The sequence below is a fragment of the Centrocercus urophasianus genome, unplaced genomic scaffold, assembly GCF_019232065.1.
Source record: "Centrocercus urophasianus isolate 14NV4802_14NV808 unplaced genomic scaffold, USGS_Curo_1.0 seq_13, whole genome shotgun sequence".
Taxonomy (NCBI): domain Eukaryota; kingdom Metazoa; phylum Chordata; class Aves; order Galliformes; family Phasianidae; genus Centrocercus; species Centrocercus urophasianus.
Window position 1 is genome coordinate 6,754,161 of NW_024884475.1, and position 72,089 is coordinate 6,826,249.

The following is a 72,089-nucleotide window of genomic DNA, read 5'->3' on the forward strand; positions in this document are numbered from 1 at the left end:
GACCAAATGTCAAGACTTTTGGTTGCTGAAGCTAAGTCAGATGTTTTCCACTCAGTCAGTCACTGTTTGCACAAGCTTTATGAAACCTCAGATATGTAAGGTGACATAATTATGAGTAGCATGAAAGTTGACTGATATACATCCAGGTACAGATCCTATATAACTGCTATAGGACATGGAAGAAAAGGTAAGTGCAGTAACCTTTTCTTATGTGAGTACACTTATTCTTAATTATAAAAGCTGCTATTTCTTTCCTCTCCTTAGCAGCATACTGGGAGACCAGCAAACAACCTGAAGAGAGATGGAAGGAGAGGTGTGGAATGGGCTGTTGCTATTTTTCATATGGATGAAAAGGTGTGAGCTAATAGCCCTGCACACAATGGCCAGTACAGCTGAGCCAGTACAGCTGAAGGATTCATCCAGGTTACTCTTTCCTGGATCAAAACCAGAAAAAAAAATAGGAAAGAAAGACTGAGAATTCTGCCTTCTCCTGTCCCAGTTCTTCCCCAAGTGGTTCAGCTTATGTTGCCTCTCTCTCCTGGCCCACAAAACTCCTTGGGTTGGGCTGTACTTGGGCACAAAGTAGTATGTTATTCAAACGAATGTCCAATTTGAGATGCCTGTGGCCTTGCTATGTCCCAGCTAGATATATTAATAGGTCACAAGTTAAACCTGGGTGTCTGCTTGCTAACATTTTGAAAATAAAAGCCTGTGTTCTGAGTGTTGTCAATAAGGTCACTTGCACAAGGGGTCTATTTAGTTTCAAAGACAGCAAAGCCAGATCAGTGGTTTGGGGAGAAGAAACAGCTACTTGAACTTTATAGGTTAAGAAAATCCCCAGTTAAAGTGGATCATCATTAATAAGTTTCCAGTTACATCCAAAGAACAGTCAACACCAATGTTATGTGATCAGGATGGTGAGTAATTTTAACTACTTACATTTTTCTAGGCTTTGGTTTTACAAGGTGTTCCTGGATTGAAGCTGTATTGTTCCTTCTTGGGTCCAGTTTTCAGATTTCAAGTGCAAAGCAGAATTTCTTTCTTTTACTCATTACTATTTATATCTAATCTACACTTTAAGAGGAGTCTCAAAGTCTCCCTTGTTTTTTAAGCAGCAAGTTATTGCTGATAACTGTGAACTGTAAACACGATCTTTTGGGCTCAGCTGACTCTCTGTTTTAAAGAACTGAAGTCAGACTTCATATTAAAAGTTTGCAAAAGTCAAGCAGTGATTGATTCATTTTCTAATCTCTAGCTTTCATGTCTGTTGCTATGCTAAAAGACCATTCAAGGGACAACTATAGCAGTGCTTGTACTTCTCTGTCCTATTTCATCTTTTTAAAAATTAATTAATTGCAACTTCCAGAGATGTAGACAACTGATATTATTACAGACATAATCAAAAACCTCACAGAGGAGTGGCCAGAAGAAGCAGAGAAAGAGGTAGGAAACAACGTAAACCAGCCAGAGCGCAGACCTGGATGGATTTATCTGAGATATCAACTATGTGAGTTGGCTATTGTTCTTATTTTTTTCTTCATTACTTATTTTTCTCCATATATCCCTGTGACACTTCACAAAACTAATCAGCATCACACATAGAAGTATAGGCACTAGGGACATTAAGTTGGTGATTTCTTTTTGTTAGATTTACACAGACAGTTAGGTCAAAGATGAAAATATTTATTCACGCCAATGAACCAGTCTTGGCTTCCTGATGGACTCATCAAAGGGGCATAATTACTTTCCCTGAGACCTTTCAATCTCCCCCATTCTTCCAGCTGGAGGAGGAAATTGTTTTTCCATCCTGGGAAAATTCAGAAGATTTTGATTGCTTCCTCCTATTTAGTAGGATCTTGGGGATGTATCGTATTACCAGCTTCCAACACTTACCAAAAGGACTCGTTAAGAGCACAGAATGCCTAGCAGGTATGTACTCTATCCTTCAGCTGGGACCGTCACAACAGGGCTGGACTGAACGCGAATGCTGCCATCTCCAAAACAGTGAAGAAAAAGCTGTTGAAGTACTGTGGACCACTTTTTATTATTATTATTTTTTTTTTTCTATCTCTGAGATTTAAGAAACTCTTGGGATGAGAAAAGACTTTCATCTTCTTCAAGACAGAGAGTAACAAGAAAGTGAAGTGAGCGGCAGTTTCCCATGCAACCCCCAACTTGGGAAAGCAGGTGGAGTAGAGAGAAGAAGCCACCTTTCAATTGTGTTTTAATGAAGAAGTTGTTTGTTCTTCTGTGTCCTTTGATGAATGGGTGTTTTCCTTCAAAAGCTGACGTTTGTCTTTCATTATGCCTAGCATATGCTCTACTAGGCAGCACCGTTTTTTCTACTCTAAATAAATAAACATGAAAATGAATTTATCTCGTAGAAGCATGTTCTCTTTTAAGTGTGGCACAAACCTGTCCTCTCCCCAATAAATCTCTGGGTAAGTCCTTCCCCTTACATCAAGTAGAGATATTTTGTAAGCTTCTATCTCTGCACAACTCAGGAGAGCTGTCATTGACCTCAGAGGCACTTAAAGGCAGTGATTTAAACTGAAGTCTCCACTGAATTTGAGAGCTCTTTATCATTTAAAAAAACAAAAACAAAAAACCCAACAGATAACATGTTGGCCTTCAAATAGTGAGAATGATTCGGAACACCAAGGCCTTCAGACTCTTGCTTGGAGTCAGCTTTTGTCTGTAAGTTGTGTGGCATAGTGATATCTTCAGTTTGCTAAAATTCCCAGTGTTGTCTTTTACAGATGTTCTCACTCCCACTTAGTGCATCTCTACATGAAGTTATGTATGCAAGTTGCGTGTTTTCCAATGTCCCACTGGTATGTTCTCTCCTTGAAATCAGGAACTATGACTTCCTCAGCAGCCAGTTAAGGTCTCCTCTTTAAAAAGCTGCCTGCTCATTTGGTTCAGAGCCCGGTATATAAAGCTGACTGAATTATTAAATGTTACTCAGTTTCCTTCCAAACTTAGTCCTATTTATTGTTTTGTATGTTATTGGTTCACACGCTGATCCTGGACATAGTTTGTTTTTAGATGTAATAAGACATGTTCAGAAATGACAATACCAGAACCTGACTGCCACTGTGTGCCTAAAATCACTGCAATGTGTACTGACACTGAAGCATATTGGAGCTCCTGGTACACACTCACCTTCAGTAGAGATGTGCCTTTTGAACCAGCTCAGATAAAGATGGATGATAATCATTGATACCTGTGAACAAATAATCACGCAAATTTATGCCTATGAGACTTCTGCAATTTGTCAGTACTTTCACAAATATCACAAGTAGTTTAATCAAATGATGGCCTTGATTCATGAAAGCAGTTAAGCATGTGTTTTACCCTAACCTCATGTTGACGTCTCCTTGAAGTCAATGACACTGACAGGTATCAGTAATTATGTGCATGATCAAGTGCCTTTGAATGCTTAGCTACCTTGAATAGGGCCAGTATTAGTCATCCAGTAACACCTATTACAGGAGAGTATTAATAAATCATCCAGGTCAAGCTGCCTCTGAGCTCATCTCCGAAACATGTTGTGATGGCAACCACCGAGCAGTGCAGCTCCTCAAGCAGGCAGAGCCTATTATAGTCACATCTCTGATGTGTGGGAGGTGGAGGGCAGTTCAGGTCTTTTTGAGAGGGCTGACTTCACAAGAAGATGTCCAGACTGAGTTATTTGATCTGCTTCCCTCACTCAGGATTTTGGATTCTGAATCCCATAAAAAAAAAATTAGTAAGCTTAAGCAGGGTTTGTGCTCCTTGAAGCTTTCAAGCTGAATAGCAGTGAGATCTTTTTTTGCAAGCCCCTGTTAAGTTTCATCCCCCTTGATTAAAACATTGAAAACAACTGTACATTGCAAAGCTTAATGATGACTTGGTCTGGGCCATACCTCAATCTTACCCTTACTCAGAATTTGCTCCACTCACCCACTACTATAGTGGCATCATTGCTCAATTTGTTTGTACAGCAAGGGAGAATCTTTTCCCATTAGAGAAGAATGAATTCGCCTGTCTTGCTGATGATTTCTTTCACAGTAACGGTTTTATTGAGAATATGAATGTGTTAAGCTGTGTCTCACTTAGCCTGTGTCTTGCTCTTAACTGGATTGCCATACAAAGAATGCTACAGTGAGGCTCTGAGGTCTGCCAGGTCAGCTTGGTAAATGATAGCTAAAATGGATGAGAGAATCCTTGATAAGATTTGACACTTGTACTATATGAGCTGTCACAGCAGACATTTTCCTTTTTTCTTGATGTTTTTAAGACCATAAATACTGGTCTCTAATGTTAAGTATGCAAACCTCACATTAATCACGCTGCCAGAGAGAGCAAAGAGCTTTGCTCATAAACTGAAATGGAGCACGGTTAATCTATCAATGTTCTGTAATGAGGATCATTATAACAAAGTATTTAGGTTGATTTACTGATGGGCTACACATCCCTGCTAATGATCACACATCAGTAAGAGAGCAGAGGGACCATCTGGATCACAAGGAGTTTGAAATTTATTGAATACTGTGCAGATCTTTTCTTACTTATACTGTACAATTCTTAAATTCTGTATCAGTCTGCTTTCCCAAAATCAGTCTGCTTGTTGGAGCATCATCTATCAGAGTGCTGTGCCCAGTTCATATGTCTGGGTACCTTGGCCTCTCAATTTCAAGTTTTTCTTTGTCTTTTTTTTTGTCTGAGAGCCATCTCAAAATACAGTGAGCAATTAAAAATTAAGCCAGCCTCAACAGTACTTTTATTTATTATTTAATAAATCTGTGTAATCCATGCCTGGCATTCTCCCATAAATGTCTGATGCCTATCAGGTACTGTGCTAAGTAGAGAAAGAATTTATCAGCAATCTCTATCTTGGACACTCCAAATCTAAACATAAGCAAATATTTCATCAGAGTAACAGTCACAATGGAGGAAGTAGGAGAAATCTCTTTTTTTTTTTTTTTTTTAAAAAAAAAAAAAGATTCTTGAAATAAGAAATGCCTGTACCTGATCTACCTCCTTATGCCAACCAATGGACACTTCTGGAGTGCTCTAAAGCTATGTCCACATGACAGCAAGTGGACCATACACTATAGGATGCCACATCTTACAGTTACATCAGCTTTCTTCTGTATGAAGAGATGCTGGCATAGGGTGACAATCTTTGCCCAGGCAACATCAGAGAGCATGCTGACCAGTCTAGAATCATAGAATCATTAAAGCTGAAAGAGACCTATCAGACCATGTAGTCCATCTGTCCACATACCACCAGTATTACCCACTAAACCACGTCTCTGTGTTCCGTATCTCAACATTTCCCAAATACCTCCAGGGACAGCAAGTCCATCATCTCCCTGGGCAGCCTGTTCTAATGCCTGACCACTCTTTTAGAGAAGTTGTTTTTTCTAATATGCAACCTAGACCTCACCTGGTGCAACTTGAGGCCATTCCCTCTTACCCTATCAATCCCCTCTCATCAGAAGCTGGGATTGGGAACAGCAGTCTTGGAGGTACAGTGTGAAGATGGACTCCCTTTCTTGGATGGAAATCATGGTTGCTGCGGGTGAATGCAGTCTTGATGAGAGATCATAAATAGGTTCTGATTTTCAGAAACCAGCTTATAAAACTCTAATTTCATTGAGGGCATCAGGTTGGATGAGCAGTCTTAAATAAAAATCCCTTACTCTGGTTGCACAGGCAGTTGAATGAGTGTGACCTCCTAGGAAAACGTGGAAATTAGTTCTCAAAAAACTGTACATACAATGCAAAGCAGCCTGCCTAAAATCAAGAGAAATAGGACAGGACAGTCATTACTTCTAGGAGATCATCACTAATACAAAGAACTTCTCAAAAGGCTCATAATGACTTTTTAGTCTGCATCTGTCACCAGACTGTCCCATCCACATTCATGCTCTTGTCTGTTCTGTGCCCCACTCATCTGTAATGAACATGTCATAAAGCCTTATTTCTTCAGCAGATTGAGAGACAGCTTGCTCCAATGAAAGAAAAATGCAGACTAAGAAGCCTGAAGAAATATTTGAAAGAAAATTCAGCCAAAAATTAACTTACAGTCAAGATTTAACAAAGTGCCTTCCCTTACCTTGCATTCTTCATGATACTGTAAGATATATTTTCTTGTTTCTTCTCCTTCACTCTCCTTTTTTTCATTTTCTCTTCCCCCCCCTTTTTTTTTTTCTTTCATCTTGAAAATGGCATAAGCAACACAGCTCCCCACTCTATATACTCACATCTAAATACACTGATAGCTCTGAATCTAACCTCTAACTCTTATCTTTATTTCACAGCTTCCCTCTTTGTTTTTCTATTAGGTGACTCCAGGTGCAAACATTCTCAAACTGGTTGGGGAGAAGAGACAAAAACTACATCTGAACCTGTGTGCTGGGATTCAATGCCTGCTCTAGTTCCTGTATTTCTCTTCTGACCAGAGGAAAATAATACTGTTAATTGCTTCATTGGAAGTTTTTGGACTACAGAAGGGGCAACTTGGTCTGAAAAAGCTAAAGCATAAAGCAGTTCCACCTGAGCCCATTTAGATCATAGGTAGCTCAGCAGGTAGGTATGGTGCTTTTACCCCATCCACTGTTGTAAATCCACTGCAAGCCCCAAACGCTCTTTAAATCACAATTACTATCTGTACCAGAGTGTCATCTAAGATGTTTAGTTCTTCTGTCTACTTGGCAGGAGATAGTGATAGCTAACTAGACACTGGAGAGCAAAGAAATATTAAGATAGCTGTGACTGATATGATAAGAAGTGGTCAACAACTCTCTGATACCTACATGGGTCATGACAAGGTCAAAGTAAGGGCAGGTCTTAGGGAAAGGATTTGAAGGAGACACCTGTAGTTTCTTCCAGGTGTGAACACAGAAAAAACATCAAAGCCAGTTAACAAGAAACTAAACTAAAAAGTGAAAAACATTTGGTGAATTTACATCCCATTGCTTAGGTAATCCGTGAAGGTGTGCCTAAAATTGTGATAGTAGTTGAGATACCTGGACAATCCCAGGTGAAAACACTATAGTTGCCTCTGGGTTGTTTGCAAATATCACTTATGAGAGCAACCATGGGAGCTCTATGTTGTTAAACATGCTGCTGTTTGTTGGCTGGTGATCCTGACAGAAGATTTTTGTAACCCATTTTGAACAGACAGACAAAAACATTTTGCTTGTCCCATCTCAAAGTCACCTTGGGTCCCCAGCAGACACATGTAAAGCAAATATTTCTCTCTTGGTATAAAACACTTGTGAAGCCTTTGCTTATCTCAAAGGGTCTGAGAGGGTTAACAAATTGTTTGTAAAAATGCCTTGGCCTGATTAATCTGTTACATGTTTAGTTATTTAAGCAAGGGAAACTATCAATTAAGATCTCCTCCCTAGACAACAGCAGGAATGAGCAACCTCTAGAAGATGCAAAGGAGACCACTCACTTCCTGAGCCATCTCTGCAGTCCACAGCATGTTAATTGACATGGTTTAGCTTGGGCATTTCAATGGAGTAGCTAATTTTAGAAGGAAATTAATGTATGTGAAAATGCTGTATTTTCTTCTCAGTAGTGTCACAGCCAATGCAGGTACATAAATATGCCATCAACGCCTTTTGTCTACATTGACATAGACTAGATGTTAAATCTTTGATGTGCTACTAGTAATTATGATTAATATTGTTGAGTGCCTTACAGAAATTGCTAATCTGTAGGTAGGGATTGCTGGTTATTAGGGCAATGCTGGAAGTATTTTACCTCCTGCAGCGTTCAGTTGAAAAGCCTTGTAGGGAAAACAAGACATGTTACACTTTTGGCAGACAAATCATCCTGGAAATACACTCGATATGTTAAAATAGCCTTGCTTGGTTTATTCAACATGCCTGGAGGGCTGGAAATATCTCAGAGAATATATGGCTAAGTATGGGCTGCCATATATTTGTGCTTTAGAGACAGATTTTTCCTCAGGAGTCACAGCATGTGTGCTCTCCAAAAATCTAACTATACCCCCAGCCGTTCTAAATCAGGCAATTGCCTTGGGGTGTAGCTTGATTGTGTATTCAGGCAGTGCAGAAGGAATGGGCAGATAGGAATGTTAGACCCCATGTTTCATGAAAATCCTAACCATGTTTTGCTACAAGTTTCTTCAGAATGCCCAGCACCCCTGCATTTGTATAAACAGGCTAATGAAACCCCAAGGAGCAGAGAAATATATTTAGGGCCCAAATTTGGAGTTATGTACAACAGAGCCATCAGAAAGGGTGTAAATCTGAGACGGAATCCCCACTTAACCCTGACAAGGAGGTCTAATGAGCAAGTACCCAGCCCTGGCTTGCTTCCAAGCAGTACTCCCCATGGAGCCCCAGGAGGCTCCTTGCACCCTGCTCTCTTCTCTGCACAGTGCCTCTGTATGGATGCAAACTGTGATTTCTCCACCTTAACCAACAATAAACAGATGTGCTGTAAAAACATCTTGAAAAAAGTTGGGCTTCTCAAGGTGCTGGGAGGCAATGGCCAAGGACCTCTGTTCCTTAACACCTCATGAAAGCATCTTGCTGGTTTCTAACCCTATGCAAGTTGTCAAATGTGAAGTTGTCAGAGAAGAGCAACACTTGTTATCAGCTGCAAGGGAAGAGAAAGGAGACATGGCAGCACTGAGTGCCTTGATGAGCTGATGAGCAAACACTGGCAGCAACTGCTGTGTGTCAGCAAGCAGAAGGCCCTGTTTGCCCAGCACTGGGGCAGGCGGGGATGGGAACACTGACTCTGTTGTTATTGTCATGTTGCAAGGAGTAAGCACACTGGATTCTACATGCCTGTGTATTTGATCAGGAGAGCACCGCTGACAGAGGATAAATAAACAGAGATAAAAACAAGATTAAGCAGGTCCTTCTCCTTATCACTGCCTCTTTATCCCTATTGATCTCTGCCCGGTCCCTTTTCATCTAGCCTGGAATTCCTCAGATGCTTGAACCCTGGGCTGTCACATCTAATTAAAAATGTGGTATGAGGCTTTGCATACAGCAGTGGGTATTTTCCAGTGCTGGGCAGCTGTGTGTTCATTAGGGCCTTCCTTTGCTTTTCTCTATGAAAACTCATTTTAACTATGTGAAACCCACCTGGGCTGGTAGCCAAGGAATGGCAGAGGTGAGCAGGAGAAAAACAGCCTGCTTTTTGGTCTTCTTCAGAACAGATCCAGGAGAGAAGTGCAAATGATGGTCACCTTGTCTGAGCAACGTAGGTTTCTTGCCCTGGAGACAGAAAGTGTTATTCTTACCTCTGTTTGTGTGGCAGGGATGTTCCTGCCTTCTTGGGAATTTCTGTTGCACATGGGCCAACATGACACATAAACACATCCGTTCCCTGCTTGCAGGCTGCCACTCTCCATCTGTTGGGATGTTTCCAAAGAAGGAGCAGTCAGCTGAACAAGAGGTAATGGCCTCAAGTTGCACCAGGGGAGGTTCGGATTGGATATTACGAAAAACTTATCTGTAGGAAAGGTGAGGCATTGGAACAGGCTGCCCCAGGAGGTTGTGGAGTCACTGTCTCTGAAGGTATTCAAGAAACATAGAGATTTGGCAGTTAAAGATGTGGTTTAGTGAGTGATATTGGTGGTAGGTGGGTGGTTGGACTGGATGATCTGAGAGGTCTTTTTCAGCCTTAATGATTCTACAATTCTGTTACTCAATAACTGTCTCATCTCAAGACCATTTTTTTTTGAGTGCTGCTGATTTTCCTCTGGGGCTTCTCGGTTCTCCAGGTTAGATACTGTCTTCACATCCATTGAATTACTCTGGACTCAATTAATATGTATTTTGTGCTTAGAATAATTAGAAGATGACACAGGTCAGTATCATTGGGTTGCTGTTTCCTCCACAGAGATGTCTTTCAGACGTTGAGTGGGCCATGTAGAGCTGCGTCCATAATTGCAAACCTAACATCTGCCTGGATGTCTAACAATGTCGAGGACATTGCTTCAGGTTGAAAATGAAGTCACAACAAACAAGGCTAAAATAGAAGAAGGTTACCAGGGTAAGGTAAACAAGACAAAAAATGAAACACAAATAGTGCTGTTTATTTTCTGCCTGACTTTTTCTTCTCTACATTCTGCCATAATCTATTTCAATTTATTTAAACGTTCAATATAAGATCACTTGGATGTGGCTTTCCCTCATACTCTCATGTTTTCTGGAAACTATTAGAACTCTGGTTTTGGCTCCAATTTTCAAAATGGGGCTGGTGAGGCAAGATTTGTGGAGAGGGCAATGCTATGTGGCAGATTGGCAGAACTAGAGAATAAAACCAGGCAGTTATGAGGACACAGCCCCCCAGGTCTGATTTGCTGTAGCTGTAGCAGAAGGCACCTTCATTTTCTAAAGCTAAAGCATGCTAGTAATTTTGAAACTGTGTTGAGCAATTTCCCTTCCTGAAATACAGCCCCTTGTCTGCGTGTTAGGCTGGGTACCCAAAATCACAAGCATTTTGGAAAAGGTAAATTGAGTCACTCCATTGCTTTTGCAACTCTTTTTCCTGTCCCTATGGGTAAGACACTTCCCTGCAGATTTACTATGTGAGACAACAGGCAATCTGTAAGAGCAGGGCCTTTATTTATTCTTTCCTATGTCATCATTCAAAACCTTCAGTATATTTCTCACTGTTAAAAACAATATCATTAGACATGAAATATATGTTGCCAGGCTCTCCCCCCTTTCAGCTCACTGCCTCTCACTCCCTATCTTTTTTTTTCTGAGGAGAAAGGGAAGAAAATGTCTTTTCAGGATACATTGCAGGGAGTGCTCATGAACCAGCAATTTATTTTCTCCTGGATTTGACACTGCCAGGCCCTTAGTGCTTTTATTGACTCTGGCTAAACACAGTGACAATTATTTTTGTTGGTTTCAAATCGCCTTCTCCAGCAGAGTGTGAAGTCAGCAGGTTTTTTTTTGCGTGCTGAGCATACCCTTTCAGACACCCTAAGAGGAGCAGAGGGAAAAAGGATGGCTTTTCTGCATTTTTATCCAGTTGAACTTTGGCATTCCCTGAACAGACCTTTTGTTTTAAAGCAAGAGGAAGTAAGGGAGAAGCTCGTGGTTGAGGTGTGCATTGATAGTCTGGGGGAAGCAGAGCCAGGACACCCTTATCTGGTGGGTCCTGCAGCAGAAACCTGTTCTTCTTTATGTACCCAGTGGGAGCAATTCATCTTTTTGAGCACTGGGATGCTTGGAGGAGGTTTTGTCAGGGGGGTCATCCCTTCTCTCCTTGCTCATGCATGACCACCCAAGGATCCAGCTATCTATTTCCAGTCCTTCATCTTCCTCCTCCTGGTGCCATCCAGAGCGTAGTGTCTCCCAGGCTTCCCTGACACTTCACTGGGTGGTGAGAGACCAGGGTGGTGAAGAGTTGCTGTTTCTCAGAAAATATATTTAAGCCACCCCTGACAGAAGTCCTCTGGAGCATTTGTGGCTTGCGGGATGTGTATTGCAGAGCAGTTATTAAAAGCATTTCATTGTCAGGAATTGGACTCTATGATCCTTACAGGTTCCTTTCAACTTGGGATATTCCATGAGTCTACTATTCTGATTTTTTTCCTCTCTGTGTTCACATATTTGTTTCTGGCAAGGCTCAGGAACAGCCAAAATTCAAGGAGTGTAGGCATTGTACATTGAGCTTGGGAAGTGCTCTAGGCTGTCCCATGTATCAGTTACAGAAATTTTGAACATGATCTGCAGAGGATTGCATACCAATAAAGTTGCTTGGAAGGAAACACAAAGCCAATCTTTCAGTCTATCACTTGGATGAACAGGACGTGCTTCTTTATTGTTTCATGATGGTGAAATATTTATTTCAGGCACTATAGATCAGTTTTTCTCTGCCTATCCACTCTGTGAAGAGGCTTTGATCATTTTCTGTTTTCCTAAGTGATACAGAAAGTCAAACGCTTCATTCAGTTTCTGACTGGAAACACTGTAGATTAACATAGATATTCTCTGGGAAGAAGATGGAGAAAGGTCCAAAAATGATTTTGTTTAAATTTCTTCCTTAAACACTTTTGCTGTTTTTAACCCCCCTCTTCTAAAATTCTGAAAAATGTTTGCAACCTAAATACACCAAATTCACTCGTAAAATAAACTATCATAGTGAGCATTGCTGCTTACTTGGAAAGAAAATATTCCTGTCAGTAGAAAAAGCATTTGTTTAAGATAATCACCCACATCTAAAGTTGTGATATTGAGTGAAATCTTAGTTTCCATTGCCATATGAGGATTCACTCCCATTACTGTTGCCTATATAAGCAGCTTTATAAAACACATGATCTGGAGGAAAGGTTGGCCTGAGACACCCAGATTTCCTGGCAAACTCACTCATTCCTGCCCCTTTGCACAACTAGCTTGTGTGTCTGGACAGATTGCTGTAGGCAGATGCTGTAGACCAGATCCTTGCCTTCCAGGAAAGTGGTGTTGGGCTGAAGTCACTCAGGGAGTTTTGAAAACAGGATGGATCCTGCCTCCAAGAGGATTGGTTACCTCAGCACTGGAAGGAATTTCTATTCACATACACGAGCAAAGAAATAAACAACTCTTTCTGATTTTATCATCACTCTGCTTTTGCACAGACCCAAAGCACATGCTGTGCAGAAGTCAACCCACTCTGTACTCCTGGCTCCTGCCCCTTGTTGGCCACAAGGAGCCTTCTCTCAGCATTTGATGCACCAGAGCAAAATGGATTGAGCTAGAGGCCTTTGTCACCAGAGGCCATTTCTTCTGGCCAAGCTGTTGAGCTGTCTTTTTAAACCCTTCTTTTTAACATTCCTTTGGTGTGATGGCCACCAAATACTATCTGCCCCTAGTAGGCAGGGATAGCCAGCTAGGCAACTCAGAGGTTTCCAGCATTTCTTGAACTGAGCATTAAGTCAGTGTATCTGGACTTACTGTGCCAAATACAGAAATTAATTAGGGAGACATGCTTCAGCACATGATGTTTCACTATCTAAGGCACTAGGCATGTCATTATGGGAACTGTGCTAGGACTGTCAAAGCCTATCAAGCCTCCAGCCCTTCCTTCAGTGTGAGTTTTGCCAATTTGTGCACCACTTTTCCCTCTTCACTCTCTTTTCTGCTGCAACACTTACATTCATCATCCAGAACTCTCCCATCCTTGAAAATACCAATATCATACGAACAGGCCACCCATCAAAACTGTGGATGTTCTGTTACTAGAGATGTTCAAGGCCAGTTTGGATAGGGCCCTGGGCAACCTGACCTAGAGCCTGATTTAGTGGAAAGCAGTCCTGCCTGTGGCAGGGGTCTGGAACTAAATGATCCTTGAGGTCCTTCCCAATCCAAGCCATTCCATGATTCTGTGATTCTATGATCATGTCCTTCTGTCCTTATAACACCTAAATATGACTCTAAATTAGAAGGTGAAATTTGTATTTTCTGTCCTTGGCTTTCAGAGCCAAAGAGATTATTCTTGGCAGTGTGAGTTTTCTGGGTGAACTGAGTACTCACTGCTCTATGGGGTGTTCTTGTAGCTCAGTGCTTTGCTGTCAGCAGTGCCTCTCCCTGGAGTTGGAACAGCATCTCATTTCACCTTGCCTGCCTATGCTTAGAAAAATCCAGAGTATATGGGAAACAATTTTTTTAATTTCCAGAATTCCTGAAATTCTACTGTTCAGACTAAAGCCTTTAAGGAAGAGATAGAATGATCCCCAGACTAACTAACCTCCTTTTTTTTTTTTTTTTTTTCCATCTCAATGGAAATCTGGATATATATTCATGAAGTCTGTCCCACACCATTTGTACGTGCAGGTTTGAAATATAAAGAAGACTGATGGGTTCACTGTGATTCTGTGCAAAAGCAGAAGGATGATAACATCAGAAAGATTTGTACATCTTCTTGATCTTTCAAGACCAGAGCTGAAATAGAGAAGTGAGAAGATCATTTTGACTCCTTTCTGAACAAAACCTACTCTGGCAATGGGAGAGGTATTTGAATTATGTTCTGAGGAAATTGGAGGCACCACAGCCCAACAGAATAGCTCTGGTTGTGGAGGATACATCTCCTATTTCTGTGTACTTCAGAAATGACAGTCTCAGATTTGGAGCCTGGGCATGTGCTTGAATCCACCGAGGGACATGGTTTAGTGGGCATGGTTGTGATGGGTTGATGGTTGCACTAGGTGATCTTAGTGTCTTTTCCAACCATAATGATTCTACGATTCTAAAATTTATTCCCAGTCTGGAGTCTCTGTCAATGGCAGGTCCTCCAGGTATAAGAAGTGTGATCAAGATGAGGTGCAGTGTCCTTGATGCTGTACAAACATGCAGAGTTTCCTACCTGAAATTTCTGTCATAGTATGTATTTCTGTCATAGTTTTATAGGCAGGGCAGGATGCAAAAGGAGCAAATCTTTTGCAAAAATTCTGAAAGAAAATTGTCAGTCATACCGCTAAGAGAACTTGTCACTTCCATGATACCATGAACTGAGTCCTATTATTGCATCTGCTGGAATTATTTCTCCCTAATTTGAGGCAAGCGAAGGTGATGGTATTTGGAATGAATGCAATGTAGACTTCTGTTGTTTTTGAAGAACACATAGATTGGCAAGGCACTAGAGAAATACTTGGGATGTTTATACTACCTCAGCTTTTAGATATTTTAGTATCAGTGATTGGTATGAGCATTTCCAGCAGCTGAGCTTTGGGAATTATAGTTCTCAGAGAGATCCCATTCATTATCTCAGCCTACTTCACTTGAAATTCTGATTTCCAAATGAAAATTCAAGGAGGATAAACAGACGTTAAAAGAAAAAAATAAATAGAAGGATTCCAACAACTGATTTTCATTTGAACATCTTATACTGATTTTCCTCCTTTATAATTATGCAAAATAGAGTGCATCTTTTCTTAATTAAATGGATAATGACTAGTTTGGTAGCCAGCAGAGCAGTGCCTTCAGAGAAAAGATAGTATTTGAAAGGAGAGGTTACGCACAGAGCCCTCTCAAGCAAATCTTTGTGCCAGAGGCTTTGTTTTGATACTAGAAACATTTCCACTACAGCAGCCTCTGATGGCAGTCATGTGCAGGATTAGGAACTGACTCCATTCAAATAACAGACAGCTGTTTGGAGTGAAAACTCGTCTCTGTCCATTTGCACTCAAAGAAGGCAGAGGGAAAGGAACAAAAAAAAAAGACCCTGGGCCTGGGAATCATTGTAGCTTAATCCCTCCTTTGGCAGGAGATAAAACTAGGGCTTTCCAATGCTCTATAATTTCTTGCATTGACCTGGAAAGAGATTTCTCTATTCACTGGGCTGTAAACCTCCTTTTTGATATTTACTACATGATGTACAAGAACTGAATCTCCAGCAGAGAAAACATGCCATGTTGGGCTAGGAGCCTGGGAAGAAACTTAGTCTCAGTTCAAATAATTGAGTGCGGCAGGGACACACAGTAGCTGCTAAAACCACTTAGGGATTGTTCTTTTAACTTCCAGCTGAAGGTTTTCCCATTTTCTGCAGAAGTGGTTGAGATTTCCAGAAGTGGCTGATGATTTATAGCAGTCTTCTCTTTGGATACCAAATTTCAAACCCTAGAAGGCGGCTTGATTTTTGGGATGGGGTTCTCAACTTTTACAAAATCCACATATCTTGAGTTCCCAGCATTCCTAGCCATACAGTTTGGGGGGGAGGGGGGGGGGGGGGGGAGGGATTATAAATAAATAAACAGACAAATAAATAAATAAGATCAGTGGAAAAGCAAAACCTCTGGAACTGGGAAATGCAATTGCAGTGAAGAAGTGATCTGTGCTGTGCCATACAGCACATGGGTATTTCTGGTTGTTTTTTGTGCTTCCTACCAGGAGTATGAATAGGCTCCTGCAAAAGATATTTATTTTGTTTTTCAGAAAAAAAAGTGGCTGTACCAAGGGGTATCCCTAAGCACAACAGAATGAATGGCAAAGCTATGATCAGGATTCCAGTGTGTGTGTACTTATAGCCATTCCTTTTCATTTCTCTCCCTTTATATAATTGCATTCTAAAAATCAAGAGAATGACATTTAATCCATTAGAAATGAATTTCTTTAGGAAATGGAACTCCTCTGAGGCTACTTGGGAAAGATTTGATGGGGGTCTTTCATAGTTCTGAGAGTCATCTCAACTAAAAAGTTTTGCAAAATGGTTTGAAAAATAGAAGGAAAGCTCTGAGAGTGCTAAAATGCGATATTTTGACACTTTGGAATTAAATTTGCTTTTACATTTCTTTCGGAATTAACTTTGGATTTACAGTTTCTCTTTCTCTTGTCATAGGCTTTGTTACCAAAGTGGCTGTGGTGATCACAAGGCTGGTGGAGAAGTGTTAGGACACGTGGACAAAGGTTGGTGTTGCACAGGGTTCTCCCATCACCTCACCCACAGCTGACTCCTATGGAGACACTCAGTATCATAATTTCTTGAAATAAAGCATTAGAAACAGTCCAAGAAAATGTATTTATGTATTTATTAGTTTGTTAACAATTTATGTCTTATTTATGTGAATAGACTGGGGACAGTTTCCTTCATGGTAGCTTGTAGAAAAGGCGAAACTTAATGCCCATGTGCAGCAAAGCCAGATAACAAAATGCTGAAATTCCCTGTGAAACAGAACTTCTGCCCCCGGGGGCTGCAGAAGCCCAAATGGAAGATGTCCGAGCAGCTAGCTTGCAGCCAGGAGAAACATCTCCTGTCAACACAACACAAGGAGAAAGAGTGGGAAGGAAGGGGATGGAGAAGTGATTTTGCAAAACATTTTCCCTGCTTTGTTTGGATTGGAAGCCTCTTTCACCATGGCCCAGCAGACAGCCCTCAGATTGCTTGGAAATTGTGCCCAGTTCATTCTTGCATAGAGGCGAAGCTGGGACTGTTTGCTATGGCAGATGCCAGCGTTCTCAGCAACTTACAGGAAGGAAGGTCTTGTTCTTAAAAAAAAATGCCCCAACCCACCCTTGATCTCAGGAGCAAGAAGACTGAATCTTATCCCAAGCTCATACTGGGTGGCCTTGGACAAGTCACATTGCTGACTCTGTTCAGCTCTACTTGAAAAAGAAGGATGAAGTGAAGCGGGGGGGTGTCACTCCTTGATAGAAGGAATGCTGCACACCAGGAGCCACTGGCAAAACCCCTAATGGATAAAATGGGCTTTGTATCTTTGTTTCATTCCCCTGATCTTGTGTCAAAATCAGTATATTTAGGAACTTCTGCATGGTCCTTTGAGAGACATCCCAAGGAGAAGACATGAGCTGCTGCCCCACAAACCAACTGTTGCCTTGGGGCAGGCTGCAGGCAGAGAGCTGTTGTGTGCACCAAAGTCAAGAGCTCAGTGTGGATACCAAGTTCCAGAGCCATATGGACAAAGCTGAGGGTGCTCTGGGACCCTCAAAGTAGAGGGTGCTCTGGTTTATGCCCAGGCACGAAGACATGAAGAGTAAGGGTTTCCATTGCGTCATCTGATTTATCTATTTGGTGCCACAGATTGCAAGCTGTGTCATCTAGATTGCTCACACTGACAAATAAAATTACTGATCATCTGCCTGCAATTAAAGCCTATGGCAGGAAATGCCAGATAGTTTCCTTTGTAAGGAAGATGGTATTACAAAAATGGCAATTGGAAGATGTCCAGGCTGCATTAGGGAATCTGTACTCTTCTCATAATGCTCATATTTTCTCTGTTGTTTTTAACCCTGTATACCTTGCTTGAACAAACTCCCCAGAGTTAGGTAAAGAAACTTTTCTTTCATGAAATTCAAAATACAACGATGCAAGTGAGTCACTTCAGCATTAGATAAAAAATGAGACAATCTCAAGTCTTGCTCTCCTGGACTTTCTTCTTTTAGTCTGTGGTTTTTAAAATGGTCTCTACATTGGAAATGCACAGGCAAAAGGATGTACAACCTAGACTCTATAAATCTAATATACTGACGAAGCTTCGAATATTGACAGTAATAGAGCTGATGTTTGTTTGCTATTTTGTCTTTTTGTAATTTTATGATGGTAAAAGAATTTTTAAGAAAAGCACATAAGGGAAAGGAGAAAGAGGGAAAAAAAAACAAAAGCACCACGCTTGGACATCATGTGGTTAATATTTTAACAAGGAAAAATGGGGACAGAGACAAGGGAGAAGAATGGAAAAAAATAAACAAACCCACAAAATGTAGATTTTATGACATTTTTTCCATTGGATTCTCAAATCAAAATGGGAGAACATTGAAATATTGCTATTGAAATACTGATTTCTTTTATACCTTCCAGGTGTGCACATCCATGCTATAAGGCATTACTGGGTGCCTGGGGCACACTCCTCTTCTTCATCCACAAAACCATTCATACATCCACAGATATAATAAGGCAGAGGCAGAGGATCTTGGGTGTTCCTCTGTTCTGTACTTGTGCCAGGTCTCTTTCATCATTTTGCTTGGATAATCTGTATCTGCAAGAAATTATCCCATTCACATTTGATTTGGAAAGGAAGTCTGATCCAATCACAGAGAAGTCAAGCTCATCTTCTGTACAATATGGCTGTATAAACTGAAGTGAGGGGATGCTTTCTTCAAAGAACCATTTATTTATAAGGAACTTCTCTAATCCACATAGCAAGGATCAAACCTCATTGCAGACTCTTTAAACTGCGAGACAAAACAGAGCTTACCCCCTGTTAGATCATTCGCCTTGGAACAACATGAAGGGGCAACATTTTTGTGATTTTTTTTTTATTCCCCATGAGTCCCCAGTGTTTGAGATGGGAGATTTTATGAAGATATATACATAGTCTTGAGTTACAAACCATCACACATGCATCCACCTGGAGAAGGGGGAGAGGGCTCATATGGCTGGTAGTTCCCCATGTAAGGCTGCTCATGGAGTTATCCTCCCACTGCTCCCAAACACTGCACTACCAAGCCCTGTTCACATCTGGAAGTAAAAGCCCAGAACAGCACACATTTGCACATGATGGAGCTATTAGAATGTACACAGCTCACTCAGCTTGGCCTTGCAAGCCATGAGGCTCCAAGAGGAACTATGTCAACAGATGGAAAGCAATGGGCTTGGTCTGCAGATCACCACGTGTCTGCTGCCTTTGAAACTTAGTGCTTGAGCTCAGGCTTGAAGCTCAAGGGCTGGGAGGCCCTTGTTGTCATCATGCTGCCTTTTGGCTCCAAACTCACTGCAAGGAAGCCTGTCCCTTTAGCTAAAGCACCAGGGCAACACTGAATTACATTGATTCAGTCTGGTATGCTCCTCTCCCACTGCAGTATGCTGAAAGTGCCCCTTTGGCTTCATGTACCCCTTGAACAATGTAAGCATAAAAATGTACAAGAGCAGAGAATTCCTCAAGCAGATAACTCCAGATCTCTAGCACAAAAGATAACTGCTTCTCTGTCGTTGACATAGCAGCAGGATTATTTTAAGGTGTTCATGGTTTTTGTATTATCTGATCAAATCTGTTGAGTGAGGACATTTCAGCAGCCTTTCACAATCAATAAAGTTATTTTCCTTTTACACAGTGCTGTGGTTTTCTGGAGAAGGACATAGTACATAGTTACTGCACAGGGAATGGTGTTTGTTGAGCTGGATGCTGTTATCTCCATGCTTCATTTTCCACGTGGACAAAAATAAGGGTACTGATGCTTTCCAGCTCTGTGAGCTCCTTTGAACTCTACTGCCAAGAAGAACTAGATAATAGTGGATAGAATGGTTACCACGAGCTTTGTTGCTTAAACACATGCCTTGGGGAAGACAAATAAAAACAAACAAACTCCCTATAAATAAATTTCTTACATTAGAAAAAAGTAATGTTCTGGCAGCACAGTGCATACTGCCTGATTGCTGAGCTGTTGGTATCTGTGTGCTCTCTGAGGGAGAGAAGCGCAGGAAGGTTTGTTGCCTGCTATTCCATTTGTTGTGGGGTATCAGTACTGGTGGTTCTGCCCTGTGGATGAATGCTGAAACCCAGATCACTGTGTTAAGATGAGAAGATAGTACTGAAACGGGTTGCCCAGAGAAGATCATGACTTCTCATGGTGGTGCTCAAGATCAGATTGGATGGGGCCCTGGGCAGTCTTATCTGGCAGGGGGGCAACCAAACCATGGCCAGGGGTTGAAGGGATCTTTATGATCCCTTCCAACCCAAGCCATTCTACAGCTCTATTTGATGCATGAAGCTGCCTTGCTGGTGCTTATTGACAGACAGCACAAATAGATGCAAATTCATGTTCAGCTGCTCTGTGAGCATATTGTTTTTTCATAGAGCTGAGCTTGGAGGTGTATGGCAGGAGTCAGGAGCCAAAGTCCCCTAGATACCTCCACATTTTGTGCTTGCTCCTTCAGTGCTGCAGCTGAGATAGTCTGTCCTGCCAGGAGACGTGCTTGAAGAGAAAAAGGCAGAAAGCATAAATTCAATGCCAAAGTTTCAAATTTCTAAAACTGTGTGAGATGAGCCCCTGAGCAATGGCTGGAATATGAAGAGCAATGGCTGGAATATGAAAAGAAATGCCTGGTGATTTAAGCTTTTTTTTTCTGTTATCATCATCTATGAACTGACTGTCTTTCTTTCAAATACGCAAACTTTGTCTGGAATAATGAAGTATAGGATATATTTATTTTCCTTTTATGATCTTTATTTTCCATTTAACAAGCACATTTAGAATTAGAGGGAAGAGGTAAACAAACATAAACTAAAAACAAAGTAGAACTTGAGTTTTATTTGTATCAACAATCTGACAGTCTTAAAATTGAGGAATGAAGCATATCTTAGTTCATTTACCCTCTGAGTTAATAATTGTAGCTCCTAAATAATAAGACATTCTGTAGCCTGAAGACCTCATTCTGAGTATATATTTATATTAGCAGTTAAGTATACTTTTCATGGGCAATTAAGACATTATTCACTCCTAGCTATTCACAGACATCTCAGGAGGCAATAGGGGGAGAAGGAATTATAAAGTCACAAGGATAATAACAGCCAAAGACCCTTTCCTCTTCTTGTGATATTGATTTTCAGAATATAAACAGAGGCACAGAATGCTGGATCTTGGTAATATACCTATTTTAAAAGCCAGTTATTGAGTAAATAGACCTCTGTGGGGATATGTTTGTTTGAAAAGTCCTGTGGGATTAGAGAATATTAGCCCAGCATTCAGCCTGAGACCTATTTTGTGAGGCGTCTTTGTTACTTTGTCAGCTTTCTAAAGCCCTTTATGATAGGTCTCAGCCCTGGTGATATTTATTCAAGTAAACCTAAGAATCAGAGTTAAGATGCAGCTGTTCCAACATTGTGAACATCTCTGAGACTCAGTGCAGAACATCTCAGAACAGACTAATAAAGTATTTACACTCAAGCCTTCAGCATGACACTTAGCCATTTTCCACAGTCAGTACCTTTTACTAATTAATTCTGGTCTTCTATCATTTTTCTCAGACACATGAACTAAAGAGTTATTTACCTACCAGTGGTTTGCACACAAGGCTCTGATTTTTAACAAGGCTAATCCTGGTGCTCCTGTTTGCAGCTCTGCATTCTGCCCTCCATCTGAGGAGCAGAGGGTTCATATTTTTATATTTGCCAGCCGAAGAAAACAAAGTTGTACTCTGCCAGCAGGGCATCCTTTAGGTCCTCACTTCTCAACTTTATCTTTGCTTATGCAGCTGGTTGTGTGGGAAGAACATTCCCAAGCTGGACCCATTTTCCCCTACCTGCTCTGCTGTCAAGCCAGGTTACCAAAGACACATAAATTAAGTCACTCTGAAAGAGTAATTAATAAAAGGCAGTTCTGTGTTGTTTTTTTTCCATTGGTGGTGGTGGTAGTTGAGGTTTTTTGCTATAGTTCCCAATTCACTGCAAGTGTTGAAATGTATCAGCTAATCTGAGTCAAAATAAATGCATTTATTCACTGATTTTTCATCTTCAGTTGGCTAATTCAGACTGTAAGAGATATAAAATCCCATGAACATCCCATTGATTGCCACTAAACAGGGTTTTCTTCTTGGCTTGAGTTTTTCACCAGGCCCTTGAAACGTAGAAGAGGCTGACTTTTATTTTGGATATGCTTGTGGTGCCCAATGGAAAAAAAAAAAAGAAAAAGAAAAAAAAATCATTTAAAACATCATGAAGCCCAGCTGGATGGCATTAAGCTTTATCATAGAATCATTAAGGTTGGAAAAGACCACTAAGATCATCTAGTCCAACACCAACCCATCCCCATCAAGCTCACTGACCATGTCCCTAAGTACCACATCTCCATGGTTCTTGAACACCTAAAGGGATGGTGATTCCACCACATCCCTGGGCACTTCCAACTGGTGTACCTCGTCTTTCTTGTGTCATGCATTGGATAAGTAATATGGCAAAAATACAATATCAATTTTCATAACAGAGATCACTGTTTGAATTCACTGCTATGCTGTGTCATGAGGTGACTGAAAATCACGAGTGCAGCAGGCATGGGCAGCCAGAGCAATACTGTAGCAAAAAAAAAAAAAAAACAACCAGAAAATAAGGGCTCTCATCACAACTTGTGTTACAAAGACACACATCATTCCTGTCCATCTCCATTATAAAGGGAAAAAGGAATCCTAAAACCACAGGAGTCCACAGTTTTGAAGGCACTTTCAAATGTAGGAACATACTGATGCCAAAAATACTCCTGCAGTAAGCACTGTGGTCATGATGAAATCACAGGTATAATGGGCAATGTGAAGGAGACATTGCTGCAGAAATAAACCAGCTGCAGTTCTCAATTTTTGGGACTTGGTGTGAGGTTGGCATAACGTTCCCAACATTAGAGGGATCTCAGCATAAGCACCTATAACTCAAAACTCTGATTTTCTTATGCCCCACCAGTGCATCAAGAGCTTATGATGTCTGTCTCAGAGGTGTGTCTGGTAAATGAGTGCTTGGAAGTCAGGATGGACTCCCTGTGCAGAAGGAACTACCCACCCTGAGTGTTATCAGGAACATCTAGCCTCCTGGCCTGCATTTCAGAGAGAGTGGTGTTTCATTTTAATAGCAAACCCACAGCTGCAGTGCTGTTTGTTTCCACAGGTGGATTGAAGTAGCTGCCGTTTTAATCACTGAACTCAACCATGAGAAATCATGGACCCCTGTTCCAAAGGCAAGATCTTCCACAAACATGGGGTTTGCTCTGGGAAAACGTTTCTCTGGATAGAACACAGATGGATTGTAGGAACAGACAGAAACCCACTGTTAGTGAGGCCAAAGAGAAAAACCTGGGCAGAATCCAGAATTTAACTCAGGTAAATAAAAATGTACATTTCTATGAAAAGCATCAAAAATAAGCAAAAAAATTTTTTTTAATAAACCTTTTCTGGAGCTTGGAGCATACAGCATTCCATTTCAGGAATGATAGTATAAGACACAAACATCACAACTTCTCTATCTTCTCATTAATAACTGAATATAGAAAATAGATACAACTCAAACTGACTGGAGCTGGAATATCTCCAGCCTATTCTGTTCTGGGTCCTAACCAACAATAGGGTAGAGTTCATCTCCCTAAACTCAATTTCCTTCAAAATCAAGTACCTATTCCCAGCTGGTTCCTTCAGCTCACTTTGTAGGCATGGCAAGAGGTAGAGGGTGATCTTCAGTGTGATGTACCTGTCTATGGGCAGCTCACTCTCTTCCACTGGCAATGCAGGGAGCCCAATCACAACTGTCCACTGAATGCATAGGCAAGAAACATTGGGAATTTCACTCAAACTGCACTCTCTGTGGTTCTGGGGCCAGATCTGTGCTCCTTCATTCAAGAAAAACATATGTAAGTAGCTGTTCAACATGAGCACATACCTGAAACTCAGTGGAAATTAGGTGGATGAGGAAATGTGCTGCTTCAGTGCACAGCACATGAATATGCAGGGTGAGGGTGGGAGGAAAACCAGACTTTTTACATTCATTTAGGTTGAAACATGAATTTGGACTTGACCACAACCTCTTTCTGTGAATATTCAAGAGCTGAATTATCTAAGCGTGAAAGATTGTTGACAGCAAACATTCAGCTACTTGGTGAAAGCAAATTTGCTAGTTTAAAGTGTGGGATGTGTTCAGAATTTCATGTTACTGCATGTTTCTTCATCTTTGTACAGGACTGAGTCCCCTGGCAGTGCTGCCAGAATGAAAGAACAGTAATTCTTTCATGAGATCACTGAGTAAATATAAGTATCGTACTCATGGACTATTCATATAGCAAAAAATAACAATAATTCAGGCTCAGATCATCTGTAATGAAATTAGAGTTCTGCACCTCCCAGCCACTCTCTGTCAGGTCTGACCACGTTGGCTGTTTATGTGCAGATTCTTTACTGGGTGTCTACATGAGAGAGAATTCTGTCCTTGCTGGTCAACAGGGAGAGCTAATTAATAAAACCAAATCCAACCTTCAGAATCAAAATATGCCTGACAGTAAATTATTAAATTCAACAGCCTCATCATTTTACGCTACAGTGAATTCCTGAATGCAGCTCTGAATAGGCTTTGTCTCAAGAACATATCTTAAATATAGGTAAAGGTTTCTTCAACACTGTTAAATTGTTTTAGATCCTTGTAGAAGTATCTGCAATAAAACAGTAATAATCCCATATTAGCATATTAATAATCCCAGGCTTTCACCATGGTTGATAAAGACAGTGGAGTGCAGAGGATGGATTTGAATGTGCCTCTCGATCTCTTCTTTAATTACAGAGGGTCCATGTGGGGCAACCAAACTCCTAATCACTTCACCAGGCACTTCAGTATGATATATAAAGCAGTTTGGGACTTTCCTCATGAAGTTATCAGCCTCACATTGCAGAACAAGCCAACCTCCTCCATTTATCAGCTCGGAGTTCCCCAGCTCCCAGAGTCCTCAAAGGACAGATTTGCAGGGGTCTGTTTTTGTAGATAAGTGTGTATTCTTCATCCCTTTCCTAGGACAGAGGCTTTTGGCCAGCAGCAGAGTGCATGAAATATCAATTTCCCAGAGGAGACTGAGTGACTCTGATGTAATCCCAGAGCAACTTCACTGAAACCAACAAAGAAAAGGAATCAAGTTTAGATCAGGCCTCTTTGAAGCACAGAAGAAAAATTTATTTTCATTAATGTTTAAAAAACATTTTCTCCTAATTTTTGATTACTTTTTCAAGATAAGTCTGCATAAAAGACCTGCTGAAGTAGACTCTGGAGTGAGACAGCAAAGCACTATGCTCAAAATTGCAGCTAGAAATGAACAGATGTCCCAGACAGATGCCCAAACCTCTGTACCTGTCAGGAAGGAAGCTGTGGGCATAATTCTCTCAATAAAAATATTAAATAATTAGACATGGATATTGCCATGGCACGTCCACAGAGCAAAGCTCTGAGCAAAATAAGTGTATCAGTAAAGTATGTCAAGTATATGAATTCAAAATGTATATAAATGTATATGAATGTATATGAATTCAAAAATAAATCCTGAATGTTTTAGAAAATGCTTAGTTCTCTTGCTATACACTATTACAACACACTTCCCATGGAAGTGCTGTAAGAAATGGCAAGTTTGGATTTCATTTCATGTACAAAGAACCATTATGAGGTGCAATTAGGCTCTGCTGCAAACTTCCTCATCAGACTGAATTTTTTGCCATGTGTGTTTTTACTACAGAAGGTAGTGAGTGAGACCTTTTATAAGCAGCACATATATACATGTAAAACACAATTGCCCTGCACCCAGCCAAACCCCAATGTCCCAAACTAGTCGTGTCCAGCAAGTCATCCTACAGGCTCAGTTCAGCAAATCTTTCCTTCAGAGCTGCAGGAGGAGATGTTGCTCGCTCCTACATGGACTTAAAGGTGTTTGGCTTTGCCTCCGAAGCAGGCTAAGTGCCCAAAAGTTCACTTGCTGAGGCTTTGCTCCAGGCAGCATTTCATTCCATTGCACTGTTCTCTTTGCTTGAGACTGTGGGAGCACATTGCCAGAAGCATTTTACTTCTGCACCTTATTTCAGAAGCCTTCCACAAAGTTTCTTGTGCACTGTACCCAACTTTATTAAAATTGCTTTGGTTGGAGCTGAACCCATTTTACTCGATCAGGTCAAATCAATAAATTACAGGGCTGTTTCTGACAGCTCAGAAGAACGCATGTGGGAAATGTTCCTCTTTGAAACATTTGGTAGGAAGTATCCCAGACACACAGATGGAGAGCATGTGTCCACTGAAATTAAACGGAGCTGGGGCTGTGCACCCAGAGTGAAACTCTCAACCCTTTGGTAGTGGAAGGCCATTAAAAAAGCTTGGTGATGACACTCATGCAACCTAATATCTCCATTGATGATATACATTTATTTCAACCACCTAATGAAATTGAGTAGTTGTATTTTTTATTACTTTATTGCTTTCTTGAATTTAATAACAAATGAAAGAAAAATTAAATGACCATTTTCTCCATGATGGAGTCTCTGTTTTCAATTGGTATCTTGTTTCATTCATTTTCTTCGTGCTTAAATGCTGTTCTACCCCCCAACACAGAGAAAGTTTGAACAAATATACAACCCACAAAAACTTAGGAAAAGGGTTTCTGGTTTCCAGTCAAATCTTATAGAACCCAGTAAAAAGCCATCCTATGGAATGATTCAGGAAATCTCTTAAGCATGGTCATGCATCTGTCCGTATTCAGAAAATCCTTTAAGTGTGTGCTCAGCTCAACTTCACTGTGAATTATACCCATGCTAAAATTGCTTCCTGAAAGAAGCCCTCTCCTTCTTGTCATCGACCTCGGGATGCTTGGTGCCTTCCTCGTTCAGCCATGTAGGACCAAGTTTTGCTATGGCAGATGCCAAAATGCCGACTGATCAACATTGGAAGACACAGTATGGGTCTTGAGATTTTAAAATTAAAATTATTAAGAGGCTGAGGGTTTACTTCCAAACTGTGTATCAACTTACCATGAGCAAAAGGAATAGGAAAAATAAACAAAAATTTATTTGAAATATTGAATATAGCAGAGGTAGTAGGGAGTGACATACACACTGCCTTTCCCATTTGCCATCTTTGATGCTCATTAATGTTAAGTGCTCCTGAAAAGAGCCACCTTTCCACTTAGGGTGTCTCATATCAGTGTAATTCTTCTATGTCATTGTAGTGAGACAAATCCTTGCCATGTCCTGTCCCACAGGTGAGGATACCTGACAAATGTAGATCACCCACTATTGTTCATCTTCAGTTGGCTGAGGAGCTATCATCATGTTTAAGTCCAGGAGATGACAGATGATTCAAAATATGTACTATCTTTGAGCTGCCAGACCATGAACCTCTCTTCCTTCGTTTTACCTACTCCTCATCACTGTCAGTAGAATCTTAAATTGGGGCTTTGGACCCCACTGTACCTAAAGGTTCAAATGGGCCATTCCAGGACAAAATACTTGTGTACCCAGCCACAGGAGTGATGCTGTGTTTCTCTAAGGTCTGGGTATTTTTCCCCACTTGCACACCTCAGGGGAACAGTAAATCCATCATTAGTGCCATTGCACATATTTCAACAATAAAGTACTTAATGCACTGCAGTAGCAATGAGAGTCTAATAGCGTTAAAATCAGTTTGTCACAGAAGGAACTGGCAGGGTGCCCTGCTTAGTGAAACAACAAATTGACATCAGTTGTACTCACAATTAAATGAGTCCAACAGCCAAGGGCTCCCAGAGGCCTGAGTACAAGGCGCTGCTGTGAACTGGCATGGGAAGGTTACTGATTAATTATCATGGGAAAAGCACCAAAATAACCAACACCTTGTAACCCTCAGCAGTATTCTGAAAAATGTGATTCTTGTCAACCCACAAGATTTTGGGGCCATATTTGTAAAGCTGGAGATCAACTTATTCAATGACTGTGGGTGTCACACAGGGGTCCTGATCTGAAGGTAGGAAGCACTGGTTAATATAAAATATGCTAAATTAAATCCATATGGGAGATCTGACAAATCTCACTTCTTGGGTACCTGTCTCAGGAATCTCACAGTAAAGTCAGACAGTACAGGTGAACTGAAGTTAGCAGGGAGAGCTAGGACAAGGAATTAGTAAAATAAGCAGTCTGAACAATAATGCCAGACCTATATCACTGGATACTCACACTGACAGGAACTGGATTGTCCTTACCAATATCTATGTTATTTAAGTTTGGAAAAATGATATAGTAGTGCTCTGAATCTAAAGCAAAATATCCCAAAAGATAAGTGGGCACCCTGTTTTCATTTCTCTCACTTCACACATCTGTCTTCTGCTTTACAGTCTCCATAGACAGAGCCTCACCTATTCCTTTGGTGAGAGGCTCTTTTTTTTCCCCTGGGCTGAAAGAGGAGAAATTGAATTAACATAGACACACCTGAAAACTAATGTTAGTCCTTCTTATGGACTATGAGCTGTGCACTTTCCACTTTCTCTTTCCCTGTTCAAAGGAAATAAGATAAATGCCTTCTGCATATGATAGTATGAAATTGATTTTATATATGCAATGTTGTCACATAGAACGAACCAAGCCATGGTAATGAGTGATGTGTGCTTTCTAATGCTGCTGCCAATGATGATGGATTAAATACTTTGGTTTAGGGTTCTTGTTGAGGCTTAAGCTCACATGTTTTATCTCCTCTTCAGCTGTATCAGAACAATGTGCACCCGTGATGAGTGATGCTCCATTCAGAGGAGGTGTTAGAGACTGTATCTTGGTAACTTCTTATCAGAAATAAAAATGAAACCTTTAATGTATGCATCAGCTTTTCAAAACAAACACTGATTAGCAACATCCTTCATCGTTGAACCCTGGAGTGTTGAAGGCCCTCAAGAAGCCAGCTAGTCCGTATCTGGTTATACAGAAGCAGTTATAACTAGGTCATTCGCCACAGGTTTGTCTCACCTTTTCTTAATGACAGAACACATACAGCTTTCCCAAACAACCCCAAACAGTACAATACCACCCTTTTCCTAAATATATATATATATATATATTAAACTGAAAATATACATTGTCTGGACCAAGCTTAAATCTACACCTTTTCATATTCACTACTGTAGTTCTGAAGATGCTATATCACTGTGCAGCATTCATTTCATGTATGCTTTTCCTCTAACCTTTTGTAAGTAAAGCAGTTCCTTTTACTTTTATTGTCATTATAATCATATTATTCCTATGTTTATTATTTTGACATGCAAGACTTACCTTCTATTAGGACCTGAACCTGTAATCACAGGTTGGGAGACCAATCATGCATGAGACCAGTGGGACTGCTACTTACAATTTATAACTTGGATTTGTAAGATCTGTTGAAGTTCCCATTGTGTCAGACTCCCTTGTGTGGAAATTATGCTGTTGGACAAATTTTCATGTTCAGTAATTGAGAAAAAATCATATAATCATCTGAGTCATGTAGGTGTATCTTATTAGTGGCAGGGAAACCTATACTACACATACAGGTTTATTGGTGGTAACACGAAGACAATACTAGTAGGATTATTGTTCCTTGTAATGTTACATAAGTGAGAAAAGGTGATCTGCTTGTTTCTACAACCAGGGAGTGTTGTCCGTTTCCTCATTCTGGTGCCAACCCTGTATCTGAATTCCAATCGTATTGTTACAGTCCATTAATTTTCATGGACTGAAGCTGTTGCAGTGTCACATAAGGAAAATATGTAACACAGATGTGTTTGCAGTTATGGTTCTTTCTCCTTCTTTCTTTTAGAAATAGCTGTAATATAAAATAAGAAAAATACTCCAGACAATCCATGCCCAGACTAAAATTAAATCCGTCTTGCTCTTCACCCAGTGGCAGAGCCATAGCACTAAACACAGGACCATTTCTGCCACTTACTTGCAATGTAATTAGGGTTCACTTGAAGCCTCATGGAATTTTGCTCCTATTCCAAAGGATGTCAGTTGCAATAAATGACTTTTTTGGAGCAAAGAAAAGCTATTCAAAAAATTAAAAAGCAAAGGGTAACTATGCTGCAAATATCTGAGAGGGGTCTAGCTTGCTCAGCTTTTTATAGCTGGAATGAAACTGCTGTTAAAAGCAGCTATGGGCATTTTCTCAGAGGTACTTTTCCTATAAATTACTCAACTTGTTGGAGTTATTCTTTCTCTCTGTTGCTGATTTTTAACAGCAGGATAAAGTCATTTGGAGGACTCTACTTCACCACAGCAGACACAAAAATATTTATGCCAGAACAGTTCCTTGCATTAGAAGGACGAGTTAAAAAGACATAGGGCCAGTCTTAGCTCTTGTAAAATTGGCCCTGATAGCGTATGACTTATAGAGAAATACCACTGAGTCTTAATTATTATCCTCTTGCCACATAGTCCTCCCATTACACTAATGTGAATGCTATTTTCTGGAATGATGCTGCAAACCAGCCAGCCTCTGCCAGCATTTTCCATAGGAATCCATTGCATCACATCAGAAATTTGTGAATTCTTTTATGATCTTCCGAGATCTTGGATGACATTATTGCTTTATGTGACTGTGACATAATTTTTGTCTGGTCTTCAGTGAGAGAATGACGAGGAATTAATGGAATGACCTTTGCAAATTTCTATTCATCCTTCAACCCAAAAGGGTGTTTTCAAGGGTGTTTCTATATAAGAATTGAGTATCCCTCACAATTAAATATCTCTCACAAACACACAAGACAGATGTAATCTATTTAGCTTACAGCCATTTGCAAGCTTATAACAAGCATATGCCTATGTAGATACATCTGCCAGTTAGTACTGAGTTAGTATGGGAACCAGTAGGTAAATACATTTCTTTAAGTAAACATTAGTATGTTTACTTGGCAGCTTTATAAATTTAATATGAAATAATTCATTAGGCTCCACCATAGCTAGCAGGCATCAATTTATTGTACCAAGAAAAAACTACATACACTTTTCAGGTTCCTTGGTGTGCTTGACATCCTTTTTCATGTACTTTCATGCATTTTTTCTGAGTGAAATTTCATTCAGTGTAGTATAGCAAGTGTTGTCATCATGGTCCCAATGACTTAATAGGGTGATGACAGTTTGCATCTGTAGAGGATGCATCCCAGGAGAAACTCCTTTTGTAGTGATGTGCTAGTATGGCCAGGGCTTATCAGGAAATCATAACCAAGTGTAGAGGCTAACAAGATGTATATATTGCACTGATTTTTCACTTTACTGAGTGAAATGACTGACTTCACCAAATGCAGTCTCTTCCATAGTCTCTGGGTAATACTCAGCCGTGTCATCAGAAGTAATCTTTTTAAAAATGAAGAATTTACCATAGTTATTAAAACTGCAGCAATAAAGCTGAGAGTCTTAAGAGGTGATGAAATAACTGGCGACAGTTCATTTTTATGAGAAAAAAATATGGTAAAGGAGTCAAACTGTTTCTAGAGTTGTATAGTGTGCAAGAGACCATAGAAACAGCTTCAAACTGTGGGAATTCCAGGTAGATAATAGGAAAAAAAACAACCACCACACAATATCAGGGCAGTCAGGCATTCCAGTGAGGTTGTGCAATATCCATCCTCAGGGATATTCAGCGCTCAGTTAGAATAGGTCTTGAGGCAACTGATTCAAACTAGCCCTTTTTTGATCAAGTGGTCAGGCTACATGATTTTCAAGTCCTTTTCAAGACACAGCTATTCAGCTTCCATGACTCTGCAATAAAATGTACAAAGCTAACAGGAATAAAGTAGCTTTGCTGTATTCCCAGTTCTGAATCAGATTTCTCCAACAGTGATGAGAAAGCCACAGAAGTTCTCTGCTTTACTTTTGTTGACCTAAAAATGGAAATTAAAGTACTCATCTAATCAGACTAATGTTAACATAGTGTACACCATCATTTTTTGCCAAGTGACTGGACAGGCTCTGAGCACCTTGATAGAGCTGTAGGAGTCCCTGTTCATTACAGGGGAGCTGGACCAGACGGCCTTTGAAGGTACCTTCCAATTCAAACAGTTCTATAATTGTTAGTCCTTAAAGAATTATTATCATATACATGTCTAAACATTCTATGAATAGCCATTGAATGTTAAGAGCAATGTTAGAACTTGCTTTTAGAAACAATACTCAGCTGTTGGTAAATGGCTTATAATTCCTGCAACTGTGCTTGTGCAACTGCCTGGTGAGCTAGGGAAGCCACGGCTGCCTGTGGCTTATTTTTTCAAGCCTTTATTGCCCAGAAGAGGTGATGTTCATACCCATTCCTGCACTAGCACTTTGAGCAAGCCCCGACCTGAAAAATTTCAGGTGGTAAATGAAGCCAAGACTGTCCTTAGATAAGCAATAGGATTCCTATTATTTGGAATACATGACTGGCCTCTAAGTAAGTTTATTTTGCTTTGGGCCCTTGACCAGAGAAATGCTTTAAAAACTGAGCATCAGTAAGTGACCAGTGATGAATCCCAAATAGGCAGCAAGAGGGAAAGAAAGCAGGAGTTTTCTTGCACAGTTACCCTGCGTCACTCTACAGTGTAGGTATTTGCACAGGCTTATCTTCACCTCAGCTCAGAAGAGACATGGAGAGCACTTGAGAACTACTCAGACGGTTAATATCAGACTTACACGGGACTTAAGGGCTGTTCTGGCCATCTATAGGGGTGGGAACACCACCTACAAAGAGCAGCAGGACCCAAACAAAGACCTGTTTACGGGTGAGCCCACAGATAATGAGAAATGAGGGGTTTAAATGTAGTTGACATGTATAGCTGACCAGAACAGGAAAGAGATGTTCAATGATATACAGGACTCTGCATCCAGAGCATTATAAGTGTGCTTATGTGTATGTGTACATACAAGAATATAGAAAGAAGAAAACACTTGAAAAGCGTGCATACACACTAATAATCACACTATGTGATTATTATGATTGTCTTAGCATGCTTGGGAAGATTGGATGAAAAATAATGTTAGATTTGTTCTGCATTCGGCTATGGAGGACAGAAAGCGCTGCTGCTAATAAAGGAGGGTTTGGCAGCTGCAGAGCCTTGGCAAGGGTACAGAGTTCCTCCACAAGCTACTGAATAGCTCCAGCTGTGCAGAGCTTGAAATGTATCTTGGAAACACTGAAAGACAGCTGTCTTGCTCCACTACCCCTCTTGCCTGCCTGTGTGAGGACAAGGGGCAGTTAATTGTAAGCTCATGCTGTGCTTTGGGTTTTTCCCCTGCCCATTCTCCCTTTTCCTGGTGCACTGATATGAAGGAAAGGACTTCTCCATGGGACAGACAGAAGGTGCAGTGTGACATGAATCAGCCCAATGTGGGATAAATGGCATCGCAGATTTGATATAGGTCTTGCTGTTGGAAGGTCTTCTGTCTCTAGGAAAAAAAAAAAAAAAAAAAACAAACCAAAACACATTGCTATTCGACAGGAAAACAGTCCTAAAATGTATGGCTCTATCCCTGCTAGACTAGGAAAAGCCCAGAACCATTCCTGCAAAGCCTTGCAGGGTGTGCACAGCTTTGCATGAAGTCCAGTCAGGGCATTAGTCATATAGTTATGTTAAATATGAGCTCAGCTGCTGAGAGGCTAAATTAGGGCTTAACACTTCCTCAGTCAAGTGGCAAATATATTGGCCACCAGTTAAGTTTTTCTCATATTCATTCTTTGTCTAAGTGGGTGCAGCCTTCTGCTCTTGCTGCCATCCCATAACACAGCCTCAGTCCAGCAACCTGTGTGCCTTTGCTCTTTCCACTGGGATGCTGTTGAAAAACCTCAAAGGTCAGACGGTTGGAAGTTTTCTAATTTCCAGACACAAGCTTATTTACAGCCACTTTGTACTCTTTTTTTCTTCTGCCAGTTTGCTTGAAATACCTATTCTTTCTTTAAGTATTTCCCTGAATCATTTTATCCAGGTGAGCAAATGTGTGTACAAGTGGGTGTGTGCACATGCACTGAGAGAACCCCAGAATTTCTGTAGAGCAAATCCAGCCCTTCAGCCCTTGCCTTCTCTATGCTTAACAAGGCTGTCGAGTCTCTGCCCATTTAGACCTTCCCCTCCTGTATTTGAAGTCAATGAATAGCTGGCCTTAAGTGAAAAACATTTTGGCGACTCAGTGGCTGAGAAAGCACTCAGTAAGGTGCATGGACATCTCGCACTTCTGTGATGTGGACCATGCAGGACATCTTTTACTAAGCACTCTGGAATGACCACAGAGGCCCAAATGTTTAGCTTAATTCATAGTAAAGTGGAAACTTTGTTTATGTTGTTCATGAGCACTTTTAGCCAGGCTTTCCTTCAAGGAAAAGCAGTATCAATGTCATCGAGTCAAAATATTAGCTACTATTTTCCAAAAATACAACAAAAAAAAGATTTTCTCTTTCTTTTTCACTGAACCTCAGGGTAAAGGCAAACATATTTTTGTGTCCTAAGAGGTGATCTGCAAGATCAAAACTAGAGTTTGTTTCTGAGCAAACCCCAGGTAGAGGTAAGGGTCATGCAATTAGTGTCACAGGAAAGAAAGATGCACTAAGCTAGAAGCAGTATTGCTAGAAGATAAAACAAAGAGATGATAGGAATCCTAAGGAATGGGCCAGTTTGATGAGAATTCTAGCGGGGTTGGAAAGAAATGCATTAACAAGTTGTTCCTTAAGCACTGGGACTTAGGGAATATTTATTGGGCTTCTTGTGGCTCCTTTCCATGTTGATTCTCTCATGCTTAATAACTATGCTGAGCTCACACTGTGACCTTTCCCACTAGTTTCTTTCCTGTACCGCACTGGTAATTTTTCAGAATATTTTAAAACATAATATTATGATGTCTTCCCCCTTACATCAAAATGCATTGAAATCAGCTAACAGTCCTAATAAGTTTTGAGCAGGGGGTAAACCTGACAGACAAACAAACAACTACAGCACAGCTGCATAATCCTCATTTCCTCAGGAAATTAAGTAAAATATTACAAACAGTGTCCATGTATTAAAGCTATGTAATATTTTAATAACAAGGATGTAGATGTTCCCCATTGAGACATTATTTGGTGTTTAGGCTGGCCTTTTTGTCTTCCTTTCACCTTCCTCTGAAGATTAAGAGCTTGGTCACAGCTGGAGATGGGACGCAGAATATATCTAGCTATATCAAATCACCCTGAGGATTAAATACACTGAATTAAACTTACTGCCAGGTGCTGGATCCAGGAAGAATTTCTTGAGTTTCTTTGCAAGGTACAGAATCGTGCCTTTCCTAGCTGCATCCATGTGTTTTTGTTTAGGAATTCTCTGATTTTGTCAGACCTCAAGACACCTCTTTTACTCTTCCATGGCATGTCATTGCTCCAGAGACTTGAAACACCAACACTGAAGCTTCGGCACCCTCTGGTTTATGTTGGTAGGGACCTCCTGGACCTGTAAGTTGCAAGATAACCTGCAAGAGTAAAGAGGAGGACTCAGATTGCTCCTTCAGGAAAAAAAAAATTATGAATTTTGTGGGGTAATTTACACTGATCTCCATGGTTTACCTGTTCATGATTTAAAGCTAATGATAATAAAGCACGAGCTCAAACGCTCTTCCCCATCAAGCACCAGGGATGTTTCTTTGTAAGTAATTAAAATCAGATGATGAATTAGGTGAGTAAATTAATTACAAGGTAATAGTATTTTGTGTTCTCCTCAAATCAGCTCCACATCTTTTGAGATGCATTTGATTGTATGCTAGTGTTTACTAATATTTTCATTAATCATTTAAATTGCAAGTAGGCTTAATAAGCTTGTGAAGCTTTCTGGAAATGGAGGCAGGTCCTGCATTAAAAGCCTTGTTCTGAAAGAGATGTGGTGGAGAGGAAAAAAAACATAACGTAAGAATACTTTTAGGATATAAATAGAGACCCCAATTAACAGTGTTGTGGTGGATTATGAGAGCTACAGCAGTATTATGAAACATAGGCAATGCTTTTAATCCATTTGGTTCTTTAGCAAGAATGAGATCAGCACTGGACACCTCAGATCTATTTGATGAGCAAATGAGCCTATGTCTACATAGGAAGTAAGCCTAATGGGAGGTGGACTGTGAACAACGATGAGAGAATGTACATGACTATTCATCTCCAGTTGGTGTGTGGAAATGTAGGTGCTACTACATATTAGTATGGCTGTTCACTCATTCTTGGTTGCCTGTTTTATACAAGATGTCATGTTGGTGACTACCAACTCTTCAGTTACATAAAGGTAAGAGTCTGGTGTCCTTGGCAAGCTAAGAACAAGTCATTTCCTAAGAAAAATTAGAATCTACTCATTTTAGCATAGATGTGGCTTTCAAAATTCTCAAGAAGGTGTCTAAAGGTTCTATCTTACGTAATATTTAAGTGTTCAAGTCTGTGGAAGTTAGAAACCAAAATTTTGTAACTAAATACAACATTCATCAGGCTTTCTGAGAGTCTAGAAGAGCATTTTCAGATGATGGGCAGCCAGAAATATATCCAGCAGTATATGACTATGTGACTTATAATTTTGAGGTGAAGTTGAGTTGGACTGAGAGAGATCTTATTTGGGGCACTCAGATCACACGTCCACAGTGCATAGTAATGTGTTAGTGTGTAGTCATAGCCTCCTCCTTTCTCCTAAGGACTGCAATACAAACTGTATCTGTGTCCCTGTAGCACACCTAAAATGGAGGGGAGAGGATTCAGCTCATCTACTTTAGTCATCAAACTTTAAAGTTAACCATTCTCAATTCAGACATGTGGTGTAAATGGTGCAGAGGAGAGAAATCAAGTCCTGCAGAGGTTTCTTCAGAGGATTGGCCTATGTCAGCTGCTTTGAAACACTCTCTGGAAGAGTCTTCCTCTCTATTGGCAGAGGGTGAATGCTAATGAGTTCAGCCTATTCACTTAGGTGCACAAAATAGAGGAGGGCAACAGACAGTGTGTACATCTCCCAGAGGAGGTAAATCTGGAGTGTGTCTGAAGTAGGAAGGCAGTTCTTGACTGGGTCACATGGCAGCCTTGATCTTCTTCCACAGTGTGCTTGTTACATACATCAACCTATGCAAAATTCTGTTTAGTTCCTCTGGTTCCACCCAGGTAACAACTGGTTGGCTTCTGGTCCTTTACAAATGCTTTTTCCAATGTGTGGATTTGTAATTCCCTTGATCTCAGAGGGAGGACTGGCAAAAGCCAAAGCTTGGACTCTCATAGAAGCACCGTACTCATCTCTCACACAAGCAAGAAGTATAAGATACAGAGATACATGTGTCATCAAGTAAGTTTCAATACATGGAAGTGTAGAAATAAAGTTTAAAAAAGAGGTGGAAAGTATTGGCTCACCTGACCCAAGACAAAAAGCCGTTTCTAGCTAGTGTGTCTGCTACCGTAACTGTAAAAACAGGAAATAGGACAACAGGCAAGAACAAAAGGCAAGCTGAAGGTGAGATTGAAGTAAAGTGCTGGGTCATCATCAGCAGGAAAAAGTTGATTTTTTGTGTGAAATGACTCTGCATTTTGGGCTTTCTGTTGTTCCAGTTGCTTAGATATTTTTATTGAGTGGCTTCATACTGTGCCTATTAGGTAGAAACATAGACAAGCTGCAAAATCTGTGATTCTGTGAGATGGCAGCAAGCTCTCTCTCTGTGCAGTCACTCCATAGCACCAAGATGTCAGGAAATCATGACCTCATGACAAACTTTGTGAAGTATCCAGTCAGCCAGGAACCAGTAATAGTAGTGATATCAAAACCACCAAAAAAGAATAATTTAAGACAGAAGAACTCATATTGCTTGTGAAGAACTCAAATTAAGACAATTCATAAGCCTAGACATTCTTATTAAACGGCCTAAACTAATACATCTAGCTATTTCTAGTGTTCCAGTACAGCATATATATCCTAAACCACAAGGCATAAGGGATGGGGTTTCCAACCTCACTGGCAATGTTTTTTGTAAGGCATACAGTTCATAAAAAGCTTGGCATGCATTCTTGAATTCATTTATATCCATTAGAGAAGGCCAGATGAGCTTGACAGTTTTATTTTCACTTGAAGATCTCTGGTGCTGTAAGCTGTCCTGATGGCATCAGGCCCCGAGTGACAACTGAATTATTGCTCTCAAAGAGGAATCAGAAGGAGTATTGACCAAAATGGCTGGAAGCAGTGGTGTAAAATTGCATGGAATTTGCATGGAAAGAATGTGCAAACTAAAGCTACAACTTCTCTGTCCTTGGACCTGAGCCAAAGGCCTAGAAGGATAAAGGAAAATTTTCCCACCCAATTTCAACAACTTCTGGCTTAAGCTTTGAAAAAAAGCATCCTGCTTGTCCTTCAAGTACCCCGTGTCACTTCTTCAAGCCCCAGTGGTGGTTCTGGTTTACAGCAAATCCTCTTTGTTCTTTTCCTGCTGTCCCCAAACCCCTCCAAGACTTTTCTGAAGAGTAACTGCATTAGGTGTGGAATGGCTCAGTGCAGTACTTTGTTGCTCTTAATTTAATTCTGAGACCTTCAAAAATCTTTTACACCTCCTGACATGCTGAAATAGAGGGAAGAATGAAAATTAACTTTATTATGTGAGAAGAAGAATATAGTCAGCTTCTAAAGGGATACGTTAGAAAGTGACTTAAAAGACATGTTTAAAGACATAAGCTGTAACAGGTCATGCCTTGTGGTTTCTCCACTGATTCCAGTGGGAGACTGGAGTAAGGTCTCTTAAATGAAAATATCAGAACCTGATAATTCAGGCATAGTCTGTGGTCATTAAGGTTGTTACTAAAATTAAGAAAACTCTTTTTGATGGGCTGAGGCCATTATTAGATATGGAGTTAAGATTTGTTCTGTAAATTGAGAATCTTCTGTTCTTCATTCTCATTCCAAGAGAAGGGTTAAAGGAATGGATTTTTGGGAGTTGGACTAGGTGACCCTTATGGGTCCCTTCCAACTTGAGATATTCTATGATTTTACCTGACAAAGCTGTTGAGCAGTGACAGTGACAGAGCTGCTTTATAGTCATGGTAGAAAATAAATAGAATAAATAAGAAAATAAATCAAATTCTGAGCTGCTATAAGTGAACATTATTGAGACAGAGTCAATTTAAGGCCCGCTGCAGTTCTGGACCAATTACTGTTATTTTCTTTGTGTAGGTGATTTCCAGTGATAAAGTGGTTATGAGCTGTTTGCCTATCAACTTCAGTGACTTATGGATTCCATCTCCTTTCTTTAAAAAAACACATATTTCAGGTAGACTTTAATAGTTAGAATATCATAGAGTTGCTGTGATTGTGAAAGGAATTCACGAGCTCAGAGTCCATTCCCAAGAGAGGATCAGTCCCACGTAAAGTCAGCCTAATATTTGTTTATCCAACCTGTTTTTAAAGACTTCCATTACTATAGATTCCACAATGTTAAGGCAAGGGGTAATAAATAAAGCTGCCCCTTGGAAGTGGAGTGAGGGTATTTTATCTTAAAAAATTATGAATTTTCCTGAGTTTTCAGTCATTCTAAAGTTCTCGTCTATTTGTGGGTTTCACCCTGGCTTTCCAGAGAGCATCATCCATCCTCAACCCATATGCTTTATCTTGATAAATTTCTTATTCTCTCCTTGAGATTTTCTCCCATAGTTCGCCCACAAAACCACAGACAAACTCAAAGCCCTTCTTTGCCTTTGAACATGGTATGTTAGGCAGGACAAGGCCTAAGATTTTCAAAACAATGAATTTTTTAAAAGAAAAAAAGCAACACAAGAAAGTCCAGAGAAACTCATTCCAGGATGACTGCACAGGCTACAGTGAATATAATAATGTGTATGAGTTTCATGCCAAAGGGACTTGCCGGTCTCAGAACTGTAGAGAGAACGAAAGGAAAGCAGGCACTCAGTCTGCCTGAATGCTCCTATAAATCCTATCCACAGTTACAATACATCTGGCATCTAAATTAACTGTCTGTCAGGAAGGGATATTTGCCCACAGTGAATTGGGAAAAAATGGTAAACATTTTTCACTCCTGTTCTGTCATTCTACTCCTTATAAAAGTTTTTGTACCCCAAGATGCTCACTTACTACAGGAGTCTTCTGAGTTACTGAGTTGTGGCTGAATATTGCAGGTATTCTAAAATAAAAGCATCTTCAGGCATCCACAGGCAAAACTACACTGGGACTTACAGACTGAGATCTACCAGCAAAAACAAGGCTGAGCCAGACTCTGTTGGTGCATATCTGGGGCAGTCCCACTGACCACCAGGGAGCCCTATAAATGTCAACAGCTACGGTTTATCCAGAGCATACCAGCCTGCATCTCACTGGCAATGCCAGGCGCTTCAGAAGATTAGCATCAAAGGCACATCTTCCCATGGTCGTGGTTTCTCTTTGAATTAAGAACTGATTGTTCTCTTTGTAATCTCTGTTTTTACAAAGCTGCCTCTCCCCAAAGAGCTCTAAAATATTTTGCAAGCCAAAGGCCTCATTCAGATCTCTCTTATATTGATATGAAAGAAAATTAACCTGATGGTAGATCAGAAGCAAGCCCTTTGTGTAAACAGCATTCTTGAAACTCAGCCTTCTCTTGGGTAGAAATCAATCAGCATGCTTGTTTGGCTTTAACCTTGCTGTCATAAGCAATAAACTTCTTGCAGTGGGAATTGAATGTTCATCCAGTAATGACTGTACATGTTTGATGCTCCAGGGTTGACTGGGCTGATGGGTAAAATTCCTCAGGACAGGAATGGCCTCTCACAGGAGGTCAGGAGTTGCAGGCATCATAAATACAATGCAGCAGGGGGTGTCAGCCCTAGGATCTCTCCTCAGTTTCAGTGTAGGTGACCTTGCTAAGTCACACCTTGCCATAGAGGCAACCCAGCATTTTGACCTGCTTATCCCTATACATTTCCTCACAGATGTTCAGGCCTGTGTATCAGAAACCTATGCCTCTTGACAACAGGCTTTCAGTCTTTTTCAAGCAGCTCACGAGTCCAGAGGGTTGTGCTGATCTGCAGATTGAAAATTGTGGCTTAAAGGGATGTGGTGGATTCACTGTCAGTGGAAATGTTCAAGAAATGTGGAAAAGTTGCACTGAGGGACGTGAGTTAGTGGGCATGGTGGGGATGGGTTGGTGGCTGGATTAGATGATCTTAGAGGACTTTTCCAGCCTTCATGCTTCTAAGTGATGAAAAACAAATACATAACTTGTGTGGGAAAAGGAGATGAACCACTGCAAACCAACTGACATGGCTACTACTGAGCTTTTGTGCACTGGCTTTCACCAGTGCTTGGTTTCTGTGTGCTGCCACTTCAGAAGCCATCTGGGGACAAGGGCAGTCTTTAGCTGCATTTTTTTTCTTTAGATAACTGCAAATGTTAAAAAAAAAAAAAAAGAGGAGGGTGATGAAAAACCCTAGAAATAGGTAATGGTCTTTTCTACCCCACTTTTCCTACTTCGCATAACCCTTAAATTGCTCTGTAAAAAACACTTCCCATGGGATGTCCTGGGGCATCGAAAGGCCTCACTTTCATTCATCAGTGTTTCTCAGCTAAAGTAGAAAACAAGCAAGGATGCATGTGCACATGTGGGAGGATTTGTAAACAACAGAAGTAACCTGAGGAAACTCCGGGGAACAAAACAAACACATAAATAAATAACAACCTGGTTTTACTTTCAAGGTGAGAGTATTGCCAAGGAGAGAAAGTTTGCTTACAGTTCTCTGTGGGGTCTTGCTGGATTTTGCTCTACAGAAACACAGCACATGGAAAACATCGAGAGAAACAGGCTCTCACCCTGCATTTGCATTCTTCTCCCTCTGTAAACCTTTCAATTAAAATACCCCCACCTTGGAAGTACAGAGCTCATTTTGAGGCCCTCAATGGTGAGCTCAGATCTCTCTTTGCTTTCTCCCCAAAAAGAGTTTCTTAAAACAAATAATGATGTGCTGTAAATAAATCCAGGACTGTTTTCCCTGGAAAGATTTCTGAGGAGCCTGGGCAGGAGCAGAATGAATGTGGAGGAGTGTTTCAAACCAGAAGGAAAAGATATGCAGTGTTTTAGCTAACTTGCACTACTAAATCAAAAGGGCAAACCTAAAAGGTCCTTTCAGATCTGCAGTAGTGCGTACAAAAGAAGTAGTTCTCTTTGTAGGTATCATTCCCACTAGTTGCTCCATTGCTAGCCTCCCTTCCTGATGCCTGAGTGAGCCTTGTGACATGAGAATAAACCCGGAGCTGCCGGGACTTGTGTTCATTTAATAGCATCGACCGTTTTTAATTATCCGGCTGCAGTTAGGCAGCTCTGCCTTCGTGTCAGACAGTCCCTGGAGAGGAGCGCTGACGCCTCGCAGCCCCGTCAGCCGAAGCCGCATCCCCCCAGTGCTGGTGGCAATGACACAGCTACCAGAGGAACTCAGACCCAACTACATCTGAAAGCAATAAAGCAAATGAAAACTGCGGGGAAGCATAAGTGGCAGGCGTCTGGGTGGGAGCAGCTAACATGTTTGGTTATATGGAGAGAAGTCATTAGCAGCCATTTTTATTCCAAAAGACATCCCAGCCTTGGAGATAAGGTTCCTGTTGAGATATTTCCTTGTCATTTTATTAGCTTTTGATCTCTAATTTTCATCTTTATTTCTGTTTGATTGGGTTCAGATGCCAGACTACTCCTCTCTTCTCCCTCTCACCAAATGACTCTGCTGCTGCAAGCTTGCTGGGGAACCAAAGTTTCTGCCGCTACAAGGGAACATGCATAGCCACTCCAAATATCTCCATTCCTGCAGCTACTTGGGGGATTTGTATTTTCCTCCTGCCCTCCTGCCAATGCAGGCCTCCCCATAGACCTCCCCATTCAATCCTGGAAGAGAAGCATTCAGATGTCCTGTTGCTTCTTTCCAATTGCTGCAAGGGTAGCCAGCTGTCCTGAACTCTGTCCTGCCTCTCTAATGTTTGGCCAAGGAGATTTAAAGTAGTCTCTTCAGTGATGCCACTTCTCTTTCGCTGCACTGAGCATGAAATAAGCCAGGAATGGGCTGGATGTGCTTGACTCAGGAGATGCTCAAAGGAAATTCATATTCAAGGCAGTGTAGCTTTGTTAAAAAAAGCAAGCCCCTCTCTTCAGAATTTAACACAGATTGAAAGTTCTCCATATAGTCTAAGGCTTTCTTCTTAATTCCCAGGGATGCTTTGCATGCATGTCCACCCTAATTAAATCATTCCCAATAATTGCATTGCTTTTGAAGACTGTCTGTCAAATATATACATATATATATATAATTTGTAACTTACATGATCATAGTAATACATCAAGTTCCTGAAAGTCATCGAGTCCTGCATCAATTGCCTTCAGTCCAAATTGTTTTATTCTGTTCAATTGGGTTATAAAACCTTGGCCACCTAGTGAATCTAGTAGTGGTTATAAATCTTTGCAGCTGGGAAACTGGAAGGCAGCCCTGCTTACCTTACAATGAGAAGAAACCCCGCTTCCCATTCCAATTCAGTCATGCCTTCAGAGTATAAAGACCATTCTAAGCAAAACCCTTCAAAAATATAATAAAGAGCTGAGGGGAGCCCAGGGAAGAACACATAATTACAGATGTTGTTTGGAGGGCTCCGGTGTGTTTTGAAGGACACTTGGAAAGCCACAGCATTAATAGAATAAGATTTTGTTCTGCGAGAGTATACAGGCGCCCTGCTGCAAGGCGAATTGACAGCACGCATGCAGTGCCGCCATACTGCTGCCCAGCTACATCACTTTGTTGTACCCACTGCTTGCAAGGCCCCTAGAAACCCACTGAGCTACAGCGAGTGTTGCTTGAACATCTATTTCCCAAGGCTATTGAAATGGGATTTTTTTTTTTTGTTGGTGAATGGCCAATGAGTAGAACAATTCTGACGGAAGAAAACCAGCCAATTCCCGGCCTCTGTGTCAGGACTGAATAAAGAGGATCAGATCAGCTCACACAGCAGGCAAAAAGGATACAACACACTTGTGATAAACTGATTGCCTTTTATCCATTTTCTGTTAACATCTGTGTTACTATTTTATCTTCCTTCAAAAAATTATTATAAAGCCCTTGATAACATTGAGGTCAAACTAATGTCTTTGTAGTTTGAACATCTCGCCCTCTCTCTGCTTTTCTTACTTACCCATTGAGACCAAATCCTATTTTCCAATTACATGAGCTACCCATGACTGAATGAATGCATCATTACTGCTGGACTAGCCAATTCACATGCTTCTTCTTCCAGATTCTGGGGACAGAGACTATCTGTCCCCAAGTCTGCCTTCCCCCTCCTATGTGGTCCATTTCTATAGCCTCATCCTCATTTGCTTTCACTTGCAAATTCACCCATGTCCTTAATCAAAATGAAGGTGGTGCTTTCACAAGCAGCTGAGCCACTCCAACACCATACAAGCTGCAAGGGGAAGACCCTGCCTCTCTCTTCCCTTGTCTCCCCCATGGTTCCATTCAGCCCTTGAACCAACTTGGGTACTAAAAAAGCAGTTTCCCAAGCCGAATCAACTTGCTAAAATGGCAGAAAAATTGGCCCTGTGGATAACTGGGGTGCTTTTCTAATGAGTGGAGCTGGCACAAGGCATGGGGTGAAACTGCTTGACTGTGATGGAGAAATGGGAAAGCATAGTGGGACCTCTACTTGCTGGCAGAAGTAAGAAATCTCTAAAGCCATCGCACTCCATTGCTCAGAACTGCACCCTGAGGCAAAGAATTTGTTCACTTTTGGTGCCATATTTTTAATCTGTTTGCTGTCGTGGAATTTTTTTCTCTTCTTCTTCTGGTTTTGGTTTTAATTTCCTTTTGATGATTTAACTCAATTCAACTGCTTGTGGTTCTCATAAGCCCTCTACACTTTTTGACCTCAAATGCACGGCTTCTTTTGCCGGCCAAATTTGCTCTTCACTCTCTGGAACACTTCCCTTTGCTCACTCTGAATATCTTTTTTTGAAGTGGACTCAGTCTGGACATTTTTTCACAATTCTGGTCCCTACCCCTGAGCAGGGCATGAGAGCAAAGGTGCTGTCAAAAAGATATTCTGCACAGCAGTCCCAGAACTCTACAAACCTGTTGATTTTATAGCTAATTCTTCTAATTTCTTTACAACTACCTCATTGAGCCTGATTTGAAGACTCCTTTTATAATACTTTTAGTTAAATTGATTTATCTTGTGATCACAGATACAAAGTTTTTCTCTTCTCTAGAGATCTCGCAGTTTACAAATTCAAATAAAATATCTCATCATCTCATATTTATTTTGCAACCAATCAGTGAATGTGCCAGCCCACACCCAGGACTGCCTAGGCTGAACTTTCTTTGTAGCATTTTTTTTTCCAATACGCATGTCCAAAATTAAAGCTTCTAATTATGGAACAATTCTCAGTTGTAGATATACTGCTCCACACATATAAGAAACATTTAGATCCAGCCTGGGAGCCTATATAAGATCTCTGGTATGACTCAGCTTGAAAATTTTCTCTTCCAGTTTTTGTTTCTGTCTCTTCTGACCAGCATATATCCCTCATTTCCTACATTCCAGATACAGTGACTGTTTCACCACGTTATCTTTATGATATCCTATCCTACATCCTGCATTGGTAGCTCAGTTTTTCCATTTTATTGTTAACATCTCTTTAATTAGTAAATAAATGTTACAGTGTTTTTTAATGGCCAGTATCAGCTTTCCTCCTGTATTAGGCAAAGAACATTGTTATCAAATTGCCTCTTTGATTATTTCTTGCAGCAGTAAATTTTCATTTCACAGAACACATTCCATCATCTCACATTTTAGTATGCATCAATTTTTCCCCAATGCACTGAATTTCGTCTTCCTCTGTGCCGAATCCAGGTGTGAGGATTGCAGATGTCTCTCAAACTTACTCTCTCATTTCTCATTTTCTCATGAGACCTTCATATATGCTGGATTTAATCCTACAATTCTATCCTCTTTACTGAGATCAACCCATTGAGTCTTTACTAGTAATTCACCATAATCAAACATCCCATAACCATCCTTTCTGATGAGTACTTCAGGTTCTTGTTGACCTTCACACAACAACTTCACCTACATTTTCCAAAGGCTGAAAGAATCATTCAAGACTCATTTATTTGAAATCTCTGCTAAATGGGCATACATTTTCTTGATTTCCTTTAGGGATTCACATTCATTTCTATAACCTCATTACATTTGTCACTCACTCTGGTTCCTTTCCAATGACAAGTCAGCTAGTTTGTTTTGAGAAGGACCTTCCCACCTCCTGCATTTCTGGGGCTGATATGAACCAGTGGTGTTATTTTCCCTGCCTGGAGACAAGTGGATGAATGGGTATTCATCTGTTCTTTCTGCTTTTTTTTTTATCCTTTTACATCTTTGCAGCCTATTGTGTAGTCTCCAAGGTAGCTTCTGGATAGCTCAATTTTCTCTCATTTTGTTTTTCTTTTCTTTTCTGCTGATTCCTGCTCTCCATTCTATGATGGGGTGGACTTCTTCCCCAGTCCTGCTGCTCCTCTTCTTGCCCCCAGACCTACATAGCTGTGGAGGCTCCATTCAGCAAGCTTTTGGTTCCCTTGCAGATCTTCACCGTTTTTTCCATTGATAGCCTAGATTTTGTATGTCCTCTTTTTTGAGGAAGCTCAAATGTCCCCCTATTTCTAAACGAAGATACATCCAGCATCTTTTGTATTGACCGATCTCATCTGACTTCTCTTTCTTCTTCAGCAATTCTCACCATTCCCATTATTAATGAATAAGGGATACCATGACAGAATTTCTTCAGGGCAAGGTAACTTCACCCAGCATTGTGTGTTTAATGTGATGTCCCACCTTTTGAGCTGATATAGTCATTGCAAAATATCCTTATTCTAGATCCAACAAGAACATAGTTGAGGATTTACTAAAGAATGGCCTTCAGTATGAGCAAGCAACCTTTTTATATACATGGAGATGCAGCATAGAGAGATATCTTCATCAGTGTGTCTGCCATGAGTGGATAACTGGCCATGCTCACTTCTTCCTTCTTGTAATTGAGGGAACTAGGAATGACACTGTGGGTTTTGGAATGAAAATCTTGTTTTAATTAACATGGGTTGAACAGTAAAGTAACGTATTACTCCTACCTAAGGGCTTGGGTTGGAACCACATTTACATTGTTGGGAGAAAAGTTGCCTCTGAACAGCAGATATCTGGTCTCCAGGTATGCTAATTCTGGGTTTTGGATTTGGTATTTATAGGGTGAATTACTGTGCAGTTTCTAGTGTTTAGCAAGGTTTCTGATCAAACTATATTTTCTTTGTCATTACTATCTCTCTGTGCTTCCCAGGCAACAGTTTTCGAAAGACCTGCAGGGGCTTAATATCTTAATTAGTTAAAACTGGTTATGGGCCTGAGCAGTAATTTGGGAAAAACAGCAAAGACACACACATATGCATACAGATTCATAGAAGCACATACAAATCTCAAGCACATTAGAAAACCAGGCAAGAAAAGGTATTAATATTTATTCATCTTGACTAAGCACTGACAGCTGGACAATGTATTATCATTGCCAATCTTATTTTCACTTGAATAGTTTTCCTTTTATCCTCTGTGGTGTTTAAGGTCTTCCAAACGAAATACAAATGATCATTGGAAATGAATAGCTGGTTGTGCATGGCTGTTGGGAGAGTGCTGAAAATGGTCTTTCACTCTGCATTCAGTGAGAAAGTGAATCATTCTCACACAAAGCTTTAGCCCCGAATGCAAGGGGAGAGAATGAAAGCAGGATGTGATTCGGAGGTGACATTTGGTGCTGTTTATCTAGTGGAATAGTGCATAGATGTGCTGCAGAGGAAACACAGCATCTCACAACTTGGGAGCAGTTGCATTCATTTTGAAGTGATCTATTAGCTCTCAGGTCCTTTAAGAAAATGGTGAATAACATGAGAAGAGGCAGAAAAGGGGAGGAAAGGAAGGGGGAGAGATGGGAAGTAGAAGGAGCAATAGGACCAGTCTGAAGTATTTGGGAATCTGTGGAGGGTCAGAAATCTAGGTTTAGCAGCTGCTGTGTATCCCAGCCATGCCTATACAGACAGTTTAATTAATTCCTGAACTTGACAGAAATCTCAAACTTGCATAAAAGTAGAGTTGCAGAGCTGGAGATAAGGGATATAGGAGCTAGAGTAAAAATCTACACCATTCTTCTACTTTCATTAAAGATCGGCTTAAAACACTGTCAGCTGTGTGGGGTGTGTGTGTATATAAATTTAGTGTGTTTGAAAACCGAAAGTGAGTTCAAATGCTGTACAGCAGATGTGCTGGATGTAATTGCTTCCCTTCTTCCTGCCCACCCTCCACCCAGCTTCTCCAGCTCAGGCCAGTTCCCACCCCTACAACTTGCTGGTTCTTCCAATATCCATCAGCTAGCCAAGAAGGACCCTATGTCCCCCATGGAATCTGCCTGTCATCTACTAGGAGGCTTATATTTTGTGTACATCAAGTCTGGTTTCTTATGGGTTCAAACCTCAGATGATACAGATCCATAACACTTCATTGATTTCAGCTCAGTAAGCTAGTTCCAAGAGACATGAGTACCATTTGCCTCCTTTATCTCACTAATTTCACCACAGTCTTCTCAGGAAAAAAAAAAATCTTTATGTTTCTGCATTGAATGAGCAATGCAAAAGCAATGAATCAAAAACCAGAGAAATGTGACCTTAAGATGAGATCTTTTAGCAACTGCAAAGAGGAGCAGATTCAGTGAAGCATTGGAACAGGTTGCCCAGAGAAGTGGTCGTTGCCTCATCCTTGGAGACATTCAAAATCAGGCTGGACAGGGAGAACCTGATTGAGATGGAGGTGTCCCTGTTCATTACAGGGAAGTTGGATTAGATAGCCCTTAAAAGTCCCTTCCAACTAAAACGATTCTACAATTCTGTCATCCTCAGTTCATAGGAACACACAGAGCTGAAGAGTTGAGTGATGTCTACCTACATTTCCTGATCTCCCCAACCAGGGCAATGAGTGGACTGGTAGTGGCATTTCTGAGATGGTGCTCAGCACAGGGAGTGGAGAGTATAGTGCTGTTATATAGTTTAGAAAGTGAGTAACTGTCCAGGGCTGGGCACGTATCAGCACATTCATTTTGAAGTGATCTATTTTAGTGGATCTGAGTCTACTTGAGTCACTCATCTTGACTGTCTTTCACAAAACCAAGTGTAGTGCAGCCACAGAGAGTCTGGCTCCAGCACTCCAGCAAGGCCTATTGAAATTAAGCACTTATTTTAATTTGTAGGAAATTTGTAGGCTTTAATTACTACTGGAGTTCTGTGGAACACAATTACTATTTTCTCAGTCCCTTTATCACTGGTGCAATGAATGGTTTTTGGCATTTTGTCAAAGTTATGTGCAGCATCTGTCCTGAACCATCCAGTGAGAATAAAATTCAGCAGCCTGCTTTGTAAAGCAGCGATTTAACATGACTGTCAAAGGTGCTTTTGCCGGGTCAGAGTAGGAATGAGCACAAAGGCATCTCACTTTTACTCTTTTTGGTGGCAGTTTCTGGGTGGTGGCTCATTATCAATTGTAAATTAGAGGAGGATGGAGAAAGGGACATGAATGACAAAGTTCAGAAACAGCATCTGCTGAAGAAAAACAAGTGAGGTGGGGGGCAAAGCAGGAAAAAACAGATGAAACACTGTAATTGCTTGGCAACAAGTTGCTATTGTAATTTAGAAAATTGGAAGCATCCGTTCTCAAACAGTTCAAGCTTTATTTCATTTCTTCTTTATTTTTGACTGCAGCCCTTGTTTTGTGATCAGCTGTGTCCTCCTATAGGATTATTGGCTCTCCTCACATGCAGGAGTAATGGACCTCTTGTGTTTGGTTATGGGCCATCGAAGAAAGCATTTTCGATTGTTTCACAGTGCAGTCATTTAACAAGATTAGAGATAATTTACCCCTTGGAATGCAAAACTGTTTCTACAGGTGCTTAAGCTTCCTGGCTTTTGGATTAGAGGCCTCATTTTGTTTTGTGCCATTGCATTCAGTGAGGTCTCCAAGGACTGTAAATAAATGAACAGCTACCCTCTGCAGCTGTGAAACTAATTTTCCAGCCCAAACTACAAGAGTTGCAGCTTACAAAGCTCCGTGGATGCAGCTAAATATGTGCATGCTAATGTATTAAACGTGCTGATTAACTAATACTGACTGTGCCTGAATGCAAACTGTTTGCCAAGTGGGAAATACCAGAGAAATAAGGCTGCCTAGGAAAAGAGCAGGCTGCTAGAGGCAAGCAGGGCCATCAGAGCTGCATGAGGTGGTAAAAAAGGTGATGACCGTTCTCTCTGTTCTAACCAGATCTCCATCACACTTCACTACCTCCTTCTTTCATGGGGAAGAGAGCTAGCCCTGAGCTTTGGCTCCATCCAGGAGGATGGGAAGTGTGGTAGACGTACACTGAGGTTGGGAGCCTCAAGGATGTAGGGATGCCATGGACTCCTTCCAAAGGAAAGAAGAACCAGTGCATGCTCCCACAGCGATCCCATGCTTTACATCCAGCTGAGGTCGTGCCAAATAGATGTGGTCTCTGGAGCAATTTGAGACGGCTTATGGATACTTGAATTAAGTTGGTTTGTGTGCTTCTTACTGGGGATTGGAGGAAACCTCATTCATTTGTGTTCTCTCATTTCTTTCTTTGTCCATTCCTTTTTCTTTAAATATTCTTCTTTGGGCCCAGTTTGTATATTTGAGCTGTGAGGTAACCTCAACTCATGATTTCAAAATCTGTTGTTGGAGGGTTGTTGTTGTTTTTTTTTTCAGAAGTTTTTTTTAGTTCAGATGTAGGATGAAAATCAAACCTTCTGAAATTCACAGGAAGAAATATCTTTTTTCTGCTCAATCCTGTGACAATTCTGTTTGGGGACAGTCTAAGGGAAGACTAGAGGGGAGCTCTTCTGCTTCAGACACACTTGCTGCCCCCTGCAGGCTGGCTCCGTGGGAAATTCAGGAGCCTCATGTTGCTGTGACTTCTGAACTTGGCAGGTCCAGGATGCCCAGCACCATGCCAAGCTAGCAGCTGAGCACACTGGGAGAGGGTTGAATGCTGTCTAGCAAGTGCAGCTTCACCAGGAGCACATTTTGTGGCTGGCAAAGCCCTTCTGAAGCTCAGCACCTCCATGGCATGCTTTAGTCTGGATGATCAACTTCTTAAGGGACAACAGATATTTTGTCATGATCAGTTTTAATTTCTTGTTTGCGGATGATTGGTGGCAGAACCTTGCAGACAGTAGAGTATTTGCTTTGTGTACCTTTCTGCTATGCACTGAGCATAGCAGCTCCTTCCCTCAGCTCTGGGAGGATGACAAGTACCAGGTGGACTGCTGCAGGTGGGATAAGAAAAAACGCCTCTTGCATTATTTCAGATCATGGTTATCCACAGGGAGCTGATGACAAGGAGGTAGAATCTGTTGCCACTGCAGCTTGAAGCCACTATCTGCTCAAACCTGATGCAAAGGCTGTTAGAATTAAGCTGAGGATGTATGACTTCAGTGGTTTTCAAGACAAACTCAAGTAAAGGGTCTTCTTTTGCTTAGGCACCTCTTGTATCTCTATTAAAAGATCACAGACAAAAAAGAACAATCATCTATTAAAGTCAATATAATGTTTAATAAGCAGCAAAATAAAGTGGAATTCTGCCTTCTAACAAAGCATTTCTGAAAAAAAAAAAGTTCTGGTTATAGGTGGAGTAGAAAAGATATGTGAATATTAGATCATTCCTGTCTTCCTGCACTATTTAATTTCTTCAAAGGTGTTCTGAGTCTACAGACATTGAGAGTTTGATAGGGAGGAAGGATGGTCAGTGATTGGGGTCTAATTCAAAAATTAGAAGATCATTGCTTAAGAACTTGCTGTACCAAAGATCTTCTGAGTACTTGGAACAAAATCTGAAGCTTCTTTAAATGCCTGGGGAACAGAGGTCTTGAACTGCCTCTGGGTCTATATAATGAAAGAAGTGACTTAGGTGAGATCTTAAGATTCCAGCTATCTTCAAGCAAGAAAAAAATGGAAAAGAAAGATTTTGTTAGAGCTACCAAAGTTCTAACAAGCTGCAAGAGATTACCAGGAGGGTTGACTCTATTTCAGCTTCACTATTTCTTCTGGTTCCAACTTTCCCCAAAACATAAAGTAGTGGTAAAGCTTTGCTAGGGTTGGTACTTTGGGTAGGACCTTACAGTGAGGTCAAACGAGTACTGTCACCAGACAGGAGAAAGTAACAAGATTTAGCAGCCACAGGTGAACATGACCATCGTTTTTGGCAAAAGGTGGTCCAGTCAGTTCAGTTGGATGGTGAAAAAACTTCTAAAAGTTCAGTTTGGCTGTTATTTTTTTCTTGGCTTAAGACATTATTCACCACTAATCCAAGAGATTTAAGAGAACAGACAGCTTCAGTTGATCATAAATGCATTTTTGGCAAACAAAATATTTGCACAGAAAAATTTGCCCAGCTGTATTCAGAAGAGTTATTGAAGGCTTTTCTCACAGTTCTTCATCTATTAAAGCAGCAAACTGGGATGTCCTTACCCAACACAGAGATTGCAAGAATAAATGCATTAAGAAATGTGACTCTCTCACCAAAAAGGCAGGTTACCTAAATTGTATCCCTAGGGAAATAATAATAATAATAAACAGTTTCAGAGCCTGAGATGGTATCCTATGAAAATAGCAATTTCCACCTAGTTCATTGCTTCAGACAGCTGAAGCCCTGAACTTACTGATATGCAGTCTGGTACCTGTCTTTTGTGATGCTCCCAGCTCTCTACTGTGAGAGCACATTTGCAGAGGAGGCATTTCTACAAAAGGAATGACATTGAAATTTCCTACAAATCTCCTACAAGCCACCAGGCAGTCACTTGACAAGCAGCAAAGTTCAGGTAGTAGCAAGCCAAAAAAGGAGAGGAAAAAGCAGAGGTAGTACTAAGAAATCTGTCCTGAAACCACAATCAAATAACCAGCCCTGCTAACTAGACAGCTACATGGAGAGCACGTATACCTTCAGAACAAGGTGATGCCAGCAGGGATTGGCCAGGAATAGACTTTCCAGATGGCTGCATATATTGCTCAAATGTTGTGCAAATACCATTTATGTGATTTTAACTGCTTGTGTACAGGCATCTCAGTCATTACCCATATGAGTGCCTAGTTGGAAAACAAAAAGAAAAAATACGATTGGCAGCGCACAAGTAAATATACAGCTTTATGTGACTGAGAGCTTGTGGATGTATAATAGCAGGCATCAGCAGTATCTATTCTGAGCAGAATAGACTGCCAGATTATTTGTACTCTCAGGAAATGCAATCGTTCCTGCCCCAGTTCAGCCAACTGCAATGCTTATAGGTGAGAATGTGTCTAGGTAGCATATTTAACTAGGGGTTAGCCTAATGTATTCCGGTCTAATCTCTAGACTAACCCATTTGCTGAACTGTTAACACAGCTGCATACATCCCTGAGCATCAATAAAATAATCCTATAAAACACAGCAAACTAGCATACATCCAGGTGGATGTACAAGTACTTATAATGCAGCATCTGAATGCTATGCAATGATTTGGCCCACATCAAGTCACCTCCTCTCAGAGGAAATTTTTCCTGAAGTTCTGTCCCACACATCACCAACTGCATTGAAACCCCGCGTATGCACATGGTTTCAGGGGCTGAGACTTCAGGACTAACTTCAGATTTCCCCAGTGTAATTCATATTGTGCACTCTGAGACCATGCATGCCCAGACATTGTGAAGCTTCTCCATCTCTGCTGGTTGCTGGGTGCTAAGTACATCAGCAGTACTCAGTTGTTATTCCAGAGGTTTATATTGCAGCAGTTTATATTACCTAATATCTCAATTCTGTTTTTTCAGCTTTACAAACTGTCACCAACCTCCATATTGCCTTAAATCCATAGTACAGGCAGATGAAGTGTAAGAGAGAAGTAAGGACATGGGAATTCTTAGAGATTTGCCCCCTATAGGCATTGCTGTCTGCTGTTGGAAACACTTTGCGAGCACCGTGATGACTGGACTAGATGACCTTAGTGGTCTCTTCCAAAATCAATGATTCTATGATTCCATGACCATGACAGAGGAGGACTTAAATGGCAAAGAGTGAGAATCCTAAAGGCTGCTCTATGTCCTGGGAAGGACATCTATATTAAATGACTCATTTCACCAGCAGGAATTCTACTTCTCATCCACTGGCGCATCTCATAATCTTAAGAAGGTCTGAAAGCAAACCTGTGCTTTGTCACTGTATTTGCTCTGCACTGTCCTCACCAGAGAGGCAGCAGCATGTGAGCAAGTCTTATCCTCAGGGGAGACACCTCGGGGCTCTTCCCATTGCACTTTTCCAAGGGGAAGGCAGATGGGCCAAGTTTGGTTTCAATGCACTTAATTTCAGGCATGCAGTGAGACATCTGTTTCAGGATACTCTTTCTCCTGACATCTCACTGTCATCACTGGAAAGGGTTCCCATCTCCTCCTGAGAGTTTTCTGTACTGATTATATATGGGCGAGACATTTCAGCATACTGGTGGGTACCAGATTTGGCTGGGCAGCCCTCCCCAAATCCCCCAGAGCAAGGGACTTGCTTCCTCCAAGTACCATGACCAAGTCTTTTAGAGCAGGTTATTCTTCCTGGGAGTTGCAACAGCCCTCATTGCCCAGAAGGCCTGAAGAGCATAAGTGAGCATTGTTTCCCTCACATTGTTCCCTGGCTCTCCACTTTTCCCAACTCTTTCTTACCTCATCCTCCCCTTGCTGGCTAGAGAGCTCTAAGCTGCTGATTAGCACTTCATTTGACAAACAGGAAGTCGGGAAGAAAAGCATCATTTTCAGAATTAGAGCCTCGGAATGAATTGAAGAAAGAAAGGGGGAAGAAGGAAAAAAAAGAAAGCGAGCCCTGCACACTTTACTAATTGCTCGTTAGAACCAATGGCCTTTGTGGTTCCTTCCCCCTGTGTCTTCTTTATAAAAGCATTTGCACAAGACATTGCCATTGTCTGCCAGACAGCCTCAGGGTAGGACAAAATGAACTAATTGATTTGCAGTTACGTCGGGGTGAATAGTGTTAAACATCCATCTGCAGATTCCTTGTGAGGAGTGATTAATAATTTGTACTCCTGGGCAGGGAAGCCTGAATACCCTTTTTTCATGTAAAACTGAAGCGTTTCATTCTCTCAGCATCACAGATATCTCATCTACATTGTGGGTTACAAGGACGAGGTCAGGAATGTCTTTGCTAGCCGTGTTGCATAGCCAGTTGTCTTCCTATGGGTGAAACCCAGCACAGTCGTGGGATTAATGGGAATTTGTAAAGCTGACACATGGTACTGTACAGCATGCCTGCTATGGCCATTCTCATTGCAGATGTTCCCAGTCTCCTGTAGTTGTTCCAGGGATGGAAAATTTCATGTGTGTTTTCAAAGGGAGTGCTGGGAGAGTTAAAATGGATTTCAAATTCAGAACCCAAATCTAGATGGAGGATTTGGATTCAAATTTCAAGACTTTTTGTGAATACCATTTCTGTAACACAGGAGGGAAAGCCCTAATGCCAAAAACACTTAAGCAGTGAGGAGTTTAAAAGGTCATTCCAAAAAACTTCACTCAAACACCATCTACATGTTGAGTTTCACGCAAAATAACCTAACAGGGCTGGTAACAGGAGGTGTCTGCAAGGCCTCTCCACAGGAGTTTCTGCTATTTGTCTGCTTTATTAGGGCTCCAGAGACATTGCAATGTCTCTACAAACTTGCACCACTGCAAGAACTGCCCACTGAAATGGCTTAAATAGTGGAACTGAGGCTGTAGGCACATTGTTCCTATCTGAGCAATGTCAGCTGTGACACTGTGTTCCTATGCAAGCAATGTGGCCTGTGATTGCCACTCCTTGCCACCTCTCATCATGTTTATGATTACATCTCCAACTCCATAACTCAGTCTCCTCAGCCCTATCCACCTACACCTGGAATGAAAAGCTTGTAGCTGCTCTCCAAACCATTTCCTGCTTCCTGATGCAATCTATTGGCCTCCTGGGGGAAAAAAAAACACTGACTCAGCCAACTCTTAATGAAGTCATCTGTTTTCATGGTGTTACTGGTGCCCTCTACTCTCCCAGCTCATTAACAAAATTAACAACCTTTGGATGCATCTAAATATCCAGAGATGAGATCTCTCTGATCAGTGTAAATTATATTCAGCAAACAAACATTTTTCTTTCTTTTGTGACTCATTTTTGTATTCTTATAGGATGTTACCTACATTCTATCCCATATCTAGAGCATTTTGTCTGGGTGTATCTACACTGATCAACAGATGCCTATGAAGCCTTAACTTGTTCTTAACTTGTCCCCCTGTCTGATTTGGACTACTCCAGCCAACTACTTACAATATCAAATTGCTCTCCTGGAAATGGCTCTCCAGGAACTGGTCCAGTATCTCCGATTGTAGAATGTCTTGAATTGGAAGGGACCTTAAAACCCATCCAGTTCCAATCCCCTGCCATAAGCTGGGGATTGCCCCCCACCAGATCTGCCCAGGGCAGTCCAACCTAGCCTCGAACACTACCAGAGATGGGACATCCATACTTCTCTGTGCAGACTGTGCCAGGATCTAACCAACAACTGAGTGAAAATTTTCTCCTGATATCTAATCTAAATCTCCCTTCTTTTAGTTTAAAACTGTTCCCCTTGATCTATCACTGTCAGACTGTGTAAGGAATCGGCCTCCCTCCTGTTTACAAACTCCCTTTTTTTAAAGGTTGGAAGGTTGCAATGAGGTCTTCTCAGAATCTTTCTTCAGACCTAACAAGCCCAGCTCCTTCAGCCTTTCTTCATAAGTGAAGAGCTCTCTGATCATATTCATGGCCCTCTTCTGGATCCACTCCAGCAGCTCCTCATACTTCCTGGACTGGGGGTCCCAGGCCTGGACACAGTAATCCAGATGAAGCCTCACAAGTGCAAAACAGGGGCCAGGATCACTTCACTGTCCCTGCTGCCATTCCCCTTCTGATGCAGCCCAGGATTCCATCAGCCTTCCAGTCTGCAAGAGCAACTGCTGGCTCATGTCCAGCTTTTCATCCACCAGGACTCCCAAGCCCTTTTCTGCAGGGGTGCTCTCAATTAGTTCTTCTCCCAGTCTGTACACTTATCTAGAGTTGCCCTTACCCAAGCGCAATACTTTATACTCGGCCTTATTGAACCTCATTTAGTTTATGTGGTCCAGATGTAGCAACCTCTGTTTTTCACAGTCCTGCAGACCTCTTTCAGCAGGTTTTGCATCCTTAAAGGCTCTCTCCTGCTTTAGTATGTATTCAGCACTGATTCTACTTATGTCCCTTGCTATAAAAGTCATTCTGTTGGGCTGTCCATTTCACTTAGGGCTGACCGCTGTCCTTCAAGAGAAGTGTGGACACAACTTATGTGTCTGAGGCAGGTAGGCATGAGGTATAAGACAGACATATCTGATTGTGCCACATCTCAGTCTGGTTACTTTCTTGGAAGATGTGCATAAAGTCTTCACAAGCACTTCTCACCTGCAGTAATTGTAAGGACATAGGCAGACAGAGATTTTTAAAAGAGCAAACCCACCCAAAACATTTCAACGTTGAATGAGCCAAGAATATTTAATTAGTCAATTTTATCAGCCTCCAATAGTCAGCATGGCAAAGTCTGGTTGTTTTCCTCTGCTGATAGATAAGAGCTGCTAGAGAAATTAGCTCTTCTGAGTGCTACACCACAGTGTATCAGGTAAAAGTAATTACTGTAAGTGCTTTGCAAGGATATCTTCAGTTAATGTATTTGATATAGCTCTGAAAATTATTGTGTGAGGAAATAATGAGCTAGGAGAATAGAAAGCACCTATTTCAGAGAACTTTCTTATAACCTCCTGGGGGTTACAGGCTCTGGCCACTCATTAAATATAGTGAGAAAGATTTATAAATGTGTAGTGCTTTAAGTGTAGTGAGATTAGATTGGATGAAGCTTTAAATGAAAAAAATATCCATTTAGGAGAATGTTCAGAGATTCAAGATTGATGATCCTGGGGACTTTTGCAGATCAAGGGAAAGAGTAAGGCTATGTGGGTATATTGCCATTTTCTGTCTTTTCTTTTTCTTTCTAGAAGTCTGGGTGTATTTTAGCATATTGCAGCACAATTACCTGAGCATAAACAGATAGAGTAGATAGGTTTGAGTGCTTCCTGGCAATGTGTTTCTTAAAGACCTGTGGTCTTGAACAAAAGTATCAGACCTTGTTGTTCCATCTCTGAGTCTCTAAAGGTAATGGGTGATAAGCTGCTGATTTGTAGAATTCATTACTACAGTAGGTTACTGAGGGCAGAAGTATAATTCCATAAAGTAAAATAAGTAGGAATGCAACAGAAATTGTTGTAACATTCATTTGTACAAAGTCACACAGCACCCACTTCTTGAATACTGTAAGAACTTTGGTGCTCAAGAAAGGGTAGACAAGATGCAAAGGTTGTATGAAGAAGGAGGACAAAGCAGGTTAGAGGTAGATAATGACTTTTCTCCAAGGGTTGAGGGTACAGAAAACCTCCCAGACTTATTCAGATGAAAACAAACTAAAGGAGACAGCCCTTCACCCTCTGTGTGGTTCAGATGTAGAACCTGCAGGCACAGTGGGTGAACGAATTGAGTTTATAAAGCATTTAGGGTGGAAAAAAAAATCTCAGGAAAATTCAAGAAGAATACATGAGCATTAAAAAAGATCTCAAATTCCCATCTTTCCAATTGCTGGAGGATAGCAGGATGCTGTGGGGTAGCATCACTGCCTGTTGCATTATACTGCATATACTCCCATATGCAATCCAGTTAGCTGCTGATGAAGGGGCGGTCTGTGACAGAAGCAGGATCAAAATCCACATTTTTAGTCCTTCTTAATTTATTCTTATGCAGAATTGATACACAAAGTCTGGCCAATGTTTAGTGAGACAAAAGACACCAAAAAAATTTGGAAGGTCCCAAATTGGATAGAGAATGGTCAAGTGTCCCATCCAACCTGGGACCCAACCTGGCATTGGGGCTGCCCCTGCACCAAAAAGGCCGTGGGACAGAATGGGAAGCCCACCAGCAGCCACCATCTGAAAGTCCTCTCATCTCTCCCAGCTTTCCCGTGGCTTGGTGACATTTGGGAGGGAGGAGGAAGGTGGTGGCTCTCTCTCCGCATGAAAGCCCTGGTGTCTCTGGCCACTTCAGACAGAGCCATTGAGCTGTGCATTGTGCCCTTTTCCAGAGGGCTACCTCCTCTCCATTTGTTTACCCCACATCCTGTCTTCCTTTCTGTTTGCTTCACACATCATCGCCTTCATTAATCGTCCCTCCCCTCCTAGTCTCCCCATTTGGGCCTTTGGATTTTCGGCTCACCATGGGTAATTCTAATTACCTCAAGCATAAAAAAATAAAATAAAATAGGAGCTTAAGTAGGTGCACTTCATTCTTCAACCGCCTTTTACAAGCAGTTCAGTGCTGGCTACCGAGGGAATCTGATTAAACTAATTACCCTGATTGGCTTGTTTAATCAACTGCTTGGTTTAATTGGGCCTCGCTAATGCGGAGTGGTGGAGTCCGTGGTGCGTAATGTGAGAACCAGGAGACCCGCAGCACCAGCGGTGACACCACTACAGAAACCAGCCTGCATTCCCAGCTTAACGGGTGGATTTTAATAAATGCAGACCTCAGCTGAGAGCCCAACTGTATTCTCAGGAGCCTGAATGGGCTGGAGGTTTTAGTGATAATTAAAATTGCTAGCAAAAAAAAAAAAAAAAAAGAAAAAAAAAGAAAAAAACCCTTTTCTCATTAAAGGACTTGTCCTTTCCCCTTCCCCCCCGGCTCCCCTCCAAACTTGAAGCAATATCGGGAATCCTGCCTGCCTCTTTCAAACAACACTTCAATTCATCAGAGCAAAGAATCCCTCCTCCTCCATCTCCCCCCACCCTTGAGGTTTTTCAGCCCCATTTAGAGCATGTACGGCCCAAAGCAAATGCACAGACAAGGGGGTTACAAATTACCTTGCACTAGGTAAATCCATTCTGAGTAGCTGGGGAGGTTTGTGGAATACAAACAGCTTCTGTGTAAGCATCCTGGGAATAATGGGAATTACTATAGCTCTAATTACTGGAACAATAATAACCTAGAGAGCTCTGTCTTGCCTAGTCCTGTCTCAGCCCTGACCTCTCTCTTCTTTCCTTGCCCTCCACTTGCTCTCGCAGCATGTGGGATGGGGACGACGAGCTGAACACACGCCTCGTTTTGCAAGGTTCCACTCATCTGGAGGCAATGTATTTTATGGTGACACATCAACTGAATTTGTTACTCTCTGAGGATTTTCTTAAACCCAATGACAGACAGCAGTCCAATGCACGTGGGCATGAATGCTGAATCCCTGAATTCAATATTTTCTTCCAGCACAGCGCTTCTCCATTCCACAGTGCAGGCCACTTGGGCACAAACAAATTCATGCCCCATTCTCATAACTCTCTTTTTTCTTTCATCTGTAAAATAGAGACAATAGAGCTGTCATACTTTGAAGCTGAAGTAGTGTGAGACTTACAAGGGTATGGTAGACACAGGTGCAACTCCCTGCAATCATTATGGCAGTCCTTGAGTTCTCCTAATTCAGGTTTTGGAGTTAGTATTACCATCTTAAAAACTGAGGATCCAACAAGCTGTCAACATCCAAAACCCAAATATTTACTTTGAATTGCACACAAAACTAACTCTCTTCACTGTAAGAAGAGAGAAGAGCTGAAGTAAAAGATATTTTTCAGGGAAACCTATTCAAATTTGCCTAGCTCAGATATCCTTTGCATTCCACACTGGGACAACATGAGACACTATACATGTATCCCAGGTGAATACCCACGACATCTGCACCCACCTATCCATGCACTGGACTGCGCTCTTTGTCAGGACTCTTTGCCTTCTAACATACATATGTAAAGCAAATAGGACCAAGCTGTGGAGGGGAGCTTCTACCATATGCCTCTGCTCTCTGCTGCCACCCAAACACAGCAACTTCAGATACATCACGGACAGATGGCACAGTGTCGTGGAGGTGCTGTTCTTTCTTCTGTCTCTCCATGTCCCAGACTGCCTGTCTACATCGAGGCTACAATCTATCTAAGAGTGGGCCAATCTTACTTTTGATTTGTCTACTTTGACTCCAGTTGAGAGATATATATAATTTCCTTGTTGAGACTGTAGCTAGTTGGGTCAATGGGTATCTGAGAGAGGAAGAAAATAAATTCTTGCAGGGCTTAGGCAGAATATCAACTTAAATTTCCGCTGCTTCAGTCCTTTATCAGACCGAAGCACCAGACAGAGATTTGTCACATCTAACTTTAGCCATGGAAAATACATATTACTTGAAGTAAACATTACTTGCAGTAATGGCTGTAGTCAGCCTTTGTAGGAGTGGAAAAGAAGACAGTTCCTCCAGAGGAACTGGAGGTTCCTTCAGCCTTGGTGAATTCTTGCTTTAGCCCATGTACCCTCTAGTTACTGTCATACAAAATCCCAGTACCACACATGTTGCTCTACTACACACACCTCCCAGTTGTCACATTTTCATTCTGATCAAAACTGTAAAAAATGTGTTAGAATTCTGTAAAAATTCAAATGCTTTGTTGATTTTGGATCATCCACCTTGGATGTTTCATTTTCATTGACTCACCCATCATCCACAGTAAATGAACATTGTGGTTCATAAAACCAACTATAATTGTTCTGGAGAAGTCTCTCCTTTTAATTTTGTGGTTTGCTCTGGGCTGAGAGACATGCATATAACTAAGGAGGTGAAAGCATTTCAAAACCACGGGGAGTCCCAGTGTTGAGCTGGAAATGGAACCAAAACTTATCTTTTTCGTGAGCTGGGGATGTTTTATGTCCCAACTGGCCGTAGAGATCATGAGGCATCACCCATCTGGGGTTATCACAGCAACTGTCCCAAAAGGACCAGCTGCCAGACACCTAAATTGTAGTGACAGCAAAAATCATTTCAGTTTTTAAAAGAGAGAGCATAGCATTTTTCACTGGAGTTTAAGTGGTCAGATATAAAACAAAGGAATAAAGAGCAATAACATTTGCTAATATTTCTGCTCTTTTAGGGTCAGTTGGGATAGTGGTAAGGTGATCTTCCTCCCCATCCTTCTGCCTGGAGGCATCCATCTGGGACACCTAATGAATGATTAGTAAACATAACTTTTCCCAGCAAGACAAAATCTGTTTCTGACTCATGACCTTCTGACACTCGTTCATTATGTCGCCATCTTCTGAGAGACAGGCTGTTTAGGAAAACTATTGACCATCTACATGCTCCGTATAGCCATCCCCTAATTACTAGAGAATCCCTACTGATAACTGTGTGATCCTAAAGTGCTGCCAAGCAGATGTTATGAATAGACTATCATGGACACTTAGTGCACAGATCAGGAAAGTGCTTCTCCAAGGTGATGTGGTTCCATGAGATTTGTTGCAGAGGCTGTGAAACTGGAGAAGACATTCGTACTGACTCTCATCACAGCTGAAATGGGGCTATATTTCACCAACATCTGTCCCTCCTATTATGTAAGAATATCATCTAATGCCTTTGAAGACCAATGGAAGCCTTTTCATTGTTTTTTTTTTTCTACACTGGGGATAGGAATTCTTTGAAGTATTTTGATTTATATCAGTTCTTGTTAAGTGTTTCATATTCATAGCCCCTGACATTGTCCTTCATTCAGGTGCACTGAAAAGTCAGGAACGGAGTTTTCAGAGACCTCCTTTCCTTGAAGGGAATGCCCCAGGCTCAGTTAAACACGCCACTGGTACGCAGCACCATGCAGCATGGTGTTCCCCTGTTGTTCAAATAAGAGGCTATAATGAAAAAGAGGCTAAAGAAAAAGATTCATCTAAAGCTGAACATTCCAGCTAGATCTTCTTTCCTAATGGAATGAATGGCATCATAGAAAGAAGAGCTGTTAAAGAGACATTTTCATTTCCCACTCTTCCCACTGAACTCTTGGGAACTGATGCAAGATAGAGAAAATGCTTGCTTTTCTTTCCTTGGAGACCTGTAGTTTAGCTGATGAAGTAAATCACCTCATCACTCTTTAGCTTAAAATCTAAGTAATTTGAAGATACTGCAAGTTTTAGATTTTTTTCCCCAAAACAGATTACATACCAGTTTTTAATCTTTTTTTTTCCTTTTCTTCTTCTTTTTTTTTTTTTTCTTTTTCTTTTTTTTCAGTCTCAGGGATTTGAATTAAATACCTTATTAACAATAAGTGTCTAACAGTAGAATATCTCTTTCCCATTGGAATAATTCCAAGCTATCATTATGTTCTGATTGCATTTTAACAGTCTTCACACTTCAGGGGCTTTCTACCTTTGCATTAGTAAACACTCAAAATCCAAGAACTGTTAAAGTTCACACCAATCCTTATGACCCCTGTGTCTCAATACCAATTTCCTAGCAGCATGAAAGCAAAGCGGATTTGACCAAGGTCAAATTGAATCAAAACAATGGAAACACAGACAGTTGGCTCTAGAGCTTTGGCAGTGCCATAAGTAAATAAAACTGCTCTGTGTTTATCATTTCATTCAACCCAGATGGGTTGTTTTCCACATGCAGCAGTCATCATCCTATACCAATACAAAGCCCTGAATGACATTTCTGTAGCATATTGCTTCAATGAAGTTTTCCTAGATTGGCAGTATTAGTAGTTTTGAAGTTGCCTCTCGATGTCTCATGTGGTTAGGCTTACAGATGTCTTCTGTGGTCTCTCTTTCTCTATGATAGTTTCATTCTCATGCCTTCCAGATTTCGAGATACCTCCTGCCTGTGTTTGCTTGAAGGAAGGCTCCCTGTAAAGCCCTCCCATGTATTACAAAAAGATCTGCTTCTGGTTTTGCTTCACATAGCGCAATGTATGTTTTGTGAAAACCTAGGAACTGACAACCAGATTATTGATCACAGCCAGCAACTCTGGCTCCGCTGTGTCTAATCCTACACCCTCCTGGAAAGCAGTTTTAGATTCGTTGAATGAATCTGCAGCTGATGAAAAGCTAAGGTCAATTGTGTAAGGCTAAACCAGGCAAAGTATAGAGAGGAACGGATGTTATTTGCCCATCTAATTAGACTAAGTCACAGCCTGAATCCTTCCTGCTGCTCAAGTGATCAATCTGTCCAGAGAGAAGCTTTTATCTGCCCAGTGTCCTGCACCTAAGGACAGGTTTGGCTCATTTGCAAATCTGGCCCACCTTCTACACATGGGAAATTCAGGGCAGTGAGCACTCCATGTGTATCTTGGATCCATGAGAGGTCCAAGAGGATCTAAGTTGCACATATAAGGTGAGATTTCAAACTGGCTCTGCTCCCAGGTAGCATTCCACACATTAGTGATAAGCATGTTAACAATTGGCTTTACTGTTATTAACAAAGATACAGAACTGTCGCTGCTGTGTCTAGACACCAGCTGAAACCAAACAAGGACATGTGGGTCTGTGTTCTGCTTCTAAAACAAGCCGTTAGTGATATTTCTGCTATTCACAGAATCACAGATCTACAGAATTGTAGGAGTTGAGAGGCATCTCTATAGATCAATCATCAAGTTTAAGCTCCCTGCTAAAGCAGGTTCCCTAAGTAGATTGCACAGGAAAGTATCCAGGCAGGTCTTGAATATCTGCAGAAAATGAAACTACACAACCTCTCTGGGCAGCCTGTGCCAGTACTTTGTCGCTCTCACAGTAAAGTTCTTCCTTGTGTTTTCATGGAACTTCCTTTGTTTCAGTTTCTGCCTGTTGCCCCTTGCACACCACTGAAAACAGTCTGGCTTCAACGACTCTACTCAGTAACATGTCCTTTACAGATAATAGTTTGTAGTTGCTTTTTAAAGCAGACCTAGTTATCTGGCCACTCTAAAGAGCTAGCAGAAAGCAAAACTATTGGATAAAATTGTAAAACCCTCCCAATGCATAAGGGGAACCCAGTAGCATCATCCTCCTGGAGTCTCTGATCCTACAAGGGAACCTACCTCACAAGCTGGTTTCAAGGTGTTTCCTCTCCAAAACCCCTTTTAAAGAGCTGAGTAACCTCATGGGCTTTTCAGGGGGCTCTGCACTGGTGTGAGCAGGGCAGCCAGGGTATAATTCAGTACAAAATATGATCCTGGTTTAGAACAGTCGGGCTCTGGCAGTGCTGTTCACAAAGCCACAGAGCCTGTGTGAAAATGCCCTCAGTCAGGCTCATAAAATGTTGTAGTTTGCAGCTGAGAAGGGATAAATTAAACTAACAAGCATGACAGCTATTTAAAAATAAGAAATCATGTTTCATAGAGTAAAACAACATCTGAGGCCCCAGAGAGTCTGTACTTTGTATTTTTAATAGTCCTTTCACTGCAACAACACTCTCCCCTCCACTTAGCTGGGCTGAAGGCCCCAAGTTCAAACACGTCCCCCTGCTCTCTCCCTGTTTTCCTGCAGCTCTCGTCTTTACTATCAGTTTGGATAAATTTCTTTGCTGAGGAGCAGGGCTCATTAGCTAGGAATCGATAAACAAAGAGGCGAGTGGAAGTGGAGAACCCAGGTCTGCTGAGCAGGCTGTGATGGCCAGTCCTCCCACCCAGGATGGCTCTCCACAGGCCCCAAGCCCCCAGCTGCAGCCTGTCTGCAAATGTGTCAGTGGATGGGCTGTCAGAAGGCTGAGCCATCACACATTGGCTTTGTGGGGGAACTCTGGGCTGAGGGTATGAACAATCTCTCTTTCAAAAGGCTCACAAAGGGTGAGGGTGGCTGGTCTTGTGGGGCCAGCATCTAGTGGGTTTTGGCACCCAAGGTGCCACTGAGGTACCTTTGGGTTTTAGTGGTGGCAAAGACTCAAATCCTTAATGCAATGTGAACATCAGTGCTGGGGATGTGGGAACTTACTTCGCTCAGAAATTCATGTATTTTTGAAAAGACCATGAGAACTTGCTGTTCTGAGATAGAATTTAAGCATTACTGGAGTAATTGGTCTTCCACCCAACTGAGTTTTGATGCTGAGTTTGTCCTGATCTTGCACTTCAGGAAAGAACAATAGGATAGTATGAGAGGTAATGACCTCAAGTCATGCCAGGGGAAGCCCAGGTTGAGTATTAAGGAAAAAAAAAATTCTCCACTTCTTTAAAAGTGGTCAAACATTGAAACAGGCTGCCAAAGCAGATGATAGTCACTGTCCCTGGAGGTTTTCAAGAAATGTGGAGATATGTCGCTAAAGGACGTGGTTTAGTGGTCATGGTGGGGATGAGTTGATGGTTGGACTTGATGATCTCAGAGGTCTTTTACAACCTTAACAAATCATTCTGCGATTTTATGACACTCATATCCATCTGTGCTGCTTGTATTCTTTCAGCACTTTGGTGCTTATAGGAGAGTTAAAAGTGAGTGAGAATGCAAATGAAGTTAAAAGTAGTTTTGAAGCAATTGGGCAATTTTCGTTAATGGGTAGCTTCAATGAAAGATAAATTTCAGGATAAATTCCCTGTGCAAGCAGATAATCTATAGCAGCCTTGTATCAAGAAAAAGAAACGATCTCAGAATCACAGAATCATTAAGGTTGGAAAAGACCACTAAGATCATCCAATCCAATGATGAACCCATCACCACCATGCCCCCTAAATTATGTCCCTCAGTACCACATTTATTCATACGCCTAAAGCTCTCTGGTGAGTTTATGATTTGAAGCTATCCAGATTGGAACCTAATCATCTTTTCTGAACTTCTAGTAGAAGAACTCGAAGAAGAGTATTTCTCTGTGACATGTTCAGTCAATTCACAGAGCCCCAAAGACACAGTTAAAATCACACTTTGGATGATTATTACCCTGTTTGCCTTAACTCCTTCCCTAAATAACAAGGTTTAGACTGTTGATATAAGGAGAAATTGAAGACAAGTTGCTCATTAGCCTGCTTGGTATTGCAATCCTCTCCTCCCACAGGACAACAGGAACAGCAGGTTCTCAGTGTCCAGAGCCATCAGACTTGGCCTCAAAGTAGATGGGTGTGTTGCCAGAGGAAAGTGCTTGGTGAAGCTGAACAGAAGCAGATCTATCCACAGCTTCGGCTTTCTGCTGCCTGTGGATTAGGAATTAATTTTTAGGTGTAAAAACTGATTTTCGGTCTGATGACAATCTGCATGTGAGTTGAAATGGAGCTAAACTGTCTGCTGCAAGTGTAAGCTAACTACAGCACAGCTTTCTGTAGAGTTCAGTGGAACATCATTCATAAATGACATCTGCTTTCGATGAAAAGGAAGTTCACAATTGTGATAGAATTTTTTGTGTGGGAAACGTATCCTTTTTTTTCTATTTCTCAGATGGAAAAAAAAAGAAAAAGTTGTGAAACCAAAGTTTTTACACTCTAATGTTGGTTTTTTATTTTCCTTTTTTTTTTTTTTTTTTTTTTTTTCCTCCTTTATCTTCTTTTCCAGTAAGGAAAGACACATTTCCCTTAGATTTTCTGCCTTGCAATGTCTGTCATTTACTCTTTAGTTGAGAAAAGGAAAAAGGTTACAAACGGAGAAAGAGCAGTTCATCCATTCTAGCAGCAGAGAAGATGCTCAGGTAATATCTACCCGTGTCAACAGAATCTTAGACTTTATTAGCAGTCTCCTCCTGCATAAGAAGCCGTTTATTTCTTTGGTAAACCATATGCAGGTCATGAAGGGTTGCACTAAGTGGCATACTGTGCTCAGCCAAAAAGCAGTAAACACCAGAAGGAAGCAGCCTGTCAGACACACTTTTGAGTTGCTCTGTAAAACGTCTTTAGGTAGCTGGTCTCTAACTATATGCATTGCCACCTCTTCCTGCAGAGCTAAGTGAACACCACTTGGTGAACTTATGAATCTCACACTTTTAGTTAGTAATAAATTAATAATAATGACAGAGGAGTACAGTGTTTAGGGTGTTTATGCCACTCTTCTTCCTGTTTTAATATGTAACCGTACTTTTTCAGAACCACATTGGTAACCATGGAGTTAAAGTGCATTATTTATCTGAATTGCGCAGTCAACTTCAAATGTTGCTAAAAAGTAGCAGTCAGGAATATGATCCCACAGGGTTTTATCAATGGGAATTGCTATTCTGATTGTGATATAGATGCTGTGGGAGTTCCCCTTATCAAAACGAGTTAACAAGCTTTTATTGAAAGTTGGCCAGACTGAATGATAAAAAGGGTGGAAAAATGACTGTGATCCCTCTGTTGTTTATCACTAAAAAAACTGAATTCTGAACCAAAGGAAAACCTGATACTCACAAAGGATGGGACAGCTTTTTATTCTTGCAGATCCTCCGTTCCCCTAAACTTTCTGTAGAATCCACACAGTGCTCAGAAGCCATATAATAATTTTTGTGTCTTTGATACAAGGCAAGGCCAGGCTATCCTTCTGTCTTAGAAATATCTCCTGTTTGGTAACTTTCTGAGGCCATTTGCATTCAGGTCACATTAAGCAGTTCTCAGGCTACTCCATTTCATGCCTGCAACTAAACCATTATGGGAACAAAATCAACATCTACAAAAGCACAAAATTATCTTTCAACCACTGAGCCAAATAATGAATAATCCTCTGGGTCTGGCCTGGAATCCTCAATGGGCTCAGTACTTAGGCTTTAATTTTCCCCTCTGCTTCTGGAACAAGACGTGTCAGAAACACCATAGAACAATTTTGGGTTTCTAGGAGCTACCAGTGCTGTTTCAGTTTGCACAGATACCTCAACCTTCAATAAATATTCTAGCCCACCCCAGCCCAAATCTTTTTAGATTGATCATCACTGATGCCATTGAAAAGGGAGGACTTCAAGAGCAGTAATTCAGCTAGAAGTGGTTTTAAGCCCAACATTCCTATGCATAATGTAACTCCAGCCAAGATGGATACTGCATACAGATGCTGAGATTCAGTTGACCGAGAGCCAGTGTCAATGTGGCCCATACAGTGCAGTCCCTCAGGAATCAGCATTTGCTCCTCGGTGTAATCACTGAGACACAGTGAGGCACATTCACCATGGGCTGTGACAGAGCTGCCTCCCAAAACCAACCCAAAACAGGCCAACAGAGCAAGGCACACATGTAGAACAGCAGTGTGCAGGAACATGCACACAGGCACACGCACACCCTGTGAATTACGAGGCGTTAAACCCCTCACAGAACTCCAGTGACTTCCTAAACCACAGAAATGATGCAATTATTTCCGCATAATGAGAAATGTTTCCATCTTTTAACTGTATATGTGGACCAGGAAACCTTGATTTTTTCTCATTTCCTCTTCGGAGGAAAGACTTCCAGAAACTTCCAGAAGTTTCTCTTCTCTCTCATGCATAGATTGTCTCACATAGTTTCAGCTTTTCCTGATACTTTCACATGCACAAAGATCCTCCTTTATTGTCACCAGTACCCACAGATGCATCTACATTTGCTCCTGAAAAAGTCTCTCCAGAAGGAGAAAGGTTGCAGCAAAGGGAATTTCATTCCCTGATATTGCCCATGGTATTTCCTCATCTTCTGGTAATCCTCATGAAGAGGAATTGCACATTAAATGAAATTAAAACAGAGGAAAGAAGCATTTAACATGCTAAGCTTGTCTTCATGTGGTTCTATGCTTAGAGCCAACAGCTGAGAGATGAGTCACAGTATTTGTATTGCAAAGAGATCCAGTCTTGGGAACACAGGATTCACCACAATTATTAGGAATCTGTCACAATAATTATGCTTATCATTAAAAAATATATATATATACATTTTATTTCATATTCAGCTTTCTTTCCTCACTTCATCTTGCAATCACTGGACCCTGTCATGCTTACATCTGTGTAATTAAAGAGAACTGAACCTTTGCATATTCCTTGCTCTTTCAGGAAGCTGTAGTTCATGATCAGGGAACCTCCTAATCAACAGGTTGGAATAATTTAACATATTCTAGAAATACATAAATTAGACAGAAAAATCAAACCACAGGGAATTTGGAACTATATTACTGAGATAGCTTAATGCTGGATCTCAATCAATGTATACATAAATATGTACACTTTTAAAGTTTAGGCAATTAAAATACCATGCAGACAGACACTGCAAATTAAATTTAACAGTACAGGCTTTTGTTTGGCTATGCTATGACTCACTTTGTTATGAACTTTTTGGTGGTGTCATTTTGCTTTGTTTGGACATTTCCTTAAACCTTAAAAACTTAATTTCCATCAATGCTGTTGAATGAACCATAACCACACAGAGGCTGGGCTCTTCTTCAACAGCATGTGCCCACACTGCACAGGACAAGGAAACTCCTGCAGAAAATAAAGCACAGTTTTACATTACAAGTGGTCACTTCTTCAAGTCAGTAAACTGAGTACAGAGACATGAATACTGTGAGTCACCTGCTCCATCATTGCCACCAATCCCTAAGGACCCATGGTATGAAGGTATGAAGGGCTGTCCATCATGATTTCATGATTTCACTCTGATTTCGTGTCAATTATTTAAGGACTGGATTTCTCAGCCAAGGTCAACAGATTGCAGCAAAGTGTAGTTTGCAGAAACATGTTGTTTCAAAAGGACAAAGAGCATGAAGGAACACAGTGTTGAGAGTCTGAATTCCATTTAGATTTCAGACTTAGCTACTTTCCCTGCTCTCAGTAAGATCCCTTCAAGCTTTTTGCAGTTTACAAACAAGCTTTCTTTTATTCTAGTTCGATCTAAAACTGCCAATTTCAAGTGTCCACTTTGAACTGCACAAAGCAAGGAGTGACTCTGAAGGCTAAAATGCAATTGGGTCATTCATTAGGCATAAAAGTGACCGGGCTGCCTGTTGGCATAAAGTGATACTCATTCATTAGCTTTCACAGCAGTTCAAGAATACAAATTTACAGCCAGTAGGAAGGAAAAAAAATAATAAAACCATGACTGGGTATGGAAGTGTCAGTTCTAGGTGTGCTACTTCAAAGATTCCCAGAAGAGAGCAGATTGTTCATACATTACTCCTCAGTATCATCTCAGGGCTTAAGGTTTCTTACATGATTTGCCATGTGTTCAACATAGTAATTGGTTAATTGCATTTCTTTATTTATTGTTTATTTCACAAACCACAGTTAGAAGTCCTAACACCAGAAGTGGTAAGGTCACTTCCAAGTAAATTCTGGAAGTGAAAGGCAAAAAGTTGAACAAACCATTAAAAACACACACAAGTCTAGTACCATATATTTTCAAGTACTACAACTTCCCTTACAGTCATTGCTGTATTCTGAAAAAAAAAAAAAAAAAGAAAATCTTTAGGATGTTGTAACACTTCTGTATTTGACATAATTCCTATTTGTAACTTAAGATGGATACGTATTAAAATCAGTGAACGATCTTCATATCCAAGCCATGCACTTGTCAATGTGTCTGCATTTTAGTCAAGGTCCCCTGAGTGACAGGAATGTGATAGTCCTTTAGAACTCATTTCTAGTTATTTTTGCTTATAAATAAACTGAGGTCATTAATCAATGTAGCTTCCTTGAACTATTAGCAGAACCTCTGCTTTGCTTGGCTATTTCTCTTTGAAGAGGATTACAAAGATATTTGCTCTAGTTTCAATTCACATGAGTTCTTCCTCTGAATTGCATGTAAGCTTTGGGACTGAACAAATTCTTCATCTGGTTTCATGTTAGAACCATCTGAAGTCACAGAACTCTGCACAGAATCAGTGTAGAAACATCATGTGTCCAACTTTGCTACATATTGGCCCCATCATATTTGCTGGAGAAGGGTGGGAGCTGAAGGAAACCATTGAAGGGAAAGAAGCTATGTTTTAAACAAGACTTAAAACCAAGCAAATCTTACACCATTGCACGTTTCACAGCCAGCACATTGTTGGATAAATTCGCTTTGCCAAATTCTCCCTCATCAAATCAATGTTCAGCCAATTTATAGCTGAGATTGTATAAATCTTAACTTATTTTAAAGAAAGTGTTATTCTTAAGAATAGATTACTCCTTATTCTTATGAGTTTCTTCCTTTTCAGATGTTAAGTTGCAATGTAAGAGGATGTTATTAGAGACAATGTTCTCATCTTCATGAGCTGCTCCTTGTGGACAAAATAGAACTGTCCTTTCCACTCAATATAGAATGAGAAACAAA